The sequence below is a fragment of the Micromys minutus genome (genome assembly GCF_963924665.1).
Source record: "Micromys minutus genome assembly, chromosome: 24".
NCBI lineage: Eukaryota > Metazoa > Chordata > Mammalia > Rodentia > Muridae > Micromys > Micromys minutus.
The window spans coordinates 1,634,175-1,697,249 of record NC_137959.1 but is presented as its reverse complement, the minus strand read 5'-3'; the positions used below and the strand labels follow the sequence as shown (position 1 = coordinate 1,697,249).

The 63,075-nt window shown below is 42.9% G+C and overlaps 1 protein-coding gene across 1 annotated transcript; it reads left to right on the top strand.

Annotated features, from left to right (window-relative positions):
* Positions 1-7,213: 7,213 nt before the first annotated feature.
* Positions 7,214-7,771, top strand: LOC308436139 (small ribosomal subunit protein uS4-like; the record flags this gene model as incomplete). Its single annotated transcript, XM_080936953.1, has 1 exon — positions 7,214-7,771. The coding sequence occupies one exon, from the start codon at positions 7,214-7,216 to the stop codon at positions 7,769-7,771; it is 558 nt and encodes a 185-aa protein (XP_080793079.1).
* Between the last annotated feature and the right edge of the window lie 55,304 nt (positions 7,772-63,075).

Below are 63,075 nucleotides of genomic sequence, written 5' to 3'. Positions count from 1 at the left end.
GTTCTTCAAAACTGACGGGGGCTGGACCTTCTAACAGCTAAAGAAGGTGGCCTTTGTCTGTTCCTCCAAGAAGAATGCTGCTTCTATGTCAACCAATCCGGGATAGTGAGAGATAAGATCCAAGAGCTACAATCTGACATACAAAATTCCAGGGAACGTGAGACCTCCAGTTTCTGGACCTTCGAAAACCCTATATGGAAGTGGATACTCCCCTTCGTAACCCCTCTTCTAGTCATCTTTCTAGCATTACTATTTGCTCCCTGCCTTATCAATCTTGTCTCTACATTCCTTCAACGACAGATACAAAAAATTTCTAACCAAACCATTAATCAGTTCCTGTTGCAGGACTACAAGCCATTGCCTATAGAAAATCCTGATGTTAATGATTACCAAGTGGAACCCGATGGCGAAAACCAGCTACACCCCTACGACGCCCCAAGACAGCAGGAAGCAGTTTAAGAGACCCGACGCCCCTATTCCCTTTTCACCATCGGCTTCCCTACCCTCCCCTTTTCTCTCTTTTTATATAAGAAAAAAGGGAGGAATGTTGGCATTAGGATAGCCCCCTCCCCCAGCAATGGCTCCACCCACAGGTGACAGGAACCTAGCACATCAATTGCCATGGAAACAGCCAAAGCATTCCCAGAAGACATCAGTTCTAAATCCCATCTCCACCTGGGAGCAAGTGACGTCACTACCCCTACAAAAGACCGAAACCCTTTCTCCTCTCTCTCTTTCCTCTTCCTCTCTTCGCCCGGCCTTGACCCCTGCCCCATCCCGTTCTATTAAACCTCTCCACGTGGAACCGTGTTTGGTGTGGTCTGTCTGGGCCTAGGCAAGAAATCTAATTTACAACAGTGTCTGTGTGTATGTCTGTGTACTACATGTGTGCCTGGTTCCAGTGAACACAAGACTAGAGTCACAGACAGTTTTGTTCTGCCATGTGGGTTCCGGGAATTCAGCCTGGGTCCTCTGAAAAAACAGCGATTGCTCTTAGTTAATGCACCCTCTCTCCAGCCACCTTTTAAGATTATGTAAGTTGTCTATGATAATTCTTTTAAAATCAGTGTTTGCTTACCTTCACATCTTTTTCTCTGGGACTATCTCTGTTGATTATCATGGGTCACATGTTCTTCATGTTATAACATCTCATTGTTGTTGATTAAGTGCTATATATTTTGATTAAATGAACAGTAAGAGATAAACTAAGTAATATGCTTTTCGTTAATTTTTTTCTACGGAGGGGCAAGAACCACAGCTAACAGAATGTGTGAAGCAAAAAGGAAATCTGCTTCAGCACAGCTTAGGAGCTGGTGTTGGTTCAAACTTCTAGAGTCTGACACAGTGCAGTTCATTTTAGACATATTTAAGCACAGCACAATGTTGGAAAAAAGTTTTTTGATGATGATTAATCCAGACCCCTGTTTGAGACATGTTTACATTGAAACTCCTTGTAAAGTACACGTGACTTCTTCCATAAAGATGGGTTTTGTTGATTCAGAAACAATGCTTAGGATAAGGGTCTAGGGACAATGACTGAGGTTGCCTAGGCCATTGTAATGTATACATGGCATCCTCTTAAGCATGGGTTTTATTGACTGAGAAACAATGCTCACGATAAAGGTCTGGGACAAACAAACCTAACAGTCTGGGACATTCAGAGGTGGCCTATCCCTACAGATAGTACAGATCACCAGGCTATTGCCTATATGCATTCCTAGCTTTCCAGGTGGAAAAGAGGCATACATCTCCCCCACGAGGAGATAACCCTTGGTGTTTAACCTTCCTGGTTTCCCCGGTGCTTATCTGTGAGCATTTGAACCTCATGCCCTCTATAGAGGAGCTCTGCTTTTAGCTACAAGGAAGTCAGGGAGTAAAGGCTAATAGTTCAAATCCTACCATGACTAAAATAAGCTGGGCTAAATTAAAACTGTATTAAGTTTTCATTTACTTTCCATTTCCAATGTCCTGTCTTCCATCCTAGTGCCTAAGTTCCTATGCCCAGACTGTTGAAGGACCATTTCTAGAATATCAGAACTGTAGCTAGAGAGACTTGGTTTGCAGCTTTGGTGAAGTTTGACTCATCTCTGGGCTTAACGTAAGCAGTGTGCAGAACTGCAGAATTCATCTCTGCCTGCCACTGTCCCCACTCCCAGCTGCTTACTCAGCAGTCACTGCAGGGGAGGCTTGTTGACCTAGGAGATTTATTGCTACATTTTGGACTCTTCCAGATTCCAATTTGTCATTCCAACCCACATTGTCACAGAGCCAGGCTGGCTTGTTTTTGCTCCAGCAAAGTTCCCTGCCTATGGTGGACTTCATTTATCTGCTCAGGTTGACCCAACAGTTGGTCCAGGGGATGACAATGGCAACTCCTCCTGTCTCACTGAGGAGGGACTCAGTCATCTATCAATCCAGCTTATTTAAGTGTCTTTGCATCCTTCAGTAGGAACTTAAAATATGGCATTTTTTGATGTAGTTTTCTAGTGCCCATGCTGAGAACAGTAAACCTTTGTAGCCTTTTGTATCCTAACTGGAGGGTCCTCTTCTATATTAGATGAAAGAACAACTGTGACAGTGTAACACTGATAAAATTCTTGACTACCTCAGTGGCATTAAGTAGACCTGCATTGTTCAGAAAAGCATGCTTTCCTATATAGCTCAGGGCCTGGCAGATTGTGCATGCACAGATACCTTCCCTAGGTCTTATATCAAGAGCAGCACAGGAACAAGAGGCAGGGTAGGAAGACCACAACCTGGAACTTCTCACAGCTGAGCTGCTAGGAGGAGTGAGAATGTACCTATTTGTTCATCTGGAACAGGGTTGACAAAGCCAAGGTCTTTAAGGCTGTGTCTCCAGTTTCCTCACTACTCCAAAGCAGATGTTAGTATTGGCGTGAAATGCGGAGGCACTGAACTTCACCTGCATTCTGTTCCCCTCTGGGTGGTTACAATTGAACCATGAAGTAGGGGAGCCAAGTTTAAGGGAGCAAACTGAGTCTGTGAGTCCAGGTGACCTTGACAAGAGTCTCAAGCCTGGGAGAGACTCTGCTGAGAGGGAACCACTGAAATTCAAGTTCAGCAGCTCTTGCTAGAGGAAGCACTTGAAGAGACTGTGCACAGCTCCAGGGATACCTGAGATCCTTTCTACTTAGAAAAAAGGTTTATTTATGCTTATAGATATAAGTGCTTGCATGTATGTCTGTCCACCACATATGAGAAATGCCCATGGAGGCCAAAGAGGTTACCAGATCCTCTGGAACTAGAGTGATAGGCAGTTCTTAGCTACTGTGTCACAGGAGCAGGGAGCTGAACTCAGGTCCTCTGAAGGAGCAGAACTGCTTCTTACCACTGAGCCATTCTTGCTTTATAGTATAGATGAGTAGGATCTTGGTTGGAAGCTCTCAGGACAGCAACTTTCTGCTTTGGCCAAGACGAAAGGATGTTTATCCGTGAGACTGAGTCTCCTAGAAGAGGCAGAGAAGCTTCAACCATGATAATTTAACCATATAGCCTGCCTGTATATATTTAATAAAACCTAACCACATCACTCCTTGTAGTAAAGTATTAAATACCATTTAGTCAGCGATATGCCTGGGTTCAAACAGGTTAACCTACTTATTCCAAGTTCTGTAACCTAATACTGAAGGATCCGGGATTAGAGACCCAGGTGTCTGCTTCCCAAATCTGTGATTTTCCTAACTACATTACCTTAATTGTCTGTCTTTTCTGTGCTGGCTACCATAAAACCTCTTTACAAATATTACTTCTAATTTTCTGAATTTAATAACAGGTCATTTAGAAGAAAGGGCATGGAGATTAGTAAATACACTTGTGAGGTCTCATGGCTAATACACATGAGAATTAAGATCTAATCCTAGGGCAGTCACTGCTGGCCAGGTCTGCTTTACTCCTTGGGGTATCTAGGCCCTGCTGTAGATGGGCTGGATTAGAAGAAATGAAGCACAGGCTGGCAGGTTTAGTAGGATCTTGGCTGGCATGAGTGTGGGAGAAGCAACCTTCTCTGGAGACATTTTTCAGTGAAACAGCTCCCTTTTATTGGGGTAACAAAAGCTATATAAAGCTTTGGAAGTGGGTGGGAGTTTTGCATGTGAGTGTACATGATTGGCTGGTGCTTCATTTGCATGAAGAGAATTCCAGGTGGTAGCTGGTCATGTCCTTATAGGGTGAGAGAAAATTTAACCTGTAATCTGGCCATCAGGAGCATATTCAAGGATGTTGGAGGTGGTGGTCATAAATCTTACCTATGCCGGAATATACAGAACCAGAGCTAGGAGGAAGCAGTCCTCTTTCTGCCAGACTCAGGATGAGATTTTTTGGGGTTTGGATATGTTTTGATCTCACTCTGGCTCTGGACTAATTTCCCCAGTTACACGGTTTTTGGCCCCACAAGTGATCTCAAACCTAAGTTCTACAAGCTGACGCGGGTGCTCTTCCATTGTCTATATTGATGTCTCCTCTGGCATCAGTGGCCTAACTTCTGCATCTGGTTCTTGCATATATGTAACAATAGCAAAGTAAAAGAAGCCATGACTTTGAGAAGTAAGGTGGGTGGAGGAGAGATAATGGGAGGGGTTAGAGGGAGAAAATGGAAGGGTGAAAATGTAAATATATACTTTTTACTAATTAATTTTTTTTATCCATGTCAGGTGCTGGTCATAGTCCCTTCCCTCTTCTCCTCCCTGTCCCATTCTCACTAATCCCTCCCCTCATTGCCCACTTCACTTCTCCTCAGAGAAGGGAAGTCTCCCTTGGGTTCTGCCAGCCTAGAACATCACGTTACAGCAAGACTAAGCATATCCTCTAGCACTGAGGCCCAGCCAGTTATTCCAGCTAGGGTAAGAGGATCCAACGTAATTATGTAAGAATATGGCTGAAAAACTGGTTCTGAAGTTAGAACTGTTGCTCCTTGTCACTGTAGCCAGGATGTTTTTGTAGTCCACTTCTACAGGTAGACCTGGACTACTTTATTTGGGCATCCAGCAAGGCTGGGAAGCTCATTGTGGAGTTGGAATATGGGACAGATGAGCCATATTAAACCATAAGAGAATTCTGGCAAGTGAGGGTTCCTTTCTCCACTGGCTGGGAAAGGAACGGGGGTAGGACATAATATGCAGGTGTCATTGGCAGGCAGTGCTTGGAATCTACCCTGCCCTTACCACGGCCTTGGAGGGAAGGGGTAGGGTTCTACTTTGCATGAAGAACAAAAATTCAGAAACATTGTGTGATTAAACCAGGATCAGAGAGTGAGAAGACTGAGGTGGCAAACACTGGTCTTTGTGCTTCAAGAAGCTTTCTGAATGTCCTAGTTACGTGAACTTTTGACAATGCCTCACTGGCAATGTTTCTGGAGGACAGGGTGTGGTGCCTCCTTCTTTCTGGGTCTCTCTCAAGTATAGTGGGGGTACCAGCAAGGAACAAGCACTCAGTGAAGTCTTCAAGGTGAGGTTGTCAGGATATTAAGGTCAATTGACACACCTACCTTTTTTTTTTTTTTCTTTTTTTTTTTTTTATCTAAAGGAGAAAATCATGTCCACAAATATGGAGGAATGTATTACAAACCCCACAGAGCCTTTCAGCTGGTTCCCATAGTGTTTGGAATGGAGTGTTTCCAGTCCTTGCCTCCTATCCATCTGTTCCTTTGTGTAAGCCTGGAGTTTCCTTCCCCCTTTATATAGTCAATGTTCCCTGCAGGCCAGAAACATGCAGCTAGATCTCCCACTCTGAGAGTCTAGCTTCCTGTCATTTCCCAGTGTAGAAAGAGCGGTCATTGCCAGAGACTTGTCACTGGGAATAACTTTTTTTTTTTTTTTTTTTTTTTTTTTTACGTTCAGAAGATGTCATTTAAATCTGGTCAGTTTCTTAGTCTGTGAAGTGAGAGTCACAGGGACTGTTTCACAGAGCTGTTTCAAGGATCAAACAGATAATGGATGTGGAGAGAACAAAAACTTAAAACAATTTAGAAACGAGAGAGGCTGTGCTGGTAGCAGATTTGCAGAGAAATTGGTGGTAAACCCAGTTACAGGTGGCTGCTGGGCAACTCATTTAAAACTGGCTTACAGAGAAAGGTTTTTTTTTTAAAGAAAAATTTCATGATTCTGGTGTCTGTGCTGATGGAGAAAGTGGGCAAATTAGCTTTTCCTGTACTTCTTGTTGCTCTGAGCATTTGTATTATGGCACTCATAAAGACTGATGATCCAGGAAGTGACTCAGTCAGTGAAGCACTTTCCATGCAACCATGAGCCCCCCAGAACACAGAAGAGTGTGGTGACATATGCTTGTAATCCTAGCTCTGGGGAGATGGAGACCAGTGGATCTTTAGCCAGCCTGGTGTGGTCTTGTGAGCTTCAGGCCAATTAGAGACACCAGGGAAGCAAGAAGCTCTCAGGACCCAAATGTGATGACTTCAGCAGAAATATACAACAAAGGGGAGAGAACCTGTAGAGACTACCTCCAGTAGATAGGCATGGCACCCAGTTGAGGGATGGGGCCATCCACCTATCTCAGAAATGTTAACCTGGAAATGTTTCTGTCCAAAGGAAAGACAGGGACAAAAAAAGGAATAGAGACCAAAGAAAAGCTCATCCAGAAACTGCTCCATTTAGGGATCCATCCCATCTGCAGACACCAAACCCTTGATACTATTGTTGATGTCAAGAAGCACTTGCTAACAGGAGTCTGGTATGGCTGATCCCTGAGGGGTTCTACCAGTACCTGACCCATACAGATGTAGACACTCGCAGCCAAAATTTGGACTGAGCCCTGGGACTCCAATCGAAGAGCTAGGGGAAGGCCTAAAGGAACTGAAGGGAATTGCAACCCCATAGGAAGAACAGTATCAACTAACCAGACCACTCAGAGCTCCCAGAGATTAAACCACCAACCAAAGAGTACACACGAAGGGATCCATGGCTCCAGCTGCACATGTAGCAGAGGATGGCCTTATCTAACATCTATAGGAGGGGAGGCCCTTGGTCCTGTGGAGCTTTAATGTCTCAGCATAGGAGGATGCTAGGGCAGTGAAGCAGGAGTGGGTGAGTGGGTGGGGGAGGAAGAGGGAATGGTTGAGGTGTTTGTGGAGGAGGTAACTGAGGAGGGGGATATCATTTAAAATTTAAATAAATAAAATGATTAATAAAGCTCTTTGCCACGGGCCTGAGTTCGTAGGCGCCGCGGGCCTAGCGAAGTCAACATGCCGGTTGCCAGAAGCTGGGTTTGTCGCAAAACCTATGTGACCCCACGGAGACCCTTCGAGAAATTTCGTCTCGACCAGGAACTAAAGTTGATTGGAGAGTATGGACTTCGGAACAGACGTGAGGTGTGGAGGGTCAAATTTACCCTGGTGAAGATCCGTAAGGCTGCCCGGGAGCTGTTGACACTGGATGAGAAGGATCCCTGGCGTCTGTTTGAAGGCAATGCCCTACTGAGGCGGCTCGTTCGCATTGTGGTGCTGAACGAGGGCAAGATGAAGCTGGATTGCATCCTGGGCCTGAAGATTGAGGATTTCTTGGAGAGACGGCTGCAGACCCAGGTCTTTAAGCCGAACCTGGCCAAATCTATTCACCATGTCCGAGTGCTCATCCGCCAACGTCACATCAGGGTCCGAAAGCAGGTGGTGAACATTCCATCCTTCATCGTGGACTTCCTTCGATCTCCTTACGGTGGTGGCCGTCCAGGTCGACTGAAGAGGAAGAATGCCAAGAAAGGCCAGGGTGGTGCTGGGGCTGGTGATGATGATGAGGAGGATTAATTAATACTTTGTTGCACTGGAGGATTGTCTGGTTTTCCAGTTGAAAATAAAACAGTTGATAGTTAAAAAAATGATTACTAAAAAGAAAACAAACAAACAAACAATAAAACCCAATGGATGGCACCCAAGGAATGACATCTGAAGGTAATACATGCATCCACATGAACACCTACATTCACATGCACATACACACATGAACACAAACATACTCACACAAAATGCAAATTGTCCTATAACTTGTAGGACTCAGATGCTGTCTTAATATCTTCATGTTCACTGTTTAAATTTAAGTCAGCCAAACTTAAATAGAATTGACCATATAATTTCTCAACCATACCAGACCATGTTTCAAGTATGAATAGCTATGTGTAGCCAGTGGCTGTCACACTAAACACCATAGAGATAGAATATTTCTTTTGCTATAGGAAGTTTTGTCAGACAGATTATTCTAGAAGACCTGGCAATGCCAAAGCTGGCTATGTTGTCTTGAGTCCAAGTACTCTGATGCCCAGTTCCACTAAGAAAGTAACTAATGTCTACAGAAATGCAGTTTCTTAGAGACCAAGTGTGTTCAAAATCTCTAAGGAGGGTCTTGAGGGTTTCAGGCACCTTTTGATTTTCTTGAGGTAGGTGGGCCCTAGCTGTGTGGGAAGTTTCTTCCTAGAGAACTCTATTTGTTAAAAATTAAATTTTATTGTTTTTACTTATTCACTTTACATCCCATTTACTTCCTCCTTATTGTTCACCACATCCCACAATCCTTCCCCCATCCCCCTCCTCCTCTGAGCAGTTGGGGCCCCCAGATATCTCTCCTACCCTGGCACTTCAAATCTTTGCAAGGCTAGGCACTTTCTCTCCCATTGAGGCCAGACAAGGTGGCACAGCTGGAACAATATATTCTTTGGACAGACAGCAGCTTTTGTGATAACCTAAAGACCAAGCCACACATCTGTTAGATATGTTTGAGGAAGCCTAGGTTCAGTCTGTGTATATTCTTTGGTTGGTGGTTCAGTTTCTAAGAGCCACAAGGGTCCAGGTTTGTTGACTCTGTTAGTCTTCCTGTGGAGTTCTTATCCCCTTTGGGGCACACAATCCTTCCCCCTATTCTTCCATAAAAGTTCCCGAGATCCACCCACTGTTTGGTTATGGGTATCTATATCTGTTTGAGTCAGCTGCTGGGTGGAATCTCTCAGAGGACAACATGCTTCTGTCTGAAAGCATAACAGAGTATTATTAATAGTGTTAGGATTTGAGTTTGCCCATGGGATGGGCCTCAAGTTGGGCTGTTTGTTGTTTGGCCATTCCCTCAGTCTCTGCTCTAAGCCTATGCCTACATTAGACAACATAAATTTTGGGTTGAAGGTTTTGTGGGTTGGTTGGTGTCTCTATTGCTCCACAGGGGTTCTTGCTTGGCTATAGGAGGTGGCCTCTTCAGGTTCTGTATCCCCAATGTTGTGAGCCAGAGCTAAGGTCACCCCCACTGATTCTTGGGTGTCTTCCTTATCTCACGTCTCTGTCTTGTCCCAAAGATGCTCCCTCCTCTGGGACTCTTAGTGGAACAGGATGGGGCAGGAGTGTAGAGGTAGATGCCATCATGTTCAAGGAGAAGAGGACTCTACAGGTCACTTAGGCTACTGGTTGTCAATGGCATCCTTACACAGTTTCTGGGCATCTATCTGTACCCTTAGGTTTTGCTGAGAAGTCTTGGTGGACTTCCGAGGGGGTCCCTGAGGACTCCATGTTTGAAGGACTGCAATTTAGATAATATGACTCACCACAACTGAACTTGACTCTCTTTTATGGTATGTCTGTGTGGCACAGATGTGCATGGGTGTGTGGGTACATGTGCCCATGTGCATGGGCAGAGGTCAGAGGTTAGATGTCCTGTCCTATCCCTTTCTACCTTATTCCTTTGAGGTAAGAGCACTCACTTAATTGACCTAGATTGACAGCCCACAAGCCTAAGCAGTGGGATGACATGTGTATGGGGCCATGCCTGACTTGTTTTTGTGTTCTGGGGATACAGAATTCAGGTCTTCATGCATGTGCAACAAGTGTTCTTATTCACTGAGCCATCTCTTCAGTCTTTAGCTTGACTTGTATTCTGGTGGAAAAGCAGATGCTTCAACAATGGGTTTCTAAAGCCCAGACCTGTACCCCAATATCTTATGGCTGTGAAATCATCTACAATTTATCCAACCTATTTGGACTTCAATTTTCTCATAGTAAAATGAGAGTATACTCATAATCATCCCCTCTAATGATTATAGAAAGCTTATAATCAATCGTGCATGTGAAACATTGTGGGGCTCAGGTGCAGTGAGTGCTCTGTATATACTATTATGCCATGCTGTTAGCAGAGGTGGTTTGATTTGTCCTCTTTGAATTATCTGTGTTGTGTAGTCTTTATGTGACATGATGACAAAAGTCTATGGCAGGCCATTGTGACTTCATGACCTTTTCATGGTGACATGATTTCCATGGCTCCAGCTGACATCTATGAGGAAGCATGAATTCTATTCTCTGAGGGGCTTGACATATAGCTTTAGTGATAGGGCAGGCTGGGAAGCTTTGGTTCATATCCATATCCAAATGGATAGCCTGTGAAGATGCTGGCTCTTTGGCATTTGAGCTTATATAGACTTCAGAGCTCACTGGCCTGTGGCTGGTGTGACAGCACATTATGAAGGCTTGGGAATGAGCCCAGAACTCTTATTCTCAGCCTGGGTGATGTCACTATCAATGTGACAGCCAGCTGTTTAACGGCCTAAGTCTTCAGAACAAAGCAGTTGGTGGGAGAATCCACTTTAACCTGAGTCTATCAGCCAGTGTTCGTGGTGTAGCCCATTATCATCAAAATTCAGAGTGAATAGAAGAGGGTTGTGTGTGTTTAAACAGCCACAGTTGAACACAATACTCAAGGTATAAACAATTTCACAATGAGAGCTTAGGGGATAATATAGGTACTTAATTTGGGAACACCAGCGGAGAAAAGAAACCCAAAGAATAGCCATCCTGGAAGCCAGCATTTCTAGGCACAGCCTTTCTTTCTAAGGAACCTATGGAGTCAAGTTATATAACAAGGGGGTGTTCTTGCACACAGCAATTCTATCTTTCTTGTGTTATGGGCATGCTGGGTGAAGTCTAATGCTTGTCTTACCAGAGTCTTAGAAACAAATGGCTGTTCTGCTTAATTATTTCACTAAGTCACTTCCTCTTTTGTCTTCTGTAGGAAATTCATTCTTTGGGCATGTAGTAAATTCTAGTAAAATCAAATTTTCTTAATTTCTTTGACCGAAAAAGTAGGAATCCTATATAAAGACAACTCACTGGGCTGTTGCAGATTTGAAGTAAGCATCAGTGTGGATAAAATTTTTAGTATAAAGCTGGACAACAGAACATAGCCTATTTAGTGGAAGTTGTTATTATGTTTAGTAGGCAGGAAGTGCCAGGTGGGGCTCTGGGGCTGTGGTGATAGAAGGACAACTCTACTCAAGGGACGATCTCCATCAGCCAGGAAGACACTAAACACTAAGCATGTTTTAGGTACAATAGACATGCAGACATGGATTTGACTAGCCTTGTGGGAGAAGTAAAGCTGCTTCAGGGTACAGGGGCTTCCAGTAGGGTTTTCAGTGATGGCTAACAGTAAGGATAGGGAAATCCTGAAGTCTTTCATTGGTGTGTATAAAAATACCAAAGCCAGTGAAGAGTCTCTCTTGGCCCTTTCTCTATCTCTTAAGCTAAGATCCTTCCTTGATCAATCTGCTAGAAACTAACCACTGAATGCCCTGGGCCAGGTACCAGATCTCATTGTTTTGCTGGTACAAACAAAACTCTGTCAACTTCCCTGGAATTCTGCATGCTATGACCTTAGGACCAAGCCTACTTCACACCTTGAACTTTATGCCTCATCAGGAATGGTTGTGTTTTTCATGGACCTCCCCTGTTCTGTGAACCTATAACCAGTGCCTAATATCCTAAGGTCTGGTAGAGTTACAAATTTTCTGTCTCTTCAGGAATTTGACCTGACAAGGATGCCTGATACTGGGCTAAGTGATCTAGAGAACTGTTGTGGAATGTGATGTCATTGTAGTCTGAATGAGTACGGTGTAGAGACAAGCTCAGAGCTCAGGTGTGCTGGCTAGTCCTATGTTAATTTGACACAAGCTAGAGATCTTGGGAACAGAGGATCCTCAACAGAGAAAAATGACTCAATAAGAAGCTATATGGCATTTTCCCATTAGTGATTGATAGGAGAGGGACTAGCCCATTGTGGGTGCTGCCATTCCTAGACTGGTAGTTCTGGCTAACCAGACAGCAGGCTAAGCAAGTCATGGTGAACAAGCCAGTAACCAGCATTCCTCCATGGCCTCTGTGTCAGCTTGTGCCTCCAGGTTCTTGCTCTGTTTGAGTTCCAGGCCTGACTTCCTTTGGTGATAAATAGTGATAGTCACAACTGGCTTCTTGGTCATGGTATTTTATTGCAGTCCCAAGTAAGACAAGTTGGTATCAGGACTTTGGGGTACTGTTGGGATTGACTTCACCATGTTGTTTTGTAAGGATTGTGAAAAATCTTTGGAAGTTTGGGCAAGAAAAGTCGTTGAGTACTCAGTGCTTGGTAAGCAGTTTTGTAGAAGCTTGGAAGATAAGAATGTTGAGAGCAATGTAGATGATGGAAACTTGGTTTATGAAGTTACAGAGGAAAGCAAAGGCCTTTCCAGGCCATTTGTGTGGAGAATCTGTGGTGTCTAGTCAGCTGTGGCTAAAGAATCCGATGCAACTAACAAGAAACCAGCACCATTGTATTTCTGGGACAATAGATGTTAGTTAGCTGGAGCTGAGAAGTTAGAAGTGGTTAAGAAGAGACCAATATCAGTGAGACAAAATCTTCTGGAAAGTCTTCCCAGAGAGACAGGACATAGATGTGTCCACAGGCAGCCAAGATTGTGTCTCGAGTTAACAGCTAAACAGGTAGTACTGGTTTTGAAGGAATGAAGGGATCATTGAGAGCAGCTAAGGCTTGGCCCTGTGAGAAGTCAAGAGAGGCCATTAGAGAAGTTGCAGCCCCAGTGTCAGTTGAAGGCCCAGGATTGAAGGAGTCATGCAGAAAAAAATCAAGGCTTGGCACCATAAAATGAGTCTAGGAAAGGTGATTGGTCAAATGGCAACCCAGCTGCAGCAGAAGTCCCTTTATTTTGAAGATGCCAGTACCATGGGGTGACCATCAAGATCAGCAGCAGCAGGGAAGGAACCTGTCTAAAAAATAGATGATGGATCCGTATGTGCTGCAGGGGCTAGATCTGGAGAAGTGACCCAAGTCCTTTGGAGGACCCCAGAAGACTGAGTGGATCCCAGATATTGGACATTGCTTTGATTTGGTTGTGACTGTGCTCTGGCATTTTCCTCTTTAAGTAAGGAGATATTTTATGGGAGCCCACAGTAGAGAGAGTAAATTTTAAAAAAGATTTTAGTTTTAAAAAAGTCTTTGGATTTTTAAAGACATTGAGTTTTAAAGTCTTTGAATTTGTAAAGGCTGGGAATTTTTAACTTATGTTGTAGCATTATTAATGTGTGATCTTGGGGATGAACAAGAAAGGAAAGGTTGTAGGTTAACGGTGATATATTTGTGTGTCAAGTTGACAGAGAATCACTTGTTCTGGCTAGTTTTATGTTAACTTGACACAAACTAGAATTATCTGAAAAGAGGGCATATCAGCTGAGAACGTCCTGCCTTAAGATCTAGCTGTAGGGCATGTCCTTAATTTGTAATCAGTGGGGGAGGGTGGTGTTATTCATGGGCTGGTGGTCCTGCGTGTTCTATAAGAAAGTAGGCTGAGCAAGCCAGAACAAACCAGTAAGCAGCACCCCCTCCTATGGCCTCTGCCTCTGTCCCCCTCTCTGGGTTCTTGCTCTGCTTGAGTTCCTGTTCTGACTTCATTTGATGAAAAACAGCGATGTGGAAGTGTCAGCCAAATAAGCCCCTTTCTCCTCAAGTTACTTCTCAGTCATTGTGTTTTGTCACAGCAATAGATTCTCAAACTAAGAATCAGGTTAGATCTTCTGTAAAGTTTCAGAACTCCTGATGTTTGATGTTCACTTCAACTCTACACTTTACAGATACCCCATCCCTTTGTCCAAGGACCCTTTTTTTTTTCATTTGTTTTTGAGACATGGTCTCACTCTGTAGCTCATGCTGGCTTAAAATCACTATGTAGTCCAGGTTGTCCTTGAACTTATGGTACCTGGTCTTCAGACTTCCTAAGTACTGGATTTGAGGCTGAGTCACCATGCCCAAATTGACTTTCATTATTTAAGTACACAGCAGGTTGGGGACTGTTCTGGTTGGTTTTGTGTCAACTTGACATAAGCTGGAGTTATCACAGAGAAAGAAGCCTCAGTTGAGGAAATGCCTCTATGACATCCCCCTGTAAGGCATTTTCTCAACTAGTGATCAAGGGGGAAGGGTCCAGTCCATTGTGGGTGGTCCCATCTCTGGGCTGTTGGTCCTAGGTTCTATAAGAAAGCAAGCTGAGCAAGCCAGGGGAAGCAAGTCAGTAAGTGACATCCCTCCAAGGCTTCTGCATCAGCTTCTGCTTCCTGACCTGCTTGAGTTCCAGTCATGACTTCTTTTTGTGATGAACAGCAATGTGCAAAGTGTAAGCTGAATAAACCTTTCCTCCCCAACTGGCTTCTTGGTCCTGATATTTTGTGCAGGAAAAGAAACCCTGACTAAGACAGGGATTCTTGCACATGCTTGGCTTTGTTCTTATCTTTTTACTCTTATAGAATGACGAGAACAGCAAAGCCCCTGTCTTCATGGGGTTCAACTGGAGTAGAGGTAAATGAGCCGAGTTAGTACTAAAGACTGAGGGAGAATGGGAAGTGCTTGACAGAGAAGGAGAGAATCCATTTGGTCAGGGTCATCTGTTAGCAGATGTCATCAGCTAGGATTTTGAAGAAGCAGGAGGGAACATTCTTCTGGCACTTCCAGTGGTAGCCTTGTTGAAACATGTACCTAAGGAAACCAACTCTGTCCACATGGTGCAGGAGACAAAAATCCTCTGTTCTACCCCAGTGACCCAGTGATCTGAACTGCTCCTCCCTTCTATGGGCTCCTTCTGAAGGACCCTATTATTTAGAATGTCCAGACAGTTTATGAAAAAACCAGTCATATTTAAAGTCCCCTTTTCTTGCAGATGACTGTCCACACATATAGATCCCCTCTGAAGACCACAGGCTGGAATCATGAACATCTAGGTGTACGAATGAGTCTTGGGTATGTTAGGAGAAGGAATGGGTGCTGAGTTCAGCCTTGTCCACAGTCCTTACCTTGAAGCATTGCTAGAAGTTGCAGGATAAATGTCTTCTGAATGAAAGGATAAGTGAATGAACTCCCTGAGGCCAGGGGCTACATAGAGCTCTTTGTCCCCCTCCTGTCCCTCTCTACCCTGCAGTGCCTGGCATGACTGAGAAATGCTTATGGAATAAATGATTATTTTAATTACTCAATGAGTCACCACAGGGTTCCTTTAAATAGCACTTATTCTGGTGCACTTAAATGTTCATTTATAAATAATTAACTATGTCACCAGGAGGTTTGGAGAGAGAAGACATGCAGGGGAAGGAAGGCCATGAGGAAAGTATCCAGCTACAAGGTTAGGCAGAACAGTGGATTGGAAAGAGAGGGCTGTGGAGCTGCTTCTCAGGCACCAGACCTTAACAAGGACAGCATGAAGCTCCAGCAGCCACAAATGCTCATGTGCTCTGCCCTGTGTGGTTGTGAGTACCACACATATTCAGTTAGTGCCTAGGCCTGGGATCTGCAGTGCTGCTTGAGGGTAAGCACCGTTTTCAAAGGGCTTTTGGCCAACTATGCCTCTTGTGGACCATACTTCTTGCTCTCTATCTTCTATCCTGGATTCTTGAGCAGGTGCAATGCTTGTACACTGATGCTCATCTCCCAGAGCATTCTGGGAAGTGCTTCTGCTCTCACAAAGCTCACGTTAGACCCTAAAATGACAAAAGGCCACACAGAGACAGAACGTCCTCCGGCATATGGCAGCATCAGCGTGTACCAGGCCAAGCTCCAGGAATGTGCGCAGGACTTCAGAGACAACACCGGGAGCAGAAGAGGAGTGATCAGCTCTGGGATTATAGATGTTATAAATGGTGGCTGTTCCAGTGCTAAGTTAGCATTGGTAGTGGAAACAGAAATAACCACAGATCTGTGCCCTGCTGTCAGCTCTGTGTTCACCTTTGTTCTAAAGGGAGCGGGAAGGGAGATATACCATTGTTCTCTTTTATTTATTAGAAGTTTATGATATGCCACATGACTTGATGATGATGATGATGATGATAACTACAACAACGCCTTGATTGAAGGTCTCCTCCAACCATTGCTGTACTCAGGGACTTACAAAATCATCTCACAGAATTCCTAAAACAGCATCATGATGTAGTAACCTACAAGCAATATATTTTTATCCATAGGTGTACCTTGCTACTAGCGGGGGCTTAATTACAGGATTGTCGATACTGAATTCTGAGGTTCTATAAGTCCTTGCTCTAGCAGCAGAATTTCGAATAGAGCCTGTACAATCAACCCATGTGCAGAAGTACTTCCGAATTTCTTACTGCTTGATACACTGTGATTCTCTGTAGATGATTATTTTATTGTATTTTTCAGGGAATGATAACATGGGAAAGTCTTTGCATAATCAGCCCAGATGCAGTAAAAAATAACCTGTCTGTGGTTGGTTGAATCTGTGCAGGCAAAATCTATGTGTATGGAGGCATGGCTATATAAAGAATCTGAGGCTCTGAGGCAGAGAGAAATTATTCAGCTATTACATCTCCGGGGTGGGGCTGGTCTTCCAAGTACCAGCTGGCTAACTCTAGCCCATTGTCATTCAAGAGGCCAGTCCCTGGGCTAACAGGTCCCACCTGGGAGCTAGTTAAGATATACAGGCCTAGTCCTGCCCCAAACTAACTGATTCCAAATGTACATTGTAAGAAGGTTCCTAGGCAGCTCTGCCCATGCACAGTTCCAGAAGTGCTAATCCCAAGCACATTTGGCTGCTGCCTGACTAACTAACAAGTCCCCAAGTGACTCCATTATTTGCTGAATGTTGACAGCCACAGGCCGGAGGGAGCAGCCTTGCTTTCAAGGGACCTAGACCCAAACTCTTGTAACTCTGGGAACTTTGTAAAAGCTTGGCTTTGACATATGGGAGCAAGTAACTTCATGAAAGTAGCATGTGTGTTAGGACTGGTCAGACATAAGCCTGAAGCTGCCCAGCCCTCCTGCTGACCTTATCTCTTACCTTTCTGACTTGCTCCTCTATAAAACAGGTGCAGTGATGCTGAATTCATCTTGACCTTCACTAGTACTTTTTCCGTCCAAGGAAGTCCCAGTTTCTGTGATTTGATGTAGGGATTCCTGGCAGCATTTAACATGTAAGGTGGTCTAGGGTGCGTAGAGCCTGGGGTCAGCACAGATTGCACCTCACAGTCAGATCTAGTCTGGACTGCCACTGTTTGCTCTATATGAAATGCCGGCATGACTATGTCATATCACTGGGCATGCGTCAGTCCAGGATGATTCCAGTGGTGGTGGCGATGGTGGTTGGAGGTGGAGGTTGTAGGGGTGCTGTGCATGTGTTCTAACATATACTTGGGGAAAAGGACAGTGGCTCTATCATGTTATGGATTTCTCTGCTCAGTTTTGGGAACTGAAAATTAATTTCCTTCTGTCATGGTAGCTCATAGTATTTCTTCAAGCCAGCTAGCAATTCTTAGCAGTGGGACAGATGCTGGATAAATAGCCTTTTCTTTTCAGGCTGGTAATTCAGTGTTGGAAAACAGAATTTTGAAGTGAAATGTTCTAGAATCCCAATAGGGGAGATGCCTTTTGTGTTAAGATTAGGGTCCATTTGGTTCTCCATGGGCCATTTCAAAGATGGGAAGTTAGCATGGTGAGGCAGGACAATGGCTAGGCAGGGAAGTGAAAAGGAAGACCACCTTCCATATTTTCGGTATAGTAGGACCCTAACCAGGTGTAAGCAAGACTGGAGGGGGCTGAAGAACACCTTCACTCAACACAAGAATCACCTCTTGCATTCTGATTGGACTCTGATAATCTGGACATTTTCTTTAGAAAGAGGCAGAGATGGAGCACACAGCTGGTTCATGGGACTGCTGCAGTTAGAACTCTGGTTTGTCTAATTTGTAAAACCAGGCCCCTTTCCTTGTGCCATGCTGCCTCTCTGCAGAAACAGCAAGCCTCAGAACTTCCTGCCATCCTCAGAGTTTCTTGGTTTGCAAACACCTGCCAGTCACTCCTGGGCATTGATGGATTTCTGCTTGCTTCCCCGGCAGGGCTCAGTTGAGCTCTGTAGCTTGGATTTAATTACACAATTGAAAACACAAACAAATTAAAAGAGGAGTGTCGCTCTGTAAACAGCCTTCTTAATGACTCTGAGGACCGAGTTGCTTCTCCCCTTCAGTTTACCCTCCTCCAGCATTTCAGATGCCTGGATCTTAACTGGGATCGGTAGAGCCTGGGGTCAGCACAGACTGTGCACCTTACAGCCAAGTCTAGTCTGGACTGCCCTCTGGATAACATAAGCCACTCTAACAAGGCCCTGAGTATATCTTTGAACAAAGTGTTTTTAAAAGCTTGATAGCTTTTAAAAGGAGCTTCTAGGAGCTTCTTCCAGGACATGGGTTCTTTGAGCCTGGATCAGTCTGGGAATGTGCTTACTAAAAACAGATGTCCCTGAGGAGATGATGGTCAGGAGCTTGCTTTTCTGCAGAAGCTGGAAATCCTCAGCAAAAAAGCTGAAATCTGCACTTGCTGCCTGTTCCCATGCCCCACTTGTCTTGTGCTGGAGCCTTTGTCTCCCTCCCTCCCTCCCTCCCTCCCTCCCTCCCTCCCTCTCTCCTTCCTCCTTTTCTTCTTTTGTCTTGATACAGGGTCTTAAATGTAGCTGTAGCTTGCCCTGAACTTCTTATGTAGCTGAGGATGAACTTGAACTCCAGATTACAGGCATGCACTACCATGTCCGTATGCAGTGCTGGGGATTAAATCCAGAGGTTCATACGTGCTAGGAAAGCACTCTACTCACTGAGTTACTCGTCAGCCCTTGTGCTGGGAATCGATTCTTCAGTGATGGGAATGTGAGATTATGACATCTAGAGATGTTAACTTCCCAAGAATGCTGAAAAAGCCATCAAAACCAAGGCCACTTGAATGGGCTGGGTCTCTTTGGTACTGCTGATGCTTACTGAGCTCCCTCCACGGGCTCTAGGGCACAATATGTTCCTGCCTCTCTGCCAGTCATTTCAGCTGAGTCACAATAGTTTCTCAATCTCTGCCTCCATCGTCACAGTGGTCTCCTCCATAGGTATTGGTATCTCAGCTTTTTATACAAAAACATCAGGCACTGGATTCAGGGGCCATGCCCTTCAAGGTAGATTCATTGTAACTGCAGAGGCCCCTTGGCTTCCAGTGGGTCTAAGTCTCAACAAACCTGTTATAAATTAAAAGTGTTGAAAATTCGTAGTGCAGCTGATACACTTAGCTTGCCAAGCCTGGGTGTTTGCCTTTGTGATTGTAAGACTCACAATGACTATTATCGGTTGCTGCCTAGCATCAAAAGTGGGAAGTGTTTGGGGTAGAGGAATCTGGGGGGAGTTGGGAGAGGAGAAAATAAAATTAAAATATTTTTATGAAAAATTTCAAACAGAATCAAGTAGCTGATCACTATCCTGGTAAAGATCAAATTTAATAATTGAAGATAGTCCCCTTGTTAGCTTCAGCTGTCAGCTTGATATAGTCTAGAGAAATCTAAGGGAGTTTCAGTTGGGGAATTGACTTGATTGGCCCATGGCCATGTTTGTGGAACATTTCTTGATTGCTAACTGATGCTAGAGCCTAGCCCATTGTGGGCAGAACCATCCTGGGGGGGTGGGCTTGAGATAAATAAGAAATGCAGCTGATTATGAGCTAGAGTGCATGGAACTTCATGTCCTCCATGGTCCCTGCTTCAGTTCCTGCCTCCAAGTTTCTGCTTTGACTTCCTGCCCTGACTTAGCTCAGTAATAAATTTTGGCTTAGAAGTATAAGATGGAATAAACCCTTTCCTCCTCAAATTGCTTTCAAGTTTTAATTATTTATTTATTTACATCTCAAGTATTGCTTTCCCAGTCTCCTCTCACAGAGTTCCTCTTCCAGTCCACCTTCATTTCATCTCTGAGAGGGCAGTTGTCCCCACCCTGTTCCATTAAGTCTTTGCAGGATTAGGCACATCCTCTCCCACTGAGGTCAGACAAGGAAGCCCTCTGCTACATCTGTGCCAGGCCTTGGACCGGCTCATGCATGCTCTTTGGCTCAGTCTCTGTGGGGCTCCTAGGGGTCCAGCTTAGTTAATACTGTTGGTCTTCCTATGACAGTGCCATTTCGCTGAGGGCCTCTCAGTTTTTCCCTTAACTCTTCTATAGGGGTCAGTGAGCTCCGCCTAGTGTTGTGAATATCTGCAGCTATCTCTGGTAGGGTATCTGCAGTTGGGTGGAGCCTCTCAGAGGGCCGCTCTGTTAGGCTCCTGTCTTTTCTGGCTGTTCCCACCGAACCCTCTGGCAAATTTTTTTTTTTTTTTTCACAGTAATACAGAAGCAAACAGAACAATCAGTTTCAACAGCTTCTATTGAAACTATATTACTTTTGTAGTATTGTAGGTTAAAAACAAAAACAAAACACAAACAGCAAATGAAGAAAACAAGTTAAATTGTCCACAGAGATTGTCTGTAGTCATACCAGGAGAGAACTGCATTTCTTCCTTGTTATGTATATTTGTGTGTGTGTGTGTGTGTGTGTGTGTGTGCATACACACATGTATGCTCTGTTCACACACAATGCACACCTGCATAGATAGGCCAGAAAACAACCTCAGGTGACAACCTCAGGAATGCTATACAGATAGGGTAGCATTCTTTGAGACAGGGTCTCTCTTTGCTATTTTAGGCTTGCTGGTCAGAGTACCATGAACCTCCTGTGTACGCTTACACAGTGCTGGAATTAGAAACATGCTGTTGTGTCTGCCATTTCTATATGAGGTGTGAGGTTTGAACTCAGGTCCCCAAGACTGCAAAGCACTTTACCAACTGAGCTATCCCTCCAGTCTCAAGACTTTTATTTACAAATAAGGTCACACTCCATGTTCTGGGTGGATTAAGATTTGGAGGTGGGGAGTGGGGAGAAAGACTTTACACCACAGAATCTGGTGATCTGATTCTTCACCCCCTCCTAACTCTCCAAATAGGGGTGGCCTCTTCTAAACTTTTAGGATGCATGGGAAAGTTTGACTTTCCTGATTGTATTGAGAACCCCTTACCCAACCACAGGCACAAGCATTTTCTTTACTGTGGCATGGCTGTCATCTGTCTGTTTCCTTGGAGACTGAGCCTGTGTAAGTCCTGTTCTGATGCTGAAGCCGCTGTGGCAGATGGCTCGATGATGTTTATTGGAGGGCACACCTTCTGATGTCAGATAATAGGGGAGCAGCGTCAGACGTACATTAAAAAAGGAGGCCCTTCTTCCTGGCTATGTGACCTTGGAAGGGTCTGGGTAGTGTGAGGCCTGGGAAGTCTGATTTGTAAGAGGAATTCCTCTGAGATTCTCCTCAGAGACCCTCACTGTCAGAACCCCACTGTCAGGACCCTCACTGTCAGGACCCCCATTGTCAGGACCCCCACTGTCAGAACCCCACTGTCAGGACCCTCACTGTCAGGACCCCCATTGTCAGGACCCCCACTGTCAGAACCCCACTGTCAGAACCCCCACTGTCAGGAGCCCCACTGTCAGAACCTCACTGTCAGGACCCCCACTGTCAGAACCCCACTGTCAGAACCTCACTGTCAGGACCCTCACTGTCAGGACCCCCATTGTCAGGACCCCCACTGTCAGGACCCCCACTGTCAGGACCCCCACTGTCAGGAGCCCCACTGTCAGGACCCCCACTGTCAGGACCCCCACTGTCAGAACCCCCACTGTCAGGACCCCCACTGTCAGGACCCCCACTGTCAGAACCTCACTGTCAGGACCCCCACTGTCAGGACCCCCACTGTCAGAACCCCACTGTCAGGACCCCCACTGTCAGGACCCCCACTGTCAGGACCCCCACTGTCAGAACCTCACTGTCAGGACCCCCACTGTCAGGACCCCCACTGTCAGAACCCCACTGTCAGGACCCCCACTGTCAGGACCCCCACTGTCAGAACCTCACTGTCAGGACCCCCACTGTCAGGACCCCCATTGTCAGGACCCCCACTGTCAGGACCCTCACTGTCAGGACCCCCATTGTCAGGACCCCCACTGTCAGAACCCCACTGTCAGGACCCTCACTGTCAGGACCCCCATTGTCAGGACCCCCACTGTCAGGACCCCCACTGTCAGAACCCCACTGTCAGAACCTCACTGTCAGGACCCCCATTGTCAGGACCCCCACTGTCAGGACCCCCACTGTCAGAACCCCACTGTCAGGACCCTCACTGTCAGGACCCCCATTGTCAGGACCCCCACTGTCAGGACCCCCACTGTCAGGAACTCCACTGTCAGGACCTCCTCTGTCAGGAACTCCACTGTCAGGACCTCCTCTGTCAGGAACTCCACTGTCAGGACCTCCTCTGTCAGGATCCTCACTGTCAGGATGTCTGTCACTGTCTCCATTGCCATCTAAGTCCCTACATTGTAAGTCCTTTCACAGTAGTCTCCTATTTCCTCAGCCTCTCTTGGGTGGCTCTGGAGCCACAGTTTTCCACTGAACTAATTTGGATGGTTTTACTCTTCTCAGCACTTACAGAGCTTTCGCCCCCACCATCTCCAATCCCCAGTTGTTTCCTTTTCTTCTTCCAACTCCGCTGCCATGAAGCGAGGTCAGGTGCTGAAGCTACCCAGTGAGTCTAATTATCCAGGAAAGTAATTAACATTTCTAATAGAAACTGCCACTGCTCATTTTCACAGGGGCCACACAAAAGCAATAAGGTAAAAGAGTTTTGTAATTAAAGACTCATTATTGTGTGCTCCCCATTCCATTCCATAGCGAGTAAGTCTTTTGCAGGGGAAGTAAGTGTACCAGGCTTCATGGAGATGGACAGCGCCCCTGCTAGAAACCATCAGATGCCTGTTTCTCCACTCATTTCCCCCTTCGTCTGGGGACCTATCTTCCGGCTTTCTCTTCTTTCAAAAAAGTCTCTTTTGCAAAGTGAGGGCAAAGACCTATTACTTGCCTAGGCAGACTCTGTGCACACAGTAGGAGATCACACAAAATTCCATTAAGATGTAAAACATTCATTAAATGTGAGGCAAAACTTAACAAAACAGTTGGCTGTGCCCTTCACAATGTCTTGTGTAACCTGGAAGTTTGAGAACACTGTCCATCAGAAAGATACCTCAGTGAGGATGGGAGGAGCAGGTTCAGGGAGCTGGTAGAAATCTCATCTGGTGGGAAGTGAACAGAAGGGGAAGTGGGTAGGGGCTGCCTAGATCTCAGTTTCTCCTGGTTTCATTGCACTCTCTGGGCAGGACGGTTGCTTTTTAGGAAGCAGTTTGTTTATTATTCAAAAGTGGATTCACTTATCAGTCCATGCATTTGGTTTTCAAAGATGAATGTCAATAAATTGTATGGTTTGATTTAACTGAGCACATACTTTGTGCCTTATCCTTTTGAGAATTTTACAGAGACTGAGCCACTTGATTGACAATGCCTTCCTATGAGGTTAAGCATAACTACCACCCTCATTTTTGATATGAGAAAATTGAGGTTCTAAACATTAATTGCTTTGGTCTGTGTCATGCAGGAAGCAACTGCAAGGTATAGTCTAAAACAGTAGTCTAAAATTCTTGCCTACAGTCCCGCAAAGCTGCCTCATTTTCTCATCAGCAGAGGGTTGCAAACCTAAGCCTATGTAACAATGCAGTATGATGGCTCTGCTGGGGGTTCTGGCCACTTAGACCTGTGGCCAAGTAGCCAATCTCAGTAGCAGTGAAGTCCAATCTGAGGTTCTCAAGCATTGGGCTAGTAATCTGTAGGCTACTAGCAGAACATGTGAGGAGGGACATCTGGGTTGTAATCTGTAACCTGTCACTGACAGGCTGTGTCATGGGCTAATAATCATTTTCCTCCTGTAGATGGTAAACCACATGAAGTGCTGTTGTTCCCAAATAGTACATGAGGATCAAGATACCTGTTACATAGAGACGTTCGTAAAACTGCAACATTTTACTGCCTATTTAATACTTCTAGTCTTCTATATTTAATGTTTATTTAGAAAATTATCTTTTTATGCATTATGACTATGAAGTGAAACTTATTTTAGGTCTATAAGAAAAAATCAGGAAAGTAAGTTTTTGATTCCTTTAGAACCATTAGGGATGGACTAAGGGGCAGACACACTGCTGTGATGTGCCACAACTTCATGTAGCAAGACCTGGTCCCCATGGAGACTGTGAGGAGGTGTATTTGTCCAGTCTATCACCAGGTGCTATATCTGTGACAGTGAGTTATCATTGTAGGGTGACCTTTTAAAGATCTTAATGGTAAATGTCTTAAACGTAGGACTGGAGAAAAGAAGGAAAGAAAGAAGGCTAAAGGATAGGACCCTATTGATGTCTGGGAAGGAAGGAAGGTACCAAGAGAGGAAGGGGCACTGAGGTAGGGGCAAAACAAGGAAGGAAATAAGGGATGAAGGAAGGAAGCTTAGGAGGTAGTGTGTATGGGGAAGGCAGTGTGTGTGTGTGTGGGGGGGAGGCAGTGTGTATAGGAGGGCAGTGCATGTGGTGGGAAGGCAGTTTTTGTGTGGGAAGGCAGTGTGTGGGGGGTAAGGCAGGCATGGAGGAAAAATAAGGGAAGGGAAAGTCCAAGAGCAGGGATTGAAGAAGGCCACAAACTATGAACCCAGAAAGCAAATAATTGCAGAGGCTAGTGTGGGAGGGATTGCCAGACCTCTGCAAGAAGCAGGCACAGTGTTGGGTATAGGGTGGCTAACTATATAACTGTAGACTTGCCTACCTCTCCACACTCTAGCTTTCTCACCTACAAAAAGGAAACAAGACTTGTTATTTATCTGCATGCTAAATTGTTCTGATGCTTAGTAGTTTCAAACAGCAACCCTTCACTTTGCCCTCTAGCTTAGGGACTCTTGTCGGGTTGTGTTAAAGGTATCAGTGAACATGGGAACCATGTCAAGACCAAACCAAGAGAAGGGCCACTTTCTGGCTCCTCTATCTCTCTGTCTCTGCGTCTCTCTATTTCTCTGTTTGTCTGTGTCTCTGTCTCTCTTCGCTCTGTGTCATTGAGCTGAGAGAGCTTTTGGCAGGATACCATCCCCTTTTGCTTCCCATGTGGGCCTCTTCCTAGGCATTGCATACCATGATGATGCTTCTATCAGGTGAGCAATTGAGAGCCATAGAGGACGACTAAGAGGAATCTCAGCTTCAATCATGATGTTCCATCACTGTTGAAGGATATCCTCTATCAGAAGTAAGTGCAGGTTCAGTGGGTACTCAGAAGAGGCCACACGAGGGCTGAATTCTAGGAGACATCTTAGTAACTGATGAATCAAACCTCTGAAAACTTGTGAGGCTTAATTGAGAAAATGAAGGCAAAGTCTAGCACACTGCTTGGCAATGGCACATTTTAGAGGCAGCTCTGATAAATGTTCACTGTGGACATACTTCTGCAGGCAACAAAGGAGAAGAATGTGTTACAGTAGAGGGATGCTGTATGAGCTACCTTTTGCCAAAGCCATGCTGTGTAACACAGGAGTGGTATTCTACAGTCACACTCACTTTTGCTGGTGGTTCATTGGATTGACTAGGATGTTATACTGCTCTGAACTGGGTTGGTAGGTGTTAAGGTCCAGGTAAAATGTTAAGGTTTAGGTAACTGTTACCTGGTTAGTTTGCTATTTTGTACTGTTACTAATAAGGAAACTTTCTCATGACCAAGTTGATTACATGGTCTGTGTCCTTGGAAACCAATCACAATAGAAGTCAGTAGAGCTGCTCTATATTGTTGTTCCCAATAGCTTGGACCCAAACCAACTACCGAACAGCGTCATACACCTGTATATATGCTTTTATAATATTTGCTTTTATATGCTTCCCTTGGGATAGACCCCAATGTAAGAGAGACACCTATACCAATGCAAGAAACTATTTGAAATAAAACTTTCACTTTGAGTAGGGGTTAAGTAAAGTTTCAGTTTCCAAGACCTCCTTGGGAATTGACAACCTACTTGACAAAACGAGGCATGTAGCTGATCAACTGACATCTTGGTTGCCAAGTTAAGACATGAATGTTAGACTAAGCAAGTCCCCTGTCACAGTTGAGTACCCCAAACCAATGGGAGAAGGATAAGTGTAAAACAAAGACATATTTCTAAAGAAATCCCCTGTCCCTAGATCTTGATTGGTAAAATAATGTGGCAAAGATGTTTGTAGATCTCAGGCTTAAAAAGCTCCCAAGCCTTAATTATTACCCTGATCGATCAATCCTGGGTCATTATCCCTAAGTGACTGAGGTTGGTGTTCATGTGGTTTGTGAGGCAACTCCTGGACCCCAACAATAACATTCACTTCTATGTGTCTGATCAGCATCAGGGAAGTCAGGTGACTTTATGGTCCTATACCCTCTAACTATCAGGTTCTTCAATGGGCTGGCCTCAGTTCTCCACATAGCCTATTATCCAATGGTGATCTAGCCTAGCCAGTAACTCTCAGGAACACTTTCCCAGCATGGTGACCAGAGAACGTGATGCTGTGTGTATTCGTTGAAGTCTAGGCTCAAACAAACCTAAGGCTCCATCCCTTCTATCATTTCTCTGTCTCCTTATATCTGTGTATGATGCATGTAGATAAGCATGTATGGCATATTTATATACATAGCCATACACATGCCTGCAAAGTCCATAGCATGACATTGGGTGTTTTCCCTTATTGCTATCTAGATTATTACTGTGACCCAGCATTTGCCACTTACATTAGAAGTTCACTTACTGGTTAGCGAGGCTGGCTGGCCAGCCCACTCTTTGGATCTGCTGTTTTCAATGTCCCGACTTTTGTGGTTATAGTCCTACTTTTTGTATGGGTAATGAGTACTCAAACTCAAACCCCATGCTTGTAGAGCAAGCACACCACTGAGCCATTTCCCCAGAACTTATGTCACTTGGCTGACCAAGCCAAAGACCAGCCCAAAGGTCAGCTGGGGACTTGGGGTCTTCCTCTTGGCAGCTCAGGGGGCTGTAGAGATACATTGCAAAGGGCAGAGACAGAGGGAAGGGAAGACTCATAACTGTTTTGCCATCAATTTATCATAGATTGAAAGATGAAGGATGTCTATGGTTTTCATGTTATATGTCCCAAGGCATTTGGGTAACACTGAATGGAAATGAGAAAAGAGGTTCTGAGTAGTTTTGCAAATTTTAGATTTTTTTTTTTTTTAAATCAAGCTAGTCTGACATTGTATAAGGATAATTCTGAAGCCTAAATCCTAAAGTCTTGCGTTCTTTCATTCACTTATGCCTGTATTTATCCACTCAGCAAACATCTAGGGTTTTGGGTGACCAACAAGCTGTTTCTGAAAGGGTAGAAATGTATTAGGCCTTGGGGCACACTGTAGCAGCAGTCACCCAGTTCCTTCTCTGCCATGGGAAGCAGCTGAGACAGACTATGTAAATGGAGAAGCTTGGCCGTGTTCCAGAAAAAGCTTATTTGTGCACAGACATACTGAAACTTTTTTTAAGGTTTGAGTGTCATAAAATATTTTAAAAATCTCTTAAACTGTTTAAAATGGGAAAACCTTATCGTGTGGGTCAAAAACCTCAGTCAGTGAGCCATTTGGGTGCATAGGCCATCACTTGTCTCAAGAGCATGCTGTAGTGTCTGTCAATCTGTCCATTGTTGTCCACCTCCTCAGGAAGCCTGCTGCACCTGCGGTCCCTCTAATCCCATAAGTCTGTCCCTTGGGTGGAACATGAAGAGTAGAAACCTCAGGCTCGATTCTGCTGCTTTGGAGGTGTATAAGGAAGTTGTGGACCTGTAGTGCTGTTACTGTGGCTGGTGGCAGGATAGGCAATATAATGCTCAAGACCCAATCAAAAGTAAAAATGCTTCATCAAAAGTAAAGAACTTCAAAAACAAGTGTCAATTATTAAGCCAAGTGTGGATCTTGTGCTATGGGGTGTAGGTTATTTGTAGCTGGTGCATCATTGGTACGCCCTCCTCTACTCCCCTTCTCTCCCCTTTCCTTTCCTCCCTTCCCTCCCTTCCCCTTTAGTTCTTTTCCTCTACCTCCTTTCTTTTTCCTTCCCTTCTACTCTTCCTTTCTTTTTTAATAAAATAAATAATTTTAACTACAAAAGGAAAATTTCTACTTCTAGATATATATCTCAAAATGCAGCATTCAAATAAAGTGACAGTTCATTGTGGTATGAATATATTTTATCTATTTATTTATTTTACTTTGAAATTGGGGACTCATGTTGTAGGCCAAGTTGATCTGGAACTATATATAGCCCAGACTGGCCTCTAACTCTCTGCAGTTCCCCTGCTTCACCCTTGAAAAGGCTGAGATTACAAGTGTTGAGCTGCTAAGTCTGCCAATAATCTGTCTTAAAGATGAAACATGAGAATCCTTAACACCTCTATTTAGGTTCCTGGATCTTCTTCATTAAACACATATTTGCTGAGGGTATTATGTGCTGGTCATCACACACCTGTAATTATGCCAGTTTTCATAACAATAAGGCAAGCTAGCCCAGCCATTTCATCGTTGAAAGAAATATTTTCTAGTCAGATGTAGAAGGGCTAAGAAGCAGAAGTAGAGCAAGCAAGGAAACAACTCTTATGGCCTCTTGATTTCATTTGTTCAGAAGTGGTAAATCCTGTAATGATAAATGCACAGGCACCAATTCCCTAGAACTTTACACATGTCAGCACCCCAACCCACATAACACAAAGACAATGCTATGTTAATTACACACAGAAAGAAATTCATATTTGGGAGCTTCTGTAGCCTGAGACTTAACCATACAAAAATATTTAGAAGTAAATGCACCTGTACTGAACACAGTTAGACTTATGCCCTTCCCCCCATGTCATTATTTCTTAACACTACAGAATAATTTATTTTTGCAGTATTTCCATTGTATTGGGTATTGGAAAACCCAGGGAAGACTGAACTTCAGGGGTCTGAAGATGTAACCCAGTGGTACACCCTATGTCTTAGGATTTTATCACAGTGAAGAGAGACTATGACCACGACAACTTTTGTAAAGGAAAACATTTAATCTGGGCTGCCTTACAGTTTCAGAAGTTTAGTTTATTTCATCATAGTGGGAAGCATGGCAGTGTGCAGGCAGACATGGTGCTGGAGGTGCTGAGAGTTTTACATCTTTTACATCTGCAGGAGAGCATAATTGTGAACATATATAAGACCTCACAGCCTGCCTCTACAGTGCACAGTGACATGCTGACCCCAACAGGGCCACCCCTACTCCAATAAGACCACATCTCCTAATAGTGCCACTCCATATTCGTCAAGCTTTCAAACACATGATTATACGGGAGCCATGCCTATTCAAACTACCACATCCTGGCTTGTGGCACCTGTGCACCATGGCTGGTCCTCGCGTCTTGTGAGCTCCCCGAGGGCAGTGTTTTCAATTACACTGATGTTTAATCAGTTGCCTCCATGATGCTTCTGCTAAGTCAACACGGTTCTAAGTTATCTGCTTCTCTGAGCTGACCCTCTTTGGCCTTTCAAGTGACTCCATGGTGCCCTGCAGAACTTTGATAATGATGCTGCGATTCATTGCAATGTGGGCAGTCAAACATGGGGCACCTATGCTACCGAGCCAGAAACAGTGTCACTCATGTGTATGGATCCAACTGCTCCCATGGCAGCCAGGCAGAAAGACAGCACCCTAACATGTGTGTGAGTATGTGTGGTGTATGTACATGAAGCACAGTGTCTACTTTCCTATTGCTTTCCACCTTTAGTTTTTTAAAAAACATTATTTTTTTTCTTTCACTTTCCTTCCTATAACACATCCCATGAACTCCTGTTGCTCTCTGTCAAATTCACGGCCTATTTCTTTAATAGTTTTACACACACACACACACACACACACACACACACACACACACACACACACACACACACACACACCCTGCTCAATCCATATGTTGCTTGTATATGTTTTCAGAGTTGACCAGTTAGTATTGGATAACCACTTGCTGTGCTCTTCCCTGGAGACTCTTTCTCCTGCTCTCAGTGTTCCTTAGTTGCCTGCAGTTCTTTGTCTAAGGCTGTGGCCCTGTGAGATGTCCTCCTCCTGTGTTGGCTTATCTTTCGGTATAATTCTTTTTTGTGTCTCCTTTTTTTTTTCCTTTCTTTCTCGTCCCTCTTTTTCCTCCCTCCTTTCCTCCTTTCCTTTTTTTTTTTCAGTGCTGGAGGCTCTAATCCAGGACCTCATGTGTGCAAGATCCATCAGCCCTCTGAACTTGTTTTCTTATGCTATAGTTGGGATTCAGCACATCCATCTGCACAGGTCATATTTTGAAGTTACTGGTCTCCAGCCCATAGTGCTATTGTAAGGTGTCGGTATCTTTTGGGAGTTCAGTCTATTATAAGTGAGCTAAGTCACTGGGTACATGTTCTTGAAGGAGATATTTGGCCTCTCTTCTCTCTCTTTACTGTCTGCCCCTACAAGGTGAACAGACTTCTCTCCACTCTCACTATAATGTAACACTTCACCACAACCCTAAGGCAACAGTGATATCTGAGTATGATAGGCACTTCCAAAACCATGAGCCCAAATATATTCTTCCTCTTATAAGCTGCTTAAGCTCAAACATTTTGGTATGGCACTGGAAAACTAATAGCTTTGTATATTTTTTAAATCTATTAAGTTTTACTTCACAGAGTTATTTTAAGCATGAAGTGAGCTAATGCATGCTAACTTTCTAGCCGTATAGTAGACAAATATGAAAAGTCTTTATTGTGACATAACTTGGTACTAGACTTTGGCTTTATTCTGCTGCTTGTAGACTTTTAAAGCCATCGGCACCAACATACTAGAAGGAGGTCTAGGTAAGTGGCAGTTCCTGGAGCATTTACTTTCCCAGTGTTAGCCTTTTTTTCTGGAGATATCTGTTTGGATAGCCACAACAAAACGAACTGTTAGGTATTAGGGCTCAGTGTAGTCGATTTCAGGCTATACTGCACCTACTCTCCTGTTTACAGAATTTGTTGGTGATTTTATGATTTTTGATATTGCAATGTGACTCTTTTCTTTCCTCTCTTTTTCCTGCTGCAATCTGGTCAGATTATAGAAGGGTCGCATATAGACACAGATCCCTTTAATGAAAGCTGCCCCCCAGCCCAGATTAGAACATGTGTTATAGATATTGCCAGGGGACTCAAACAAAACCAAAAGTTGCTCACAGAATGCATTGAATGAATTCCTCTTTTCTCTGTCTTTCATCAAAAGCCTTTTCAAGACAAAGCCTTTAATATTGGCATAGGAACCCAAGATGAAGGTGGATGGAAATCTTACATAGAGACAAATTATTACCCAATGTTCTTATCATGTGAGAAGAGCTAAAGGTGTGAAACTGTGACTTACTGAAGATTCAGGGAGATTCCAGCAGGTCCATCCTGGGGAAGGCGTCACACACACATACACATACACATAAACACACACACACACACACACACACACACACACACACGAAGGCATGCATTATATGGCAGACATATATGTGTATATTGTATATATATATGTGTGTACATATACATGTGTATGTACACACATATGTGGTCTGTGTATATATATGGTATACATATATATGTATATGTGTACATGGTATATGCATATATAGCTGTATATGGTGCATGTGTGTGCGAGCTCACACACACACACACACACACACATACACACACACACACATGCACACACAGAGAAGGAATTTACTTATATCTGTCATCCCAGTGCTGGAATTATAGATGTGCATTGTGCCTTGATTTTTAAAACAAATACTTTATTTTTGAGATTATAATTTATCATTAGCTCCTTCCCAAATTCATGGTCTCTTTTTAATTAATTATTATTTCACAATTCCTGAATATATAAAAACAACATGCTCAGTTTGTATAATAATACTTATATGTATGTTTTAGGGCCAGTCTAGATTTTTTAATAAAGTATGTACTGGGGCTATTAACTCAGGTCCTTCTGCTTGCTCAGCAAATTCCTTACTGACTAAGTCAATTAAGTTCCCCGATCAGTCATTTAAAACTCAACAAATGTACCCACAGTATTATATAGGCACTACCTCTTTTTATAAACCAAATACTTTTATCATCCCCCAGATTAGGCATATACCCATTATATAGTCACCGACACTGCCACCAGCAGTCTGTGTTCTGTTTCTAGGCTTCAACATGCCAGCTTTAACCAGAACAGGATGGCAAGAGTAAATGTGTTTAGTAGTTTTGCTGTGGCAGGGACTCTGAATCATTCTCTATTCTAATCAAGATCCTGCTGACCCCTGTTTTACAGATGAGAAAATGAGGGCACAGAGAGGTCCTGAAAAGCATCTCAGGTTTCATAGAACCAACATCAAACCTGGGGTTAGAACCAATGCATAACTCCAGGTGCCTTCTCTGATTTCTGGAGTATACTGCCTCTCTGTGGCTTCATTTTCCTCTGAGACGTCAGAACATTATCAGCCAGCAAGTTCCCCTAAGCCACACTTTTTGGTTCAGATACAGCACAGTGGCTCATCATAGCCCTGGAACATGCAGAGGGGAAGGATGTTACACTTTCTGACTTTGGTCTGAATCCCAGCTCCAGCTGTAAGACAATATGCTAAGAGCTTCCACTAAGGCTCATGGGAATCCAGAGAGAAGCAAGATCACTCCTTCCTGGGGAGCCTAAGAAACCACTTGCCTCTCTCACTTCTGTATTTTCTTATACAAGAAGAAAATTCAAACTGACCTTTATATATCAGAGAGTGGAAAAAGAAAGATATTTCAAAGTCAGGATGAATTTTATCGGTGCACAAGAGCCAGGCATGCGGCTTTAGTTCTGCTACTATTAGCTATATGACCCGATAGCCCCATTCTCCACAGATTCACAGACATAAAATCCTTGGCATATTATAGGATTACAGTATAGACTTTTTATTTTGTTTTGTTTTATCCAACCCAGGCTGGCCTCAAACTTACTGTGAAACCAAGGTTGGGTTTGAATTCATGATCCTTCTGCCCCTTGCCTCCCAAGGCCAGGGACTACGGGGCTACACCGGGTTAGAACACAGTTTATATAAATTTTTTTTTAATGGCTTGCCAAGGGCTTCTTTCAAGGAGGGGTGACCTTCCTTATGTTAAAGTGTCACTATCAGTGGCAGTAGGGACACTTATATATTGAGCTCTCCTTTTTTTCTTTTTTTGTACCAGGCACTGTTAAAATGGTCCCCACCTGTGACTTCATTAATAACTGGGAAAATGCTGTGTTTATTTTTAAACCTAAGCTAAATCATCTTTCACAATGCTTAGGGAGATGGCATCTGTCTGTTCTCAAGAGTGAGCGCTAGCTGTGCTGTGCCATGATGTCCTCACAGATACTTTTGCTTGGGTTCAGCTCTCCATGTTTTGATGGATGTAGTGTGGGAGTTCTTCTGGCATATGCCTAGATTTAGTTCCCAGGGTAAGCCCAGTGGGTGAAGTGCAAACTATTCCTTGTGCTTCCTCCCCAAATTTACTGGACTTGGTGGGACAGCCCGAACTTGTGTTCATACAGATTCATCTTCTTTTAGTGTATGTGTGTATATGGTGGCCAGATTCTTCAGGGATTGTCCACCTTGGCTTCATTATTTATTTCATGTATATGAATGTTGGATATTTTGTCTATACTCATACTTGGGTGCCATTTGCCATTTGTGTGTCTGGTGCCCTTGAGTCTGGGCTGGAGTTACAGATAGTCATGAGTCAACCCATGTGTGCTGCAAATACTTAGGTACTTCGAAGGAGTTGAGCCACATTTCCAGTCTTGTTAGCCTTTTTTTTTTTTTTTTTTTGGAGATGAACTCTTACTTCCTTGGAGTTTGCCAGTTAGTCTGAACCAACTGGCTAGTGTGCAGAGAGACTCTCTTTTCTCTTTCCCCAGTGGTGCAATCACAGTACTTGGTGTTTACACTGGTAGGGATTAAACTTAGTTTGCCATGATTATGTGGCAAACACTTCACTAAATAAGTCATTCCCAAGACTTCTCTTTGTTTCTTCATTCATGTACCCTAGTTTATTTCATTTATGTGTGTGTGTGTGTGTGTGTGTGTGTGTGTGTGTGCTCACCGCACAACTGATGAAACTGACTCTTATTTTATTGTGTGGGCCTCAGGTATTGGATTCAGAGCAGGCTGTCAGGCTTGAAGGCAAGGCCTTTACTTCTGCACACTGTGTGCATACAGACAAGGCATGCATAAATATAATAAAAATATGAATAATCAACCATTCATTAATGAGTATTAGTATTTTGTGTTGTGTCTCTTTGCTTGTTGTCTTCTTTTTTACAGAAGTAACACACTGTAATAATGTTGGAGACCCCTTTATTTACTGCCCCATTCAGTTTTCACTCCCTTTCATTTTCCATGAAATGGCCCTATTATGACACTGGTGAGTGGTTTCCCAGTCTGTGGTTTTGAGCTTTTATATACATGTCCAGAATCCTACTGGGATTTTAATGCCTCACACAAACTGAGTTCCCGACTTTCTACCTTTTGCTTTTTATATCAATATTATATTGTATTTATGATGATTCATGCTACTGTAATCATTCATTTTAGGATTGGTAGAAAATTCCATTGTATGCATATGCCATCATTAATTTGTTGTTTCCCTTCTAAATGGGTACATGGGCTATATTCAGTTTTTGGCTGTTACAAACAGTGCAGTATGAACACAGTGTGGCATGAATTGCATGCACACGTGTAAGTGGACTCTTCAGATCTCCCCTGTGGGTGCTAGGTCTAGGGTGTGCATATGTTCAAAGTTACTACGTGTTACTAAACTCCTGATCCAGGTATCTGTGTATGTTCCCTCCTGCTGTGCTTTTGCCTCTGGGGAAGATAGGTGTCAGTATATTATTATCAGCAATTGTTCACCTTTCCCCGTGTAAGCCTGGATTAATTATCACATGCCCAGGCATTGCAGTGAACACCTATGAATTGTCCCCTAATCATGCTTGTCTGTCATTGTCCTAGGTTATCTCATTACCAGCCTTTAGAAATTGTGTATTGTAGGTGGGCACCCTTTTGGTATATGTTTTGTAGCATTTTCTGGTCTGTTGTCTTTTAATTTTGTGTTGGCTTTGGTTTGTGGACAGTTTATATATTAATGTCACAGCTTTTTCCGTCACCCCAGCTGAAGGAAATGACCCACACCCACCTTTTTTTTTTGCACTAGGCTTGTTGTTAATGGCAGGGTTGGCTAGGCTTTATCTTACTTCTTTTTTTACTGGGGCGTTCCAGGGAGTTCAATACTAGAAAGGATCTCAGCTCTTAAGCCCTTCTATGTATGACTGAGGATAGAGTCTCTGTCTGTAAGAACCTACTATGCCATACCCCATGAAAGCTGGCAATCCCAATAGCTCCAGACAAGGTAAGCCTTCCTTACTGACTACCCAACCTAGATTTAGCTTATCTTCAGAAGTAAGGCTTTTCTTTCTTTTCCTGGGGAGACCTGAAGAAATATATCTTATCCAGATAGGGAACTAAGAACCAACCAAAGTACAAATAGCACTAATTTCAACTTGATGAAACAGTGAGTTTTATTGAATTTTGGGTATCAAGTTTCTGTTTCAGGCATGTTTTTATAGCTACCAGGCAGAGAGGTTTATTTAGGAGGTGAGATGACTTGGAATATTGTGCCAATGACAGGACCAAGAACATTTCTAGAACAACTGGTTTGGATTTTTTGTCTTAAAAGTTCCTGTCCAGTTACTATCTCTTGTTTCCCTTAATGGGAAGTCTTCCTTATGGAGAGTAGACACATGTCCTAGAACCTTGGCAAGTAGAAGTACCATTTCCTGGCTCTGCTATGTGGTAGCCAAGCTCATGGCTTAGTAACTGAAACCATGGCTTATGATTCTCTTGATGGCACAGGCATGGGACTCCCTGAGTGTTAAGCTTTCCTTGTTTTGTTGGTTCCACTGACAGGGGTGTGGCCAGTTGTTAGGCCCCTTGATGGCTCTCTCTGGAGGCCAACTAACTGTTGGGAGGGCCACTGAGGGGAGAAGCCACTGTCCTCATCCTCTAATAATGTACAAACATCTTCATACTGAGTCATATTTTTAGAAGCAGGAAAGCCAATTAAGATTCATGCTTCGGATTCATGCAATACCATTCTGCTATAGTCTAATGGCCAAAGAGCCCTACTCAAGTGGCCAGTCTTAAGGAAGACCACTTGTGCTAAGGCATAGATAATTTAACATGACAATGAGATACCTGCCTCTTTATCCAAATAGTGACCCCACACAAATGGCATAGGATTTAAAATAACATAACCTTCACCTATTATAAAAAGATCACCCACTCCCTCTTATGGGTACATTCTCTTATCTGGACACTCACCCATTGTTTCCTTGTAGATCAGCAAATTTCTGACTTTTTGTGCCCAGGATCAAATCCTTTTATTGCCATATTAGTGGACATTCACACTCCATTCTGTATGATCATTTAGTGACCATCATGAAAAGATAAAAGTAGTTTCTTTAGGGGACAAAAGAGGAGACAATATTTTATCACTCAGGGTACACTCCCGGTCTCACTGGCTTTTTCCTAACCATGTTTCTATCTCCATTCTACGAAGAGAGCCACAGCTACCTCACTGTAGACTGTAACGAACACTCAGTTGGTTTCCATTCCTTTTTATTTTTCCTTTTCTCAGGCCTCTTCTTCATGGGATAAGGGTGGGCATGGATGGTGTTCCCCCACACCCTCTCTTTCTTGCGTTCTTGTCCCATTCTCCAGGGCAGGGGATGGAATAAGTAGTATCATTTCCTCTCCCTTTTCTGAACACCAGGGATAGTTTACCTTCCTCTCTTCCATTTTAATTATACTAGTGAAATAACCCAGCTAAAGCTAAGGGGACCAAAGGGAAATAGATAGTTGTCTCAGCCCTGCATGCTGGTACTGGGGATCAGAGTGGATTCTGTTTAGCTCCTCCTCCCTAATACTTCCACAAGCATGGTGATGAATTCTACCAAAGTCCATTAGCCAAAATAGAGGGCATTAACCATACATGGAGCAAGTGAGCTGTGCTAATGCTGCTTGGCAGAACAGGTGTGACATCTGAGACTTTTTAATAACACTTTCTTAACACAAGATGGCTACGACTTTCAATACAAGGGCAACTTGGCTTCTGAGAGACTTCACTGGCCTATTAACATGAAGAGGGCCTCTGTCCTCTGTTTGGTCTCAGGCAATGCTGCCTATGCTTGAGACAGTAGGAACATATTCCCCTCAGAACAGTTTTTCTCTATATGCTCCTGTCTATAAGGGCACATGTTTACCTGAGGCCACATTCTCATTTCCCTTGCTTCACAGGCTCCTAATCCATGAGCTCATCAACAGCATCTGAAAGGACTACCTATGGTGGTGGTAAATAATGCCGTTTCCCTCCACATTCCTCTTGGATTGAAAATGCCAAGTTTTAATACGTGAAACTGTAGGCATAAATTTTTCTTAACCTTTTAAAATAAGAGTTCAACCTCCTTGTAGCCCACCACCCACCAGAGGTACTGGGAAAGAAAGGTTATTAGGACACAGGGGAAGTAGACTTATTTAGAAATGTTTTTTTGGGGGGTAGATTCCAATCTTTATTGCTCTCAGTCTAGTCCACTCTGCAGATACCACACATGAACCACCAGTAGCAGTTCAATACAGAAGAAACTGTGAGATTCACCAATTGGCCCAAGTTGTGGAAGCAGCAACAAGGAAGCTCATGAGTTCTTTGGCAAGTATCTTTTTATGGAGTCACCACAAGCAAAGCTCAGCAACTTTATGTAAGGTGAACCAATTTGTCAGTGAAGAGTAATGAGGTATCCTTTCATGTGTTTGCTGTAGCTTTCAGCCATGTTTGGTTCAGGAAAACATTCTTTCACCTGTGTGCTCCAACAAAACATCATTTGACATAACTGACTTTCCAAAGAAACCAAAAGTTTCCACTTTGTTTCCCCCTTTCTGTTTAAGAATTGTCCTTTTCTCTACCATTAACAACCTACCCACAATAGAAATAATTATAAGATCTATAAAACTAGAACTTTACATATTAAATAAATAGCTATGTAAAAGATAGTCAAACAACAGTCTAATGAAAGAATCTTAAATTTTTATCAATATACAATAATTATACAAAAACAAGTTTCTATTAATATCTAATATTTAAACAAAAGGTTACATTTCTGTTATTATCCAATAATTAAATAAAACCCTTAAGTTTCTATTCATGTATAATACTTCAAACAAAACAACAGTAAATTTTAGCAATTACTGATTATAACCAACAACAACTTCCTACCCTGGATGACAATAACCATAACACATCAAATGACCAAACCTATCCACCTCCAATTTAAGGGACCAGGAGAGCATCCCTATGATTCTTCCTGCTGATCTGGGGAGAATAATTCTTATTTAGAATTTATGATGGTTTGTATATGCTCAGCCAATTGAGGGGCACTATTAGAAGGTATGGCCTTATTTGAGTAGATGTAGCCTTTTGGGAGTAGGCATGGCACTGTGGGTGTGGGCTTTAAGAACCTTACACTAGGTGTCTGGAAACCAGTCTTCCACTAGCTGACTTCAGATGAAGATTCAGAACTCTCAGCTTCACCTGCACCATGCCTGCCTGGATGCTGCCCTGCTCCTGCCTTGATGATTATGGACTGAACCTCTGAAGCTGTAAGCCATCCCCAATTAAATGTCCTTATAAGAGTTATTTTGGTCACGGTGTCGGTTCTCAGCAGTAAAACTCTAATTAAGACAGAACTCAAGAAAAAATAATTTGAAAACAGCTAGTTGTAGCATTTGTTGCTTAGTTCTTGTTTTTATCTAGTCCTTGTATTGTCTGTTCAGTTTCTGTATTGTCCAGTCTGTGTTTATCCAGTCTCTATGTAATCAATAATTAGGGCTAGCCTTTTTGAAGTTGATTGCATGCAAATTTTGAAGAAATCAGTAATGGAGAGAGTCTGTGAATTACCTGAGCTATTTGCTTTATTGTTGGTAACCATATTTTTCAATCCTTGTAATAAGCATAACCACATCCCCATCTTAAAACTACTGCAAGTTTCTATTCTAATGTTAACATAAGACAGCTAGGGTGACAGAAGGAGGCAGTGTCTCCCATGTTCAGCAGCAGGGATGGAATTAGTACCCTAGCACAAATGGTTGGGAGCACACTCAAAGCTGCTACAAGTAGCAGCTTCCCAGAGGTAAAGACAAGACAGTGCTTATCAACATACCGATGTCAGCCTGCTATAACTCACAGTGGAGCTTGCCTTTTCCTCTCTCCTGCTTTCTGACTGAAGACCTTTTGTGAGGTGCAAGTCAGGACCTAGCCACTCATCTCCCTTGACCATTGCTCTCTCTAGTGTTTGCTTGTAAGGACTCTTACTTCCTGCTCATCTCCTTCCTGGTCTCACCTTTGCAAGGCAAAGACCTCTCTGTATTTAGGGGATGGCCTTGGGTCCCTTCTGGACAAATGAGTGCTATGTCACCCTCCAGACCACCTTTGAGTTGCAATTGAACCTCAGTAGGATATACAATGGGTTTTGTGCCCTTTGTTCTCCCAACTTGTCTTACCTTGAGATATAGTCTCAAAAAACTGGCTTAAAACCAGTTTTTGCAAGTTCAAGTCACTACCACCTTCATCAGCACAACTTCCTCCACCCCAATTACCACCACCACTCACACTACCAACACCTCTAACACCTCTACCACCACTACCACCTCCACTATAATTTCCACTATCATCTCTACCACTACTACCATTTCCTCTGCCACCACCTCTTCCTCTACTACCATCTAACTACAATAACCTTCTTCCCAGCTTACCTTCTTTTACAATAATACTAAGCCCCATACACACTTCTGATCTCAGGATGGGGGCCCTTCATAACTTGTTCAGTTGTAACCCCATTCTATACCTTGATTTGCTTTGTGGCAACCTAATAAATGCTTTGGGTCCAGCTTTACCTTCATGGACCCAACAGTAAGTCTCCTGTCCAGAACGTTCTATTTTATCCTTTCTTGGCTATCTTAGAGAAAGTAACTTCCAGCTAGCTCCATCAGATCTTTGGAAAACAGACATCTTTTGTATTAAAACTACAAACACAGGGCTTACATATGAAGATTTTTTTTCAATTGACTTTGTATTTTCTCTCCCTGTTTTGTTAGCCCATGTTATTCAAATAAAAACTTTAAAAATCTTGACCACATTTTGTTGCAATGTTGTATTTATGAGACAAAAAAGATAATATAATATAATAAAATAAAGTTTTTTTTTAGAAATGTTGGTAACAATAAAGGCTGCCTTAGATGGGTAACAATGTGTAAGTAGTAAATCTTTGTGACATTGTGTCATAAATGTAATCTAAATTCAATTCTTTTGATAGGTAAAAAATTTTATTTGTTACATTGTACTGAGGGCATTAAATGGAAAAATTAGTTTTTAAAAGACTATTAAAATTCCTGGGTCCAATTTTAGTACATTGATACAAAACTGAAATCTGGTCTTCTGTTTAAGACAATGAGGATCTCTTTCAATATTGATCTGCTCTTGGTAAGATTTACAAATACTGGATTAAGAAACAAAGGTTCTGTGCTTTACTAGGATAATTGTCTTTTTGGCTCTTTGTCAAATTTTTGACTATTCAAAAAGTTGAGTCTCAAGATAATCAGAATTTATTTAAAAATCTGTTCTTGTCTAAGATTTGTCTAATTATTATACAAAAGGTAAAACTACAATCCATTATTTCTTTAACTGATAAAATTGTCGTTTTGGGTGTTCTGGAATAAAAGTTTAGAAGCCCAAGTCAGTGCAGACAGAAGAGACAATGACAGTGAGGACAGCTCTCATTTGCAGGTCAGCCAGGACTTGCTCAGGGACAGCAGGCTCTCAAAGAGTCTAACATTTGCAGCTCCTTCCCTGAGCTGCTCTGCCCCTACAAGGCTTTATTTATGCATATGGGTATTTTGTCTGCATGTATGTCTGTGTACACTGTGTGTGTATTGGTGCCTTTGGAGGTCAAAAGATGGTGTTAGATCCCCTAGAACTGAAGTTACAGATGATTGTGAACCATCTTGTAGGCTCTGGGAATTGAATTTAGGTCCTCTAAAAGAGCAACACTAACTACTGAGCCATCTCTCTAGCCTTCTCATTTGTCCTCTTGATTGGTCCTAACTACAGCACATCATACAAAGGAGAGTCATTAGAAAAACATGTCCTTTATACCTTAAGGGAGCAACATTATCAGGGAGACTCTGACCTATTCCAGTAGATAATGTAACTTGTAAAAATTAAAATACAGGAAATAAAACTCTCCTCTCTCTTCTCTTAAGGGAGAGAGATAAGGATAAGATAAGGACAAGATAAGGAGAGGCTATTGGCTATTATGTGATGGGTGGAGTTTCTTTTTTGGTCCATTCTATTTGGAGTTCTATAGGTTTCTTGTATGTTCATGGTCATCTCTTTCATTAGATTAGAGAAGTTTTCTTCTATAATATTGTTGAAGATGTTTAGTGGGCCTTTTAGTTGGAAGTCTGCTTCTTCTACACCTATTATCCTTAGGTTTGGTTTTCTCATTGTGTCCTGGATTTCCTGGATGTTTTGGGGTTAGGAGTTTTTTGATTTTTGCATTTTGTCTGATTGTTGTGTTAATGTTTTCTAAGGTATCTTCTTCCCCTAAGATTCTCTTTACTATCCCTTGTATTCTGTTGGTAATGCTTGTGTCTATGACTTCTGATTTGTTTCCTAGGTTTTCTATCTTCATGGCTGTCTCCTTCTGTGATTTCTTTTTTTTTTAATGCAAAACCAAGAGGTTTAATAGTCCAGTGCACTGGGGTGGCCTACACTCAGTGGAGAGGTGATCCTAAAAGGCTATTACAAGAAGTTTTTATACTTTTTAGAGATACAGGTGACATCAGCAAGGTTATAATTTAAACTTATTGGCTAAACTTATTGGCCTTTGAATTGATTGGCTAGCAAGCATGTGACAGGCATTTGAACTGTATCTGGAATCAGAGGTTCAGGTATTAGTCATTATATTCTCTGGTTTTTCAAGAATGTTCCTGCTCATCCCATAAACTGTGTGTGGAAAATGGAATGTGGCATAGCCTTGACCTGAGGAGGTGGGTATAAGGTGAAAAGCCCCCAGGGTCCTTCATTTTCTGCTTTTTCTTGTACAAGCTCCAATCTTGGAACTACACTCAGGGGTCTCTGGTGACTAACTTGCATTCTTCAGGTTCTGTCTTCAAGGTCTCATATTGTTGGTGCAGGACCATCAGCTGTACTGCTCCTATTCTCTCTTTTATGAAGGCTATAAGCTTGTACAATACGCAGGGTTCAAAGGTTAACCATAGAAGAACTATTAGGGGATCTAACAAGGTTGATATAAGAGTGGTTAAACCAAGACTTGAACCACCTCTGACTTTGTCTCTCTCTCTTCCATTTGGTCATTATCATATCCCAATTTGTAAAACCTGAGTCCTCAAGTTTTTTTTTTTTTTTTTTTTTTTTTTTGCCATCTTGTTGCTTCTTTGCTTTTCCGAATGAATATGATTATTATTGGGTTACAGGTGGCTTTTGTGCAGGGTGTATCTCTACCCTTGGTCCCCCTGGTAGGGCCCCCAAGTAGTGTCATTTATTTTTATCATGATCAAGTCTCAAGAGGAACAGGTGTTCCAGCCAGTGTCTCCTGTAGTCTCACATCCCTAGGTGACACAATAAAACCGGTCTGGACCCCCACCTTGGTGAATTTCTGCCTGGTCCCTTCCATCTCGAGGGCAAATGTATATGGGAGGTCTTCCACAGGTGATACCTCTGTGCAGGAGGATGCATATCCTATTATCACCCCACAGCCCAGAGCCCTCTTTCTTCTATATGGGCAGTTTGCCTCTGTCAGAGCTCCTGTCATGGTTGGGGATGTCCCATGAGTCTAGTCCAGCCATCAGCTGGCACAGGTCAAAAGTGAGGTTGTGCCACCAGGTGTTGAGGGGTTTGGAGGCCATCAGTGAGGTGATGAGTGGAAACCACAGTCCAGGTTTGATGGATGGCACATAGGGGCAGCGGGGGTCCCCGGTGAGCTGGTCACCTGCAGGTTTTACATGGTGCACCTGGGCTGTAATTCTGTCACCTTGAGAGTTGTGGGAGTGGTTAAGAGTACCAGGAAGCATCCCTTCCTCCAGGGTATTAGCAACTGTGCCTGATATCTCTAGACATAGACCCAGTCACTAGTCTGAAAACTGAGTGGTTTCTGGTATTCCTGGAGCATATAAGGCAGACAATTTGGGCCAAATCTCACTGAAAGGCTTGGAGTCTCAAGATGAGTGAGTTGGGATACCTCCAGGAAGGGCCTAGTGGGCACCAATGAAGTTGGAGTACCAAGCAGTATCTCAAAAGGAGTCAGGTTAAGATGGTAGGGCGTATTCCAGGCTCGGAACAGGGCCAGGGAAAGAAGCACCACCCAGTCAGCACCAGTCTCCAAGATCAATTTAGCTAAGATCTCTTTTAGAATTCTATTTATTCTTTCCACCTGTCCAAAACTTCAGGGATGGTAAACACAATGAAGTTTCCAATTGACCCCCAAGAAATGAACTACTTTCTGACTTACTGGGCAATAAAAGCTGGCCCACTGTCTAATCCAATTACCTTAGTGGTGCCAAACCTAGGGAAGATCTCTTCAAGAATCTTCTTAGCCACAACCACTGACATTTCTCTCCTTGTTGGGAAGGCTTCTATCCACCCAGAAAAAGTATCTACAAAGACTAATAGATATTTATGTTCGTATCTCCCTAGCTTAATTTCTGTAAAGTCCAATTTCCAATAGACCACAGGTCTATCTCCCCTCAGCCTCTTTCCTTTTTCTACCTTAGTTTTCCCCGCATTTACCTTCTGAAATGGCACACAGTCATCTACTTGTCCCACTAGATACCTCAAATCTGGCACAAAAGAATTTGACCGCAAGATGGTTCTCACAAGTTTGTTGACCTCTAGATGAGTCTACTGAAGAATTTTCTTCAGGTCCAGTATTGAATACCAGGTTCTGGATGAGGGCAATGAGCTCGACAGGTTATAGGGGCTAGGTGCCGTGGGGTAAAAATTGGCCACCCTTTTGTTTACCTCTTGAAGATCTTAAACTAGCCACTAGTCATTGGCTCCAGGTTTCCACACCAGTAGGAGACAGGTGTTCCAGGTGGTTTGGAACCTATGCAAAGCCCTGAGTTGGAGTAGTTGGATGATGTGTGGCTTGATCCCGTCTCATGCCTCCTTCAACATGGGGTACTGATGAACCACTATTGGGATAGTCTGGGATTTCAGTTCTATATGGACAGGGGGCTGATTCTTAGTCTTGCCTAGTTCTGAAGTTTATGCCCAGGCTTGTGGATACACATGCACCCATGTTATTCAAGGCAGGCTGCTTTTGCTCAGAGAGTTAATACTCATCCTCCAATCAGATATCTAGAACCTGCACAGGCTCCCCTTTTGGCCCTTCTGTAGTCCATCAGGGTGGAAGTGAATTTGTGCCCCCATCTTAGTCAGGATGTCTTTCCCCAACAAGAGGCAGGGGCAGCTGGTATTATTATGAACAAGTGGGATGCCTAGCCCACTTTACAATCCACAGATCTTCCGGTAGTCCATGAATATTGTTTGGTGCTGGTAGCCCCTTGAACCCAAGAATTTTTGTTTGACTTGGGTTCCTCAGTTCTTATCAGGACAGAGGACTGAGCCCATGTGTCTACAAGGAACTGGATAGGTTTTCCCTTCACTTTCAAGGTTACTCATCCCAGCCACTGTCTTCATATATGGTCAGAAATTTGGGGCCACAAGTCTGGAAGTCCTGCTGCTGGGGTCCCCTATGTTTCTTGTTGAGACAATCTCTGTTCCAGTGGTCTTTTTATTTACAGTAAGCACATTGATACTTGTCGAGAGGCTGTTTCCTAGTGCTACACTTGGTTCCTGATTCTTTTCCCTCACCACTGTGGCCAGCATCCTCTGTAAATTCCTTTCCTGCCTCTTCTCCCACTTTCTCCCTTTCATCTTCTTCCTTTCTCTTTCCTTGTTCTTTCTCCTCCTCTGTATTCCTGTTATGGTAAGCTTTCTCAGCAACCTGCACTAAATCCCTTAATGTCTTACCCTGTAGTCCCTCTATCCTCTCTACCAGCCTGGTTTATAAAAGCCATAGTCACAGTAGCTTTGTGCTTCTTGCTGCTGGAGTCATAGGGTGCATATTGGTGAGATGCCTCCACAAGCTGCTCTAGAAAGGTTAAGAGTGACTTGTCTGGTTCCTACTTAACCTCATGTACATTTGTAAAATTGGTGGGTCATCCTGTAACCCCCTTGAGACCTGCCAACAGAGCCTGGTCATAGACCTTCAGGTGCTCCCTACCTTCAGGAGAGTTGTAGTCCCCATATGGTCTTAAGAGAGGAAATCCATTGTCTATGTCAGAAGCCCTCCTAGGATCATCCAAAAAAAAAAAAAAAAAAAAAAAAAAAAAAATCTAGGAGAAGGTGGTCAGATGAGGAAGAGTCCTGTGGAATCTGTTTTTTAGGCTGTGTAGGGTCCTGTAAAGTGAGGATCTGTTTTGAAGGAAAAGGCAAAAAGGGCTGGACCCATGGCGAAGGGTCTTCCACCAGATTCTCCCAGACCAGGATGTAAAGTATCTGATCTGGGGGTCTGTCCACCCCTGAACCAAAAATTCTCCTGCTTATCACTCGAATCAAAGGGAAAGAGAAGGTTTTGTTTGTGGACCACCCTACCCCAAATGAGGGCCACTCAGAAGAACAAAGTGTTTAGACTTTTTAATTTCTATTGAAAGATCATGACTCCTCTTTTTAACATCATTCCAGTGGTCTAAAGTCAAGATCGAAGGGGTAGAGGGGTTCTGTTCCATGACTGAAAATAACGTCAATTCAAGTCACCTCCCCCCAAAAGAAACAAAATTCCTGAGCATCCCTGCCATGAGCACCACACACACACAACAGAAACAGAAACAAAAATCCTACAAGTCTACACAGACACAACAGAAACAGCCTAAGCATCCTTGCCATGAACAACACAGGCAGGTGGAAAACTGGCTGGGGTGTGGTCTCATGATCCACAGTGCCAAAACTGACTAAGTTGCAGTCTCACAATCCACAGCCAAACTGACTAGTAGAGTTCTACTAGAATTCTCCAGAGAGTCTGAGGCATCTCCCAGATTCTCTGTGTCCATGATGTTAAGGTACATATACCTGCCAATACTGGCTATGATTCACAGATGTTTGTGAACAAGCTGAAAGTGAACAGAATGACACAGACAAACAACATAGAGACAGTTCACCCTGCCTAGGGTACAGAGCAGGACTTAGTCAGCTCTTGTCAATATGTACAGTCAACATAGATTAAGATAATTGAACATTGTCTTAATAAAACATTGCCCTTGCCCACAGGCACAGAAAGCAGGTAAACAACTACCATGCCAGCAAACTCTGACACAGAGTCAGACTGATGACTACCCAACTCCTGCTGGTCAGAGTCAGACAGATGACTTCCCATGGTCACAACTTACAGACACTCTTGAGCAAACCAACACTGAAAACAAAGAACAAGAGAAAGACAGACAGTCAGACAAGACAATTGCTCGATACCTGACCTTGAGGCCTGTTGAAGCCTGTATCCTCTGATCACTGGCCTCTTGTGTTCCTTCCCAGTCCATGCACCAAATTCAAGACTCATTGAGTCTCATCTATTTGAGGCTCCCATGAATGAGATGTGAGATCAGGGATTGATACAAAAGCAAGAGGTTTATTAATCCAGTTCACTGGGGTAGCCTACATCCAGAGGAGAGGCAACCTTGTAATTTCTTTATTGTTTTTATTTCTGTTTTCAATTTCTTCATCTGTTTGGTTGTGTCTTTCTTATAACTTTTTAAGTGATTCTTGTGTTTCCTCTTTATGGGCTTCTACTTGTTTACATGTGTTCTCCTGTATTTCTTTAAGGGAGCTATTCATGTGCTTTTGGATGCCCACCATCATCAATACAAGGTATGATTTTAAGTCCAAATGTTGTTTATCTAGTGAGTTAGGATATCCACTACTTGCTATGGTGGGAGAACAGGGCTCTGGTGTTGTCAGGTTGTCTTGGTTTTTGTTGCTTAGGTTCTTGCACTTGCCTCTTGCCATCTTGTTATCCATGATCCTAGATGATCTTGTTGTCTCTGACTGGAGCTTGTCTCTCCTGTGGGTCTGTGGGCCTGTGGGCTCAGAAGGGAGATTGCTCCTAGGTGTTGAGCTCTCTGTGTGTAGGTTGTGACTTTCGATGGTGGTGAGTCAACTCTGGCTCTGGGCACAGATGAATGCCAGAACAATTTGTTCCCAAGCAGCATTGAGATACCTGTGCCCCGAGAGTTCCTGGCAGTTTCTCCCTAGATAGTTTGTGGAGAGAAAGTGGGGACTCACCTGTGGGCTCAGCTCTGTGTGGGCAGGCCATGAGTCCTAATGGCAGTAAGTTGGCTCTGTTTCTGGGCACAGATGGAGACTGAAACAGTCTGTTCTCAAGCAGCAGTGCAATATCTGGGCTCCATGAGTTCCTGGTGGTCTCTCTATGGATAGCCACTGAAGAGAAACACATGGGCTCAGGAGGGAGAACCTTCTGAGCCTCCTTTGGGTACTTAGCAGTCTGCTGGCAGGCTGTGAGTCCTGATGGTGATAGGCCAGCTCTCAGCCAATCACTTTCTTGACTGCCATTGAACCTTTTCAAAATACTCAATTCTGTCAGAACTGAATTGTCTGGCTCTTAGTAAATATAAATCTGATTCAGTTTTAATACCTTTCCTATTAGTACTAGAAAAATCCTTATTACAGATAAGTCTATCCTAGTCACCCTCAGGCTTGATCTATACCCGTATCTTACTCAACTCTTAAAACATTAAGCCTCTTTGAGATGCCTCATAACCCAGAGGATCCCTGAGGCATCAAACTGGTGCACAGTTATTCTTGGTCATACCTAAGCCAGTCTCTTATCTTACCATTTGTTTGCCTCTCAAGACCTTCTAGGAAATGCCAACCTTCTGCCCACCATCTCAGAGAAGATTCTTATTGTCCTGCTGTTGTCTGAAGCTTAGAGCTTTTTTTTTCCTTCTGGGCCTGCAGCTCTGACTTCCTTCTCAGCATGGGTTTCCCCTATCATTTTGATGGGTGTGGCTCTAGTTACTTCTTTTCCTTCTACTGTAGTTTCTTATGGTGCTCTGTACATGTCTTTAGTTTCTGCCTTCTTCAAAAGCTAAAGGGGTTATTTCTTCCACTATCCAACAGACATACTATCTAGGACATTCCCTAGCCAGCCAATAAATTCCAGGTGGTGTTCTGTTAGAAATGTTGGCCATTGCTATAAACAGTTATCCTAGTCTCTCACCACCAAATACCTCTTAGTTCTCAAATAGTGTTAAAGTCTGACCTTGAACACCTTGTGATGACTGCTCCCTCTCCTCTTCAAAATGCACTTCAAACCTTTTATGCCCTATGTCCTACAACCCTATGGTGGATCAGAACTGCCAAGTATGATCCTTGATGCCTCTTCTCTGCTCTGAGGCAGCTCTAGAGAATTTCACCTTGACAGTGATTTGACTTGTTGATCTGGTATGTGTGTGTGTGTGTGTGTGTATGTAGAGACAAAAGGCCCCACTTGAACAACTATGCCATTACTACTTGTATCCAGACCCCAGACACATATACCATTTTCTGCAAACTCTCAGAGCTTAGGTCCAGTGATGTTCTGCCCAAATGTAAGGGCTCAAGAAAACAACTAGTGCTGCAAAATTTACTATTCAGCCTCACTCCTATATCCAGATGTGAACTATTGTTTGGTGTTTCCCCTTTCCCCCTTGGGGTGACCATGAACTGCTGCACACTAGGCAGAAAAGGATGAAGCAAAGTTTGGAACAGATGCATCATCAGGATCTCAGACTAGTAGTGAATGCTTGGGGAAGAAGTGCATGCTGACAGGAGCCTGATTTAGCTGTCTCCAGAGACACTCTGCCAGAACCTGACAAATGCAGTCAGATGCTTGCAGCCAACCACTGAACTGAGAACAGGGTCCCCAATGGAGGAGTTAGGAAAAGGACTGAAGGAAATCCAATAATAATAATAATAATAATAATAATAATAATAATAATAATAATAATAATAATAATCAACCAACCAGCCCCACAGATCTCCAGAAACTAAACACCCATCCAATTAGTATATACACATGGACAGGCTCCAGCTGCACATGTAGCAGAGGATGGCTTCATTGGGCATCAATGGGAGGGGAAGCCCTTGGTTCTGTCAAGGCTCGATGCCCCAGTGCATGGTAAAGTCAGGGCGAGGAGGTGGGAGGGGTGGGTGGGTGAGTACCCTCATAGAAGCAGGGGGAGGGGGGATAGAATAGGGGGTTTCTGGAGGGGAAATATGAAAAAAGCATAACATTTGAAATGTAAATAAAAAATCAGGCCTTCTTTGAGGATTTTAGTGTTATAGCTCTCTTAGATGATAGTCAATCAAACAGTGTGTGTGAAAACACCTTATTCGGGGTAAATCAAGGGCTATATGTGAAAACTATAGAGATTGGAAAGACGTTCTTAGGGTAAAGTTTTATTAGGTGAGGCTTAAGGTTCTGGAAATACCTTATTTTTATGGTGAGGCATTCTGAGAATCTCAGGTGCTTTCTGAAGAGGTTCATATCTGTAGAGAGGAAGTTAAACCTGTCATTTTGCCAAGAACTATGTGATATTCCTCAGGTAGAAGATTGAGGGTATGGCTCAGAACAAGCAGAGAAGATGAAGCCCTGCTAGGAAAAGGAATTCTCCATTTTGTGCAGAGTTCAGGAAAGTTATCTGAATACTGTGGACCACAACCTTAGTAGCAAGGTGCCACAGTGTACCCTACAGAAATGATGGAAGTAGCATCCTTTGAATGGCATAAAGGGAATCCCCACTCTTTTGTGGCTATGGTATACTCTGTTTGGGAACTTGCCTGCTGCCTCTTTGTAGTATTAGTTCTTACTAACTGGTTGTATATAGTAAGTTGTTGCTAATTAGTTGTATGTTTTTGGTCTTTTTCTCTTGTGTCTTGAGGCCATTTTTTTCAGCACTCATATCACCAACCTTCCACATGCTGTTGGCCTGAGAAGGGCATTTTTAGAGGCACTACAAGTAATTGGGGTATTTGTTTTTAGACTCTTTGTCTTTGGGACAAGCACATATGACAAGTGGACACCAGGAAAGTTTCTTGGCTTCTGTGTCTGTTCCCTCAACTGGGAAGTAGATGCAGTAATTGGACATTCATAGAGAAAAATCTTCAAGGTATAAGTGAACAGCCTTGACATATGGAAAGGTTTTGTAGATGTCATCTGTCATTGTATCCATTTGATAGGAGAGAAAGCTAAGCTCCAGGGAATTTCCTTATGTGGCTGAGATGACCAGAATGACAAGTCAGAGATAAATTCAGGATGCAGGGTCCCAGATCCTGTTTTTCCAAATTAATTGGGAGATATCTGATGAGCTTTGATTACATGTTTCTATCTTAAAGTACAGCAAGGAAAGTGGTAGGACAGAATTTGAGCTCTTTCAAAAAGCATATGGGAGAAAGAAGAGGAGGAGAAGGAAAAAGAAGGGGAAGAGGAGGAAGAGGAGGAGGAGAAGGAGAAGGAGGAGGAGGAGGAGGAGGAGGAGGAGGAGGAGGAGGAGGAGGAGGAGGAGGAGGAGAAGAAGAAGAAGAAGAAGAAGAAGAAGAAGAAGAAGAAGAAGAAGAAGAAGAAGAAGAAGAAGAAGAAGAAGAAGAAGCAACAGCAGCAACAGCAGCAACACATGTTCCCATGGGGAGAAACACTAGGCACATAGCCATTCCATAAGCAGGATCAACCATAAGTCTGAGCATTATAATAAACCATAGTCCTGGATTATTCAAGTGATGGAACGAATAGAGGTAAGTACCAGAGTCTTGGGATTTCTTATAGGGATGATGTTTAAACGAAGAGGCAGAAGAAGTAGCACATTCAGGGTCTTGAAGGATTTTGATGGGAGCATTAGGTGCCAAGTTGTGTTGGAGGAAGAGGGAGTGTAAGTGGAAGACGGTGAGAGAGAAAAGCCAGAGACAGCCTATATATTTCTTAATCCCTCTACCAAGAGCTTTGCCTCTCATCTGTAGATCACAGGGCAGGAGTGGCTGGAAGTGGTAGGTTTTGTTTCTTTCAGTGCTGCTGTGGGGACTGAGTCACTTTGTTAGAAAAGCAAAAGACTAAGTTGGCTTCTAAAAAAGGAAATTAGTTCTTTGATGGTCTTAAAGACCAGAAGCCATAAACTCAAGAGACAGCAAGGCTATGCTCTTACTGAGCATCCTGAGAGCAGAATTTGTGGATTCTTTCTGTTAGCTATTGGTTTTGGTGACAATTGGTAACATTCTTGAGTTTGTAGCTATATCATTATCCCTTGGCTGTCACAGTCCCCAACCCCCAGCTCCGTGTGTACTTCTGTGTCTGTTCTTATGGTTCTATTGATCTAACTCTATTATAGCTATAAAGATCATTTATCTAAATCAGGCCACATTCATAGGAGGCTAGGATTTTGACATATCTTTATAGGGAGATATTTAACCCACAGTAGGTGCTAGAAGGCAGTGCTGTTCATGAAAGCAAAGGTGCTCTTACAGAATGCAATGCAGAAGACTAGAACCACACACTTCTGCAGAGAGGATGCCCAGGAGGGACTCAGAGGCCAGGCTTCCTATGTCCATTCAAACATACAGTGCTTTTGTGACCTACAACATCAATGTGACCTTTTTGGCTCCACCTTCCACACAAGTTTAGTTTGATAAAACAATGACTTACTTAGGGTTGATGCTTTCTAGGGGTACAAGGATTGCCTAATTTTCTCTGACAACTAAAGAATTAAAAGACAGGAAGACCTTGTTTTCAGAAATCAGGGAGTCTTTGTGGAGTCAGCATATGATACCAGGGATACTGCAGACTCTCTTGGGGGATCTTAGTCTCATTAATAGGAAAATTTAAGAAAGAACTCAAATAAAGGCTCAAGGGCAAAGAACTAAGTCAAGTGGACACTTGAGGGCAATTTGTTATAGTTTAAAATGAAAAAAAGCCCAGGCAGGAACACTCAACCTGACAGCTGCCTGCAGGAGGAGAAGGGAAAAGAGAAACCAGGAAGGAGGTTAGGATCAAGACAGCAGGCCACATGGTGGGGAGGGAGGTTTAGGGAACAAGGAAGGAGTTCAAAACTTTACAGTTTAAAAGCGTACTTAGGCAGTGGCCAGCATCTGAGAGAAAAAGGCAGAAAAGAAACAAAAAGGAAGCAATGATACTTTGAGTTAGAGCTCTGTAAATTAGGCAGACTTAGACAGGGAGTAGAGATTCTGGGAAGGAAAAGTACATTACCGTAAAGTGAACCCGCTATTCTAGGCATAGTTTCTTAACCATATCCATAGCCTGCCCAGCTGGACTAACTTTAATGGAGAAGATGAGGACATATCTCCACTTAGAGGTATATGTCATGCTCTACTGTAACTGGATTATTTACAGAAAGAAGTAAGAATATGGATGACTCATAGAATCTGTGTCACCAGAGAGAAATCTCTCTTCTTCAGCCGCTGTTGTCTGTGCATCTTTGGGGAGGGTAGAGTTTTTGAGGCCACTCTATGAACCCTTTGGAGAGAAGGGCTGCATGGATTCCTCCTTACTCCATGGAAAGTTAATGGGCTCAGTATTAACTGAGGCGATGCATCTCCCTTTTGAGTAATTGTATCTTCTTTGAGTTCAAGGTGGGCAATGATCATATCATGCCTGGAGGACAGTGATGAGCATATTTTATAATTTCTCTCCCTGCTAAGCAGGAGGCAAAATGATCAATGTTGTTCTTATTCTACCTTAGGTTCTGAAGACTTGTGATGATCTAGAAGAGCACCGTCATTGGTAAGTAGTTGCAACCATTGATTGACAGACTGTTTACTCTGTGCTTTGTTATCCTTTCTTCATCTAGAATCTCCTTACAACCTGGTAAGGGACATATTCACAACTGTCCTAACACTCGCATGCAGGGGCTGCTTTTTCACAGTCTTTGTCCTTGTTTTATTCTTTGGGCAGAGGGTGACTCTGTAGTGCTCAGAAACCCAGAAAGAAAGGGAATGTTTCCAGAAGTGCTTTCATGACATTTCAAGGCAGAGGAGGGACTCAGCAAATTAATAGTTCTGAAAGTGTAGCCTTTGCAGGGCCACAGACTGGAAGGGATGTGGGATTGGTGTGAGATAGCTGCTCATCTCTGTTTCCCTATAGAAATGATGTCCTACTTATTTTTATGCCTTAAGCTTAGATTAAATGAGGAATTTATGTGATACCCCTAAAACTCTGCATGTCCCTTTAGGTATACAGTGTGTATGTATGCTTCAGGGAGAAAAGCTGTATAGCATCTAGCACCTCCTTGGGGGAGCCCCTGCCATCCACTCTACCTCCTATTCCAGCAAGCAGAAGCCTGGAGATCAGCACAGCCTTTAGAAGGGGGTTGTCTTTTCCAACTGAACATGACACAGCCTCAGGGTGGGTTGTTCTGGTTCCACTTAGTTTGATTTATTATTGAATAGGCTGGAGATAAATTAGAGTCATTAAAATAAGAGGCTGCAGTCTGCAGGCTGTTTTGAATTCCAGAGATGACTACATTTATTGGGACCAGAATGATTTGTGTGAATGTCTGGTGGGATGGAAGGAACCTGGGGAATAAAGAGAGAAGTTCCTGGTTTGCACTCAGAGGCAGAGCATGGAGGGGCAACAGACTTGGTGTCTTGGGCAATTAAAATGGTTTCTCTCAGTTCTCAGAGGATAGGAAGCTTGACATAGGCACTATCTGGTCACCATCCTGAGGCCTCTCTTCCTAGCTCCAAGATGACCACTTTGGCTTCACATACCTTTTTTTTTTCTACTCAGAGAGAAGGAGAGTGAGGGTGAAGGAGAGAGAGAGAGAGAGAGAGAGAGAGAGAGAGAGAGAGAGAGAGAGAGAGAGAGAGAGAGAGAGAGAGAGAGAGAGAGAGGAGGAGGAGGAGGAGGGAGGGAGGGAGGGAGGGAGAAGGGGAGAGGTCATGGATGCCTTTTCTTATAAGGACACTAATCTTATTGGCTCAATGCCTTATGCTCACTTAACATTAGCCTCTTTTTAAAGGCCCTGTCTCCAGATGAAGCCTTATTGGGAATCAGAATATCAATGTATAACCTTTAGGGGCTGCATTGACTATTGGTTTTCATATCTATACAAAATGAACCTTAATGACTACCTTTTATAGAGGAAACAGGTACATAACATTTGGTCTCTAGTTAGTGAAGGCTGGGGCTACCTTGTGAACCTTGCACACATGACCCTTTTTAATTCTATCATATTTTGTCAAGCCTTTTCACAGGGTGGCATGGTGGGGCTGGTTAATCTTGTGCTGAGTGTTGTCTCTGTCATTTCCAAACTGTGAGAAGTTCAATGGGCAATTTGCTTTCTATGCATGTAGGTAAGTCACTTGGAAGAGACAACAGTATTTGTATTTATGTATGTCTATTTGTATGTACTCAGGTACACATGTATGTACACACATGTATGTGTACATGCCCACAAGGGCCAGAGATCAACAATGGTGTCTTCTGTACCAGTGAATAGTACTATTATTTTTAATAGTGTTGGTCTTGGATGAGGTCATCATATTTTTTTCCATGTAAACATTTTGCTGACTGAGCCATCTACTTCACCATCAGTACTACTTTTAGTTAGAACTCCTGGGATCACACAAGATAGAGTATGAGTATTCATCATGAGAACCAGTGGCTTTTTATTCAGCATGGGTTAATTATTCTTCACTTTCAATTTGATTGGCCTTAGAATCACCATGGAAACACACTATTAGGGTGTTTCCAGAAACGTTTAACTGAGAGAGGCAGACACACATTGAATATGGATGACATCATCTCATGGGCTGGGGTCATGGACTGAATAAAAAGCAGAAAAAAGCAGAGTCCTAAAATTCATCTCTATCTGCTTCCTACTGGGATGCAAGTGGCCAGATGCTTCACCTTTCGGTTCCCTTTCATACTACACACCTCTGTTCTTTAAGTTGCTTTTTGTCAGATATTTGGTTTCAGCAAGAGATGAGCAACTAGTACACAGCCTATGTTCTTGATAGTTTCATAAGGCCAGGAGACTTTCAACTTGTCCTTGGTCTTCCAGAGGCAATGGTCTCATAATGAAGTATGCAAGATCTCCAGACTTCTACTATCTTCTTCTGTTCTTGAAAATTAGTCTTTGGAGACAATATAATAAAAACTATCTATGTTAAGATAAACACATACAAATGGTAAGGAGGCCACCTTAGGGCAATCTCTGATTATTTTAGAGAGATTTATATGGTGGTTTGGTCTCTACTTAGTGGAACTATTTGAGAAGGATTATGAGGTATGGTGTTGTTAGGAGGAATGCCACTGGGGATAGGCTTTGGGGTTTCAAAGGTGCAAGTCATGCTCAATGGTATACATTTAAATCTTTTGAATTCAGAAGTGTTTATTGGCAGGAACCAGACATGAATATCTCCTCAGAGGCTATTCCAGAGTCATATAGATACAGATGAGGATGTTTACAGCTAAACATCAGACTGAACATGGGGACCCCAATGAAAGAGTTAGAGAAAGGTCTGAAAGAGCTGAAGGGTTTGCACCCTCATAGGAAAAACAACACCATCAACAGCCAAGGCACTGAAGTAGAGAGAGTGATTTGGAGAGGGAGCACCTTTATGGAAGAAAGTTGAGGGGGAAGAGGGAGGGGAGGGGAAAGGGTATAACAGTTGAAATGCAAACACAGAGAATATCCAATAAAATTGAAAAGAAAATCTTTGAATTCTATTCTAAATATACTGTGGTTTGTATGTCACCCAGAATCCAGGACAGCTGTGTTGAAATGTCAGATGTACCCACCATGCTTCTGTTTGGAGTATAAGTGGTTTACTATTGATTCTAGAATTCCATTCAGACTTTTTAACATGTCACTGAGATAGGATAGTTGTTATAGGAACTAGAGACAAATTGATTGGGTTCAAATTTTAGTTCTGCCACTTACTAACTCCATGGCCTTAGTTCAGTCAGGTTACCTTTTTGTGCCTCAGTTTCTTCACTGTTAGAGTGGGTTCATTATATTAAGGACCCATGTGAACTATTTAATTTTTCCAGGCATACAACCCATTGACCTGATCACCTTAGTTAGATGTACCTCTTAAAGGTCCCACTCACCACCACATCACTACCACTGAGCTTCAATATTCAACAAAGGAGCCTTTTGGGATGCACATATCCCATTTCTGAGCTGTGTCTCTAACATAAGGGGAAGTGCTTTTAATAATGGCTACTACATTGCAAGTAGGTGTTGTGGTGTCATCTTTACTATAGTGGTGCCATTTTTCAGGACCCTACATGACCAAGTTTATATGTCTTTTAAGACATGTCTCTTCTCTAGTCTTCCTTTCCCTTTCTGTGTTCTGGCTACTTTTTCCTTCTTGTTTGGTTTTGGACATGCCAAAAAATGCCTTACCTCAGAATTCTTGTAATGCTGTGAAAATACACTTTATACAAACAGTGATATGGCTCACTGATAAGGTGATTATATAGGTTTTCCACTGCCAATTGTCCTTCCTTGCTTTCTTCCTTCTTTTTCTTCCTTTCTTTCTTCCTTCCTCCCCATTTTTCTTATTGTTTACCACAAGTTAATAAATTCATGTATTTATTATTTTGTTGTCTCTACACTCCAGTTATTTAAGGATGGTGTATAATGTCTAAACACATGTTGATCATATTGCTATATTTCATAGTTTTTTGGAGTAGGGTTTTGGAAAAGGATCAGTCTGATAGGTAGTTTTTTCATAGATATTCACAGTAAATGAAGAGCTCTAGGATGGTGGATGTAGCAGGATCAAGTTAAGTATAGATTTAAGATGTTGCATGATTTAGTATAGATTTAAGATGTTTATATCTGAGTTCTACCCATAGTTATGTACGAGGTTGCATAACCATGGGTAGAACTCAGATATAAAAGAAGAATCGTAAGAAAAATGAAAAAAAAAAAAAAAGACTCAAGGGCACTTAAGGGTATTGACAGAGTCTTCCATGTTTACCTTCTTCTCTGTAGGCCCAGGGCTCTGTCTTGTAGCCATTCTGTACTCCTTCACAGCATGGAAGATTTGGGTGGTCTAACTTCTTCCCCAGATGCTCCAGATTGTATGGATTTTATGGCTTAGCCTCTTCTGTGGCATAAACTCTTTTGTGCTTTTTCTCTATATTGGCATAATATTATCTATTTATTATGATATCGAGCCAATCATGAATATGAGCTCAGCTTCAAATTTGAGATGGTATGAGAAAAGAATCAGAGGTCACTTGAATAGGTATCACCTCCATAGACTCAAGTGTTTGAATGTTTTTCTCATACCAAGTGGCACTACTATGAGGTATGTCGTTGTTGGAGTAGGTGTGGCCTTGTTAGAAGTGTGTCACTGTCTGGGTGGGCTTTGAGGTCTCCTATGTTCAAGCTATGCCATATGGGGCACATATTCATCTTCTGCTGCCTGCAGATCAATATTATAAACTCTTAGCTTCTCCTGCACATGTCAGCCTGGATGCCACTATGCTTTGCACCATGATGATAATGGCCTAAACCTCTGAAACTAAGGAAACCACAAGTAAATGCTTTTCTCTATAAGCATTTCTGTGGTCATGGTGTCTCTTCAAAGCAATGAAACCCTAACTAAGACAGAATTAAAACATTTACAGGTGCATCTTTGTACATGCATCTCCATGTCTGTGTGCTTGCACATATATACACACGTGCATTCATGTTTTATGTGCAGGTATACATATATGAACATGGACGTGAATATCAGAGGTCAATCTTAGATGTTGCTCTTCAGGAGTCACCCATCTGGTTTTGTGAGGGTCTCTCACTGGGAAAAGGGGCTTTCTGATTAGGGTAAGCTGGCTGGCCAATGAACCCCAGAGGGCCTCCTGCTACTGGGACTACAAACATGGACCAACATACCCAGGTTTAATGTGCATGCTGAGAACTGAACTCAGGATCTTGACCTGTGTGGCAAACATTTTAATGTTTGAGTCATCTCCCTTGCTCAGATAGTTGCATCTTGAAATACTCTTTACCTAGCCTCTATGGGAAAGAGGTTTTCTCTGCTTAGCATATACCCATAGGTCTAGAACAATGCTTGGAACACAGGAAAGTACAACAGTTAAGAATATGCTTAAAGTCCAGACTTGAAAGGTACTTTTATCTCTATTGTTACCATAGCCTGACCCATCGATTGTACTCACTGCAAAGCACAGAAAAGACAACACCAATTAAGTACCAGGAAACAGGTTTAATTTAGAAGACAAAATGCAACATTGCCTGCATAGTTATGGTCATCAGGGACTTATTCTTAGAGTACTTGCTTCCTTCATCTCTGTCTTTTTTAGAGCTGGACTCAAAGTCTGGCACTAATTAGGTTAGAACATCTAATCTCCAGGGGCTGTAGGTAAAGCTGAGAGTTGCTCTTAACAGCATCACTTCCATAGAGACAACAGGTGATAAAGGAGTCCAGTATTAATTATGGCTTCAAAACTAGAACTGCTGAGACCTGGAGATGATAACTTTAAATCTGAATGTTTACATTCTCATGTGTCAGGTAGTGACAACAACCTCTATCTTTCAGGATGGATTCAGTGAATGAATAGAGCAATATGTGTAATATACTTTCTGTGGGTGAGTGTTAGGTCATGGAATCTAGTAGTGGGAAACATCAAATTTTCTCCCTGGTGTCATACAACTTATGGTCCAGAGGATCTTGGACACATATTGGAAATCAAGCTCAGAAAACCATTTCAAGTGGAGGTATGTCTCATGAGCTTATAGGAATTATGGTGAAGAGAGTCCATACAGTAGGCCTGCCATTTAATAAAGTGGGTTGTGAAGCCTTGTCCAGGCAGAGGCCTGAGTCAAGGGAGGAAATAAATTAGCTTCAGGCCCAGGGAACAGCTAGTGAAATGGATGGAGAGAAGTGCTTGCTAGCTCTGGTGGCCACTGCTCCAGAGTCCCATGTGGTTAGGGGTGTGGAGGGAGAAGGAAAGAGATGAAGTTATGTGGGTAGGACTGGGTAGGACTGGGTTATGGTGATGTATCTCCCAGTCTCAGGATGAACCTCAGAACTCAGTTATCTGAGATGCTGCTTGTGAAGTGACTGATAGTGAGTACATTCTGTGCTCTCAACCCACTGTGCACTCTGCCAGCCGAGGACATAAGAGATAGGCAGCCATACTCGTGCTTCCACCCACACAATTTCTTTTTCTACCTCAGTTGCTATCGTCTGGGTCTTACTGCTAAAGATCTGGGACATTTTGCTCAACATAGTCAAAAACACAGGAGAATGTTTCAGTTGATGAAAATACTTGTCTTATGAGATGAATTTAAGAGTATATGAGAAAAGTGAATTTCCTTTCTTATTGAACTTTCTGATTTATTTTCTAACCATACTGAGTATCTCATCCATGAGGTGCTTTTGCTGGGGGTAAGAGAGTGGGTCAGCCTGGATTCCACACAGCAGCAGAATGACTATGTATGATGTGTGTGGTCTTCTCGGAACTGTACGGTAAAGGGGTTGAAGGACACATAGACAAGAAATCCTACAGACCCTGACTATGTATGATGTGTGTGGTCTTCTCGGAACTGTACGGTAAAGGGGTTGAAGGACACATAGACAAGAAATCCTACAGACCCTGAGGAGAGAGATCAATGACTCCCCGGATAAGTTTCTCTTGTTCCCCTCTATGCTGTGAGGTAGAGTTAAGATGTATTTATAGACATTTTCCAAATGTATAACCAGAATCTCAGTGGAAAACAGCTCACCCAGAGCAAATAGTTCTGATGAGCTACTTGGCCTGGCCTGATGTTAAATTAGTCAGGATTTTGCTTCCCATAGGCTCCTGAAGTTTGCCTTGTCCCCAAGTTTAAGCAAACACTAACATTTCAATAACTCACCTGGCCCATCTGGTGTTCATGGGGCTTCAGATCTCACCTGTTGTCTCCATAGTTCCTGTTAGTCCACAGAAGAGAAAAGCCTTTCTGTTTGACTTAAAGATGCTTTAAGACCTGGGTCTGGGCTTCTCTCTAATGCATTGATCCTTTCAAATCAAGCTTTCTCTAGCTCGAATCCAGATCAATTCTCCATTTGACATCCTTCACAGGGATTTGAATCTAAAATTCTCTGAACTCTATAAATTATTCAGAGGTTAGAATGACTCAGAAACATTTCTGCACAAAATGTTAGGACAGTAAATACAATTTCTTCTGTCAATAAGACTAAGAAAAATTTTCTGAAAATATAGTAAGTTTAATATATTACTGGCAATTTGGTCTGTTAGCCTACGGAAAAATACAGACTGTTGAGTCTCTTAACTATCAACTCATGTTTTTTTTTTTTTTTTCTCAGTAAAAGTCAGCTTTCTATTTGTTCATTTGCTTTTTATTTGTCTTTTACCCACAAGGGCCACCAGATGTATAGGATCTTAAAGAAACATTATGAGAAGTAATCTTAAGTATAAGAAGCCTAATCTATTTTGCCTTGGTAATATAGTGTAGTTATTTGACTCACATTTACTGCTCAGGTCTCCCAAGCCCATTAAGCACAGTGTTTGGACTGGCTGGACTGCATTCATGGTCAAGGACAGAGGAATTGGTATGGAGGTCTGGGTTTGAATTCAAGATTTGCTATTTGCTGTCTGGGTTGGACTTACTCAATGACCCCACTCTTTCTGTCTAGGATCAACTGGGCATCCAAGGGTTAATTGTACTAATTTACCTTTTTTCTACTGAGGTAAGAGTCCTGTATAGATGCAAACAACCAGGCCAGGCCCATCTTTTTGCATTACAGTGTGTCTTTTGTAACATTTCTTTTCAAGCATCTTGAGGCATTCTCCATCAGGGCTCTTAGAAAGTCTTTTTAAAACTTGTTGTCTTCATAGGAACTCATGGAGTCAGTGGTTCTCATAACTTTGAAGTCTTGACTCATTAGCCTATAGGCTGCCTGTGACCAGCCACTTACCTCATGGAACCTCCAGACAGAACTGTAGGTATCAAATGGGGTCAGGTTTTCTCTTGCTGTTGGCTATATAAAGACAACAATTTGGCACCTGATCAGGTAAACTGTCCTTGATCCAGGGACTCAGGAGCGCCCTAGACAGGCCAGTTCCTCACTGAATTCTGTTGGTGAATGTTGGAAGAATTAAGAGGTGTGGCCTTGTTGGAGGAGGTGTCTCACTGGTGGTGGGCTTTGAGGTTGTGAAAAGTCCATGATAGACCTAATGTTTCTTTCTCTGTGTCTGTGGATCAGATGTAAGCTCGTGCTCTTACTATGCCTACCTTTCTGCTGCCATGCTCCCTACCATGATAATCAGGTTATACTTCTGCAAGTGTAACCAAGGTCCTTGGGTTCTTTCTAAATTATTTTTCTCTCTTTTAACCCTCCTGTCACATCACTTCTAATTACTTATTCTTGGGGTTTCTAAAGAGGAATGAGGCAAGGAAATTAGAGACCTGCCTATATACCTTGGCTTTTCTGCTCTTGATGGAAGGGTGAATGTATCCACTGGGTTGATGGAGAATTTCACCCATTTGAGTCTGGCCTTGAGTCTTTGGGGCTGAAAATGGATATAAAGTCAGGCCATGGTTTCTTAGGAGCAGATGCTGGCCTTGGAACATGAGTGAAGGCTTGTAACAGCTTCAAGAAAGGCCTTGGCTGAAGTGAAGAATATCTGCAGTTGCCTTATTTATAACAGCCAGAAGCTGGAAAGAACCCAGATGTCCTTCAGTAGAGGAATGGATACAGAAAGTATGGTACATTTATACAATGGAGCTATTCTAATAGCTACTCAGCTATTAGGAACAATGACTTCATGAAATTCCTAGGCAAATGGATGGAACTAGAGAATATCATTCTGAGTGAGGTCAGAAAAGAACACACATGATATGCAGTCACTGATGATTGGATACTGACCCTTGAAAGCTCTGAATATGCAAGAAACAACTCTCAGACCATATGAAGCTAAAAAAAAAAAGGCCAAAATGTGGAAGCCTCGGTCCTTGTTAGAAAAAAAAAAAAAAAAAGAAAGAAAGAAGAAAAGGAGAAAAATTGTATATTCATTATATACTAATATGTAACAAATTTTGTGGACTATAACAATACTTTCTAAAAAGATTTTAAAAAGAATATCTGCAGTTAAAATAGAGTAATTTTATCATTTGTGGGGGGCTTTGCAAGGTAATTTGTTTGCCACCTTTTCAATTTGCCATTCAGTGTCCGTGGCTTCACGGTTGGTCAGAAATGGAATATCAAACTCCACAGACAAAGTGTTTGAAGTTGAAGAATGAAAATGGCTATAAAATTGCTTTATAGCACAGACAGATAGGAAGGTGGCTGCCCAGAGATTCAAAGGTTTTTATTTTATTATTTTATTTTATTTTTTAGATATGGCTTTGTGATTTTCATGCATAGTTCCTCCTATTTGCCTCAGTTTCTCCACCTGTGATGTCACATGAAGTCTAAAGTTATGACAGTAAAAGTAACAAGAACACAGCTCAGGAGTAGCAGCAGAAAGTTCTAAGGACAACTACAGAGGAAGATGCGATTGCTGTCCTCATCTTAAAGGGGTTAAAATGAAGCCCCGGAGCATCTTGAAGGTGGGTGATAATAGGTAGACTCTGCACTGTCGTCTTCAAGCCTAACTCTGAACCACGTGCATCTTTCTGGGAGAGAGCAGAAGAAGCGCGCAGACCTGGCTCTGTCTAAGCGCACCATGGCCAGTGCTCTGCTTCCACATTAACGCTGTCTGAACCTGAGGGGTCAGTGATGTCACAGACGTTCCTTAGGGGTCAGTTCCTGGTTGGG